Source organism: Cryptomeria japonica, chromosome 7 (assembly GCF_030272615.1).
Source record: "Cryptomeria japonica chromosome 7, Sugi_1.0, whole genome shotgun sequence".
NCBI lineage: Eukaryota > Viridiplantae > Streptophyta > Pinopsida > Cupressales > Cupressaceae > Cryptomeria > Cryptomeria japonica.
The window spans coordinates 211,677,211-211,749,299 of NC_081411.1; positions in this window are offsets into that span (position 1 = coordinate 211,677,211).

Sequence of the window (72,089 nt, forward strand, 5' to 3'; positions counted from 1 at the left end):
TACTGCTATATACTATGATAAGTCAAGTGTTATTAACATTTCTAAGAATCCAGTGTTGCATTCTAAGACCAAGCATATATCAATCAAGTTTCATATCTTGAGAGAGAAGTTGAATGAGAAGCAAGTCAGATTGGAGTATATATCTACAAAGGAACAAATCGCAGATATCTTGATGAAGTCCTTGCCTAAAGATATTTTTGAGTATCTCAGAGAGAAGATAGGGGTGATTGATCCTCCTAGTGAGAACTAAGATGCATGGATTTGCATCAATCTGGTGGACTTCACAAAGATATCTTGTGATCCAGGTTGATGAGTGAGGCTGCTACTCAAGGGGATTAGTTAGTGTTGTGGTTTAGTTGTTCATATGAGTTTGTTTGGCCAAAAGGGGGGTGATATTCAAACTTGTGAGATAGTTCTAAGATTGAGAGAATCGTGATTTGTATGTGCCTTTTGCGTTGATGTCAAAGGGGGAGAAGAGTGTGTGAAAAACTGCCATATTATGTGCTACATCTTAGAGGGAGATTGTTAAGAGTTATGAGAGATTGTTGGTTGTTGAATTCTTTTTTTGCATTGATTGTTTTTCACATTCATATGTTTTCATAAATTCCAAAGGGGGAGATTGTTGGATATTGTTGAGAATTTTGTTGGAATGATGTGTTGTCATTGATGTCAACATATTTATCTATGTATTCTAGTGTTGCAGTCAGATTAAATGAGTTGATTTGGCTAGTGTGTTGCAGATTCAAGTTGTTGTGGATTAAATTGGGCTATGAAATAAGTATCTCTAGTTGACTCAACTAAGGTTTGAAAGGTCCGCATGATGTTTTGATCGAGTTATGAGATCCGATATTGAGGTTGGTTTTTAGTTGTTTGTGTTGATCAGTGTTTAAGATTCTACTCCAGAATTGCAATATCTTGGTTTGTGGATTTGGAAGAGTGTTTGGGATGCTCATATGTATCCTTAATTCAGATGGTTCATGATTTGGAGGTCCACAAGTGAATCTTTTAGTTTTTCAGTCAGTACAGTAAGTGTTCTTGAGGTTCGGTATAATGTTCATGGAGATTCTAGTAAGTGGTGATGTTGCGGTTGTTTTTGTGGTAACTCATGATGCTTGTGGATGTTTCTAGATCTATTTCTATCCATATTGATGGTCTACATTGATCATTGCGTGCACTATTGATTATTTTCTTGATCTGGTGGTGTTCTTCATGTTATGCAACATTTATGATGATTGTAGCGTGTTCTGGATGATCATGGTGTAATTATTGATGGTGTTGGTTTAGGTTCATACTATATCTTAGCCAACATTGTTTTGGTCTGCATGTAATGTTGCAACATGTGTGGTTATATTCTTTGTAATATGTGATGAGTGTTGAGCCCGACCTTGAAATATAGGTTGATGATTTGTATAAATAAATGTAATAATCACGTGAGAGTTGTATCTACATGTGCGAACAATGATTTTATCTTTCAGTGGTAGAGGAGAAGTGTGAAGAAGTGTGAAAATAGAAGAGTTTGTGATTGTGTACTTAACCAGAACTATAACCAGGCATGAGGAGATTCTATTCTATCAGTTCATGATCTTCCAAATGTAATCCAAATGTTTTTGTAAGGAAGTGAGCCTTCCCAAGGGTTGTAGCCCTTCTTCTTATGTGATTTGACCAGTGAGCTCTAGGCAGTCTGCTTGAATGCATGTGCATTCCCCATTGTAATATTTTATTTACTCCTAGCAGGATATTATCTCATTGTGGTTAGGTTCCCACCATGGTGTTTACCTTAAACGAGTTTTGCACGTAAAAAATCTTGGTGTTATGTGTGATATTGATGTGGTTTTGATTTGTGCTTTCATTGTTAATCAGATTTGAAATTGTGTTTGAGTTAAGTAAAGTTTTGTGAGCAAACTGATTCACCCCCACTCTCTCAGTTTATTGCATTGTTTCCAACAACTATTTTATGTGAAGTTTAGCCATTTCCCTGTGCTTTTCATCTTTGATAGATTTTATTGCTTGATCAGACCATTATAGTCTGCCATTTATTTGGTTGGTCTATATCTATTAGGTGTGATCTTTGGCATCAAGGACATGCTTATTATCTATTGACTAGAGGTGGCTCTCATATATTATAAGTTGGTGGATCATGTTTCATGATTGACATTAGTATTTGTGGCTCTGTGTCCATTAGTGCTAGATGAAGGTCATTGACAAGTGAATCTTTTAGTTGGCTTCTAATAGTGAAATGCATTGATTCATTAGGGAACCCAATCATCCTATCAACTATTATAATAGGATACACTCTATCTATGATATACTATTGGCACATCTAATCATTGTTTGGTTGTAATCCGAGGCAGTGTTGGTTGGTGCATTATCCACTCGCTCCACACATGGAGGTATTTGCAGAGATCATTGGCTCATGGTACCTATGGTTAGTGCCACCTTCTAACTATATTTGTTCATATAATAAGGGGTTGTGTTGTTTTATACCGATGATATTATTTTGTGCAAGTAAATCAATAGTCTTAAGGTTGGCGGGTTTGTGAATTATTCATTGAAACTTTAGTCTCTATGTAGATATCTATAGGGAGGACATTATTGTTGTGCAAGCAGAAGTAAAAGCCCCAGATAATTAAATATTGCAGAACAAGTTAGATGCAAATAAATTTTAAAGAAAAGAAAAGAACATCAAAATAACACACAACACACGAATTTACGTGGTAAAACCTTGAAAAATGCCAAGGAAACATCCACGAGGCAAGATATCGATATTCTTATTGCTCATAAGAAAAACATTACAAACTTCACATCTGCTACTCTCTTGCAATCTAAATTTACAAAATACAACAACAATTATTACATCACATTTTCCCTTATAGGAAACATAGATATATACAAAAATTCTTCTAAATGCAACTGCCACCAACATATAAATATCCCACTCAACTCCTTAAGAGAAAGTAGGAACTTTCTCACAAAGAAGAACTCCTTAAAAGAAAGTAGAAACTTTCTCACAAAGAAGTCCTATTCTGAAGGTGAGAAGAAATTAGGAATTTCTCTTTTCTATTGTTTCCATGTTTCTAATTATTGTCACTATCCAACATTTTCCATCTTGACAAGAATTTACCTAATACTTGCCCAAAACCATCTTCACCCCTTTTGCAAGCCAAGAGAAGCTGCAATCCATTTCAGCTTCTCTACCATAATTGGTTTAGTAAACATGTCTACACAATTTTTAGGTGTGTGAACTTTCTCAAGGATTACTCCACCTCCATCAATAACCTGTCTTACAAAATGGTACTTAATTTCAATATGCTCGGTTCTATTGTGATAAGATGGATTTTTAGCCAAATGAATAGCACTTTGACTATCACAGAAAACAATCACTTTGTCCTACACCTTTCCAAGATCACCCAAAAAACCCTTCAACTAAATTGCCTCTTTACATGCATGTGAGACAGCCATATACTCAGTCTCAGTTGTGGATAAAGAAATTATTTCTTGAAGCTTTGACATCCAAGAAATAGCTCCACCTGCAAGAGTAAATACATAACCAGATGTAGATCTCCTTTTGTCCAAATCACTTGTAAATTTAGAATCAACATAACCACACACTGAACCACTGCAACTATCATAGGTGATACAATAATCACTTGTGCCTCTGAGATACCAAAGCACCCATTTCACTTCTTCCCATCGCTCTTTAGCTGGATTTGCCATGTATCTATTGACAAAACCAGCAACATGTGAAATATCAGGTCTTGTACATACCATCACATTCATTAAACTTCCTACTGCATTAGCATATGATTCACAAGACATATAATCCTTTTCTTCCTTAGTACTAGGACATAAAATTGAAGAAATCTTAAAATTGGAAGCCAAAGGGATATTTATAGGTTTCACATTTTGCATACCGAATCTTATGAGGATCTTCTCCACATATTTATGTTGTGATAACCAAAGCTTACCATGTTCCCTGTCTCTATGTATCTCTATGCCCAAAATTTGTTTTTTGGTTCCTAGATCCTTCATATCAAATGTCCTAGCCAATTGAGCCTTTAACTTGTTGATTCTGGCCATGCTTTTACTTGTTACAAGCATATCATCAACATATAACACCAAGATAATGAGTAAGCCATTTTCCAAACTTTAAAAGTAAACACAATGGTCATACACTTCTTACAAATTTTTGGCTCACCATGAAGGAATCAAACTTCTTGTACCATTTCCTGGGCGACTGCTTCAGGTCATACAATGACTTCTTGAGTTTGCAAACAAATTTTCTATTGCACTCTTGAACAAACCCTTCCGGTCGTTCCGTATATATCTCATCATCCAAATCTCCATGTAAAAACATTGTTTTAACATCTAGTTGATCTAATTCAAGATCAAATAGTGCAACTAATGATAATACAACTCAAATAGAAACAAGCTTAACAACTAGTAAAAAAACCTCATTAAAATCAATACCTTCTTTCTGAGAATATCCTTTTGCTACCAGTCTTGCCTTGTACCTTACAAATTTATCATCAACACCCTTCTTCAATTTGTAGACCCACTTGCAACCAAAAACTTTCCTTCCCTTTGAAAGTAATACCAAGTCACATGTATTCTTCTTCTTCAAGGCATCCATTTCTTCTTTCATTGCTATTTTCCATTTAGCATTTTTAATGCCATTCACTGCTTCATGATAACAACTTGGTCCCCATCGTTAGATATCAAAACAACTGATGAAATGAAATCATCATATCTTTTAGGATGATTTCTGACTTGTGTAGATCTCCTTAAATAAGGTTATGGTGTTTCCACACTTTCCTATATGTCTTCTAAATCTACATGTTCTTCTTCAGAAGAATTTTCCTCCTCCATCTCTTTTGTAGATGGTTGAGTCTCCAACTGAACTTGTTCCTGTTCCAAATTATTTTCTACAATGTCTAATTTTGGTAGAGAAGATTCATCAAATACTACTTCTCTTTTGATGATGATTTTGTGGGCAAAAGGATCCGATAATCTATATCCCTTAACTCCATCACCACAACCAACAAAGGTTTATTTATTGGATTTAGGATCTAATTTATAATGTTGATCCTTAGAAATAAGAGCATAAGCATCACAACCAAAAAATTTCAGATTTGAATAATTACATGAATGACCTATCCATACCTCTTTAGGAATATTACAATATATTGCAACTAATGGTGACTAATTTACTAGATAGCATGTTGTATTAACTGCTTCCACCCACAACTCTTGCTATAATTTGGCATTACTGAGCATTCTCCTTGCTCTCTCTAGAAGAGTCATATTCATGCATTCAACAACACCATTTTGTTGAGGAGTGTAAACCGTGGTTTTATGCCTTATGATCCCAGCTTCCTTGCAATAATTTTCAAACTCCAAATATGTGAACTCACCTCCATTATCCATTCTTAAACACTTGATTGATCTTCCAACACTATTTTCAACCAAAACTCTAAACTGCTTGAATACACCAAACACAGTAGCTTTGCTTTTAATAAAATAGACCCATGTACCTTTCTATAGTAGTCATCTATAAATGTTACAAAATATGATGCTCCTCCAAAATAAACTACAGGGGATGGACCCCAAACATCTGAATAGATATAGTCTAGAACACATTTGTACTTGTATGACTGATTTAAAATTCTTTAGCATTGCTTCCCAAAGACACAATGCTTGCAAAAATTCAAATTCCAAGATTTTAAGCTTGGAAGTAACTTACGGTTTACCAGTACCTTTAGCCCTTTCTCGCTCATATGACCCAGTCATTGATGTCATAAATGAGTAGATTCATTTTCTTCCTTAGATAACACTATTGCCTCATTTACTTTTGTACTCCCTTCTAGCCTGTAAAGGTTTCTAACTTTTGTAGCCTTCATGACCACTAAAATGCCCTTGGACACTTAAGTACTCCACCTTGACAAGAGAATTTATAACCACTAGAATCCAAAACACCCAAGGAAATCAAATTATTTTTCAGCACTGGTACATGTATTACATTTGTTAACAACTTTACAACACCATCAAACATCTTGATTCTAATACTCCCAATCCCAACAGTCTTACAAGAAGAATTATTTCCCATCAGAACAACACCTCCATCAATAGATTGGTAAATGGAAAACCAACTCCTATGTGGACACATGTGATTAGAAGCACCATAATCCAAAATCCATTCATCATGATGTTGTAAGATATTACAAACAAGTAACACTTCACTAATTATACCTGAACCAATCTCAACATATTTTTCTTCCTTTTTGGATTTATCATTATTCTTCTTTCCTTTTCCAACTATCTTTCTTGAGATACCTTGATTTATTGCAAAAACAACATTTCATACCCTTTTTGCCTCTTTACTTAGATATGGATTTACCTCTCGAACCCTCCCCTTTTTTTGTGGATCGACCTATAGTCACCATTGCTTCCAATGTGGAGGCTTTTGTATTAGACTTCTTTCGCACCTCTTTAGACAACAAAGCTCCCACAAAAAAATAATATTCAAGAGATTCAGTTGTACTAAAGCTAATAGAAGTGACTAAGTGATTCCAAGATTCGGGCAAAGAACATAATAGTGTGACTACTTTGTCTTCATCTTCAATTTTTACATCCATATTACCCAATTGACATATAAGGGTATTGAAAACATTTAAATGGTCGATAATTTTTGTACCTTCCTTCATTTGCAAACTATATAGTTGCCTCTTCAAGTAGATTTAGTTTGTCAAGGATTTTGTCATGTAAAGACTCTTCATTCTACTGCATAAACCTACTATTGTATTTTCTTCAAGAATATTAAAGAGAACTTCATTTTCCAAACACAACCAAATTATGCTTACAACTCTCATATCTAGATCTTCCCAATCCTCATCGGACATATCTATAGGTTTCTTTGATTTTCTAGCCAATGCCTTATGCAATCCTTGTTGCACTAACAAATCTCGTGTCTTGAGTTTCCAATGCTCAAAGTTACTTTTGCCATTAAATTTCTCCACCTCAAACCTAGCATTTAAAGCCTTTGCCATTTGATGTTGGAAAACTCAACACCAAATTCTAACACAACCTCTGAAAAAAATTATTGCTCTGATACCACTTGTTGTGCAAGCAGAAGCAAAAAACCCCAGATAATCAAATATTGCAAAACAAGTTAGATGAAAAGAAATTTTAAAGAAAAGAAACGAACATCAAAACAACACACAAGACATGAATTTACGTGGTAAAACCTTGACAAAATGCCAAGGAAACATCCACGAGGCAACGTATCATTATTCTTATTTCTCAGGAGAAAAACATTACAAACTTCACAGTTGCTACTCTCTTGCAGTTTGAATTTGCAAAATGCAACAACAATTATTACATCATATTTGTCTTCATAGGAAACATAGATATATGCAGAAATTCTTCTAAATGTAACTGCCACCAACATAGAAATATCCTACTCAACTCCTTAAAAGAAAGTAGGAACTTTCTCATAAAGAAGAACTCCTTAAGAGAATGTAGAAACTTTCTCACAAAGAAGAAGTGCTATTCTGAAGGTGAGGAAATTAGGAATTTCTCATTTCTATTATTTCCATGTTTCTAATTGTTGTCACTATCTAACAATTATTTTGGTGGCAAGGGTGTTCACATAGTTAGCTTCTCTCACTCTGTGTCATCTTTCTATTTGATAGCTTATTTCTCTATCAGCCTCCTTCATACTTTGTAGCAGACTTGCGATTTCCTACTTGCTACTAGTGGACTTTCATTGAACCCAAACAAAAGATCTATGATTCCAACATAAAGCTCAATGCTAATGCTAGTCAAGGGCATGTTGGAGGGTAAGAGACTTTATGGAGGGTAAGAGACTTTAGGGTGGCCATTTTTTTTCAATGGATGAGTTCTTCATTGCTTGCACTCGATTCAGCTTCTCCTTGACCAATTTTTTATTGATTGGAGCTGACTTTATAATTGTCTAAAGTCTGAGAAAATATTTGTTTTAAGGTTTTCATATCTTTGAAGTGCTCAACAAGGCGTGGGCTTGAGGAGTTTATTTTGCATATTAGAAGAGACATTCTGTTCCATATTGCTACTGTGAGGAGCTTTCGAGGGCTTTATAGTCTAAAACTAACTTACCACTACTATACCATTTTGTGATCATAAGCTCACATTGTGGATTTGTGTCTTCTTTTCTCATGTGTGTGGGAGCTAGCTTTGGTCTCTCATGAATGTATGGTTGTTTACTTGTTCACTTTGACATAGGATTGGCTTAAAATTTGACTGCCATAGTATTGCCTCTCCACTTCACCATTTCTTTTTAGAAAATTTGGCTATTTTTGGAAGTTATATTATTATGTCTTGGCGCTATATCTCTCTATTTGTCATGTTATCAATCTTTATAGTTGGTTATAGTTTTTTCTTTGTCTTGGAGAGGGGGAACTATCGACAATGGAGTGATTTTATAATCACTCCTTAATGAGTGTCATTTATTGCCATATTTGTATACTCTTGTTCCTTTTCTCAACATACCTTGTGAGAATCTTAGTTGGAAAGGCTATAGGACTCAAGTCTTTAACGTTATTTTTTGTCATATAGATGGTGACATTTTGGAGTCACTTATTCATTTTGAGTGTCCTTATGCTCTTTGGACTCACATTCGAGAGTTATATGGTGATCATGACACTCAAATATTCCTCGAATATCCTTTTTTTGATTCTAATGTGCAACTTCATTCTTCATAGTAGATGATACATGTTTTTGATCTTGCAGAGGTTTTTGAAACTTCAGATGAGGTTGCAGTTGCTTCAAAAGTTCTTGGTTCTTCATCATGTTGGATGTTTGGAGAGACTGTTGGTAGTATGCTGCAAATATGTGCTTGAGAGATATCTGAGATATGTGTTGTCATTGATGAACATATTTCTATGTCTGTGATAGTGTTGTAGTGGATTTCAGTGAGTTGGTTTGTTTTGTATTGTGATGATTAGAGTTTGTGGATTAAAGGGTTTGTAGAAGATTATGTATTGATGATTCAGTGCAATTTTCAGAGGTCTGCATGAAGATTTGATTGGGTTATGGATATTTTTGTTGCGGCAAGTTTTTCTATTGTTTAGTGATGGCAATATTCAGTATTTTGATCTGCAATGCTCCGCATTGTAATATCTTGATTTGTGGATTTGGAGGAATGTTTGGGACATTGATGTGTATCTACAATTCACGTGGTTTGTGATTTGGAGCTCTACAAGTTATTTTTCAAGGTTGACAGTCATTCTAGTTAGTGTTCTTGAAGTTTGATATAATGATGATGGTGATTCTAGTAATTCGTGTTGGTACAGATGTTGCAGTGGTAATTCATGATGCTTGTGGATGTTTCTGGATCGTGTTCCTTTTGTGTTGGTGGTTCACATTGATCTTTGTGCACATAATTGATTATTTTCTCTGGTGTGTTAGTGTTCTTCATATTTGTGGCCGATGGGATGCTTGTAGCCTGTTGCAAATGTTCGATGCATAATTCTTGGAGGTGTTTCATATTCGAAGCGTGTAATATGGGTCTGTGATATGTCTTAGCTGACATTTATTGGTTTGCATGTGATATTGTAGCATGGGTGGTTATAATTTTGTAATTAGTTGATGAGTTTTGAGCTGATCTTGTGTAGAATTGATGTCAGGTATAAATAAATGTAATATCTCTGTAATTGAGTGTGTGTATGGATGAGAATCAGAATGTATGTGCATTGAATGTATACATCTTTCGAAGGAAAAGAAGAAGTGTGAGAATAAGTAAGTTGTTACGTTCTTAACCAGAACTGTAACCAAGCATTAAGGAGATGCTATTCTTTTAGTTCACAATCTTCCAGATGTAGAATCTATTTGTAAGACAGTGAGTCTTCCCTGGGTTGCAGCCCTTATTATTTTTTGAGTAGTGAGCTCTAGGCAGTGTGCTTGAATGCATGTGCATTCCCCATTGTAATATTTCATATACTTCTAACATAGTATCATCATATTGTGGGTAGGTTCCCACCATGGTTTTTCCCTTGACCGGTTTTTCCACATCAAAAATCTTGGTGTTATGTGTGTTCTTGATGTTTTTCTAATTTATGCTTTTATGATTAATTATTATATCTAAGATTAATTTTGATTTGTGTAAGTTTGAGAGACAATTGATTTACCCCCCCCTCTCAGTTGTCTGTAGGTTATCAAAGCTATTTCATCAATTGGTATCAGAGTAGGTTCCTTTGAAGAAGCCTAACCATTTGAGATGATCCAAAATGGTGACTTACAAGAAGGACAATCCAAGATTTGATGGAACTAATTACTCTGTTTGAAAGAGTTGCATGGAGTGTCATCTGAGATGCATTGGCGAAGCTTATTTGACTATTACAAAGAACAAGTATATTGTTCCTGCTAATGGACCTACAACTCTGGATGAGATAAAGGAAGCTGAATGTAATATTATAGCTAAGGAAGCATTGTTGAGTGCCTTGACTAATTTTGAGATGACAAATGCCATGGAATTGCATACTACTCATGAGATATTAAAGAAGTTGGAAACCCTATATGAAGGTGACATTTATGTGAAGATTGCTAAGTTGCAGAGCCTAAAAGGAAAGTATGAGATGTTGAGGATGGGTGAAGATGAGAATATCACTTCTTTTATGTAGAAGGTGAATGAAGTAGTGTGCAATATTAGATGTGCCAGTGGAAAGTTGTAAGAATTAGAGATTGTTGCTAAAGTTCTCAGACCCTTACCTGCATCCTACAAACATAAAGTTGCTGCTATTGAGGAGACCCAAATTGTGACTAATGTGACCACAGACATGTTGATTAGTAAGCTTTAAGCATTTGAGTTAAGAGGATTTTGTGATTCCCTTCCTAAAGTAGAATCTTCATTCAAAGACACTATTTTTGAAAAGGACAAGCAGAGATATGATCCAGGAGAAAATTCTTCAAGAAGGATGTCAAGATATGAGAAAGAGATGAAGGAAATGGAGAAAGAAGAGTGAGAAATTGATGAGTTTGAAGCACTTATTGCCAACAGATTGCCTAAAGGAGCTGGTAAGTATGAAGGAAAGTTGCCTCTTAAATGTTTTTCTTACAATAAGATAGGACATTTTGCCTTCAGGTGTCCTAAAAGAGTTCATAATAAAACTTACAAGCCTAAATTTTAGAAGAGATGTTATTATGCTACTCATGAAGGTGTGTCAGATGATGAATCAGAAAAAGGAAATACAAGTGATAATGAATGGGTGTTTATTGCTATCAAGGAAGATGATTCAATACCTATTGATTTTGCTAGCTGCATGAATGTGGAAAGAGCTTTGGCTACAAAAGATGAAGAGAAAGATGAATGGGTGATTGACAATGGATTCTCTCATCATATGGCAAGTAATAAAAGTAATTTTGTGAGGTTGGAAAAGTTTGAAGGAGTTGTGAAATTTGGTGATGACAAAGCTAGTATAATCCATGGGAGGGGTTCTATTTCTCTTGATGGTAAGCACAATATTGATGATTTCTTGTATGTGGAAGACCTAAATCATAATTTTTTGAGTGTTGGACATATGGTTGACAAGGGATATGATCTTCAACTCAAGAATGGAAAGTGTAGAATCTTGGGTAGCTCCGGAATTGAGATTGCACCAGGTACAAAGACTAAAGGCAATATCTTTCACTTAAACAATGTCAGTAAAAGATGTTTGATTACTTAGGTTGATGAAAGTTGGTTGCAGAATAGGATAATGTGTCATGTAAATTTTAATAATATTGTTAAGATAAGTTCTACTCAAGCTGTGAGAGATCTTCCTAAGTTGATGAAACTTGCTAACCCTATGTGCAAGGAATGTTAGTTAGGGAAACAAACTAGAATATCTTTCAAGAGTAAGAAATTTTTTTTAAATGGATTATTGGATCTTGTGCATATTGATTTGCATGGACCTTCTAGAGTTAGAAGCTTGCAAGGAGACATATATTTCATGTTGTTGATTGATGACTATTATAGGATGATGTGGGTTACTTTCTTGAGGGAGAAATCTGAAAGTTTAAAAAAGTTCAAGATTTTCAAAGCTATGGTTGAGACTGAGACACGTTTGAAGCTATAGTGTCTGAAATATGATAGAGGTGGAGAATTGATTTCCGATGAGTTTAATGCATATTGTGAAGAGAATGAGATAAGAAGACAATTGTCTACTCTGAGAACCCCTCAATAAAATGGAGTTGTGGAAAGGAAGAACAAAACCATTCAAGAAGCTGCTAGGACAATGATGATTGAAGGAAATGTTCTGCATTCCTATTCGAGAGAAGCTGTGAGTACTACTATTTACACCCTTAATTGGGTGCATATCAAAGGTGATATCGGTAAGACTCCTTATGAATTATGGTTTGGTCATGCTCCTATTGTTAAATATTTTAGATTTTTTGGAAGTAAATGTTATATCAGAAGGGATGGAGATTTAGGAAATTTTGATGCTAGATGTGATGAAGGAATATTTCTTTGTTAAATTATAATAAAAGCAAGGCCTACTAGTGTTATAACAAGAGATTGAAAAAGATAGTTGAGAGTGCTAATGTCAAGGTTGATGAAAGCAATGAGAGATAGTACATATCTTGTGGATATGATTCAGATGATCAAAATGATAGTGCAAATAAAGGAAAGCAACCTCTAAGTCATAACCAAGTTCAGATTGTTCTGGTGAATCTAGTGAATCAAGAGGAACGAAATAGTGCAAGTGCAGAAGAAATAAATCAAGAGTTTTAAATTCAAGAAAATTCTAAGACTCCCAAGTATGTAAAGATTGAATCATTTAGAAAATCAGATCATAGGAGATAGAAATAAAGGTGTTCAAACTAGAAGAAGAATCATTGCAGATCAAGTTGAATATTGTTTGATTTCTAAGATTGAACCTAAGGATGTGAATGCAACGTGTAAAGATGAACATTGGGTAAAAAAAAATGGGAGGAGAAATTGAATCAGATTGAGAAAAACAATACATGGATTCTTATTCCTAGACCTAAGAACAAAAATTTAATTGGAACCAAATGGGTCTTCTGGAAAAAATTGAATGAGCAAGGTGAAGTTATTAGAAACAAAGCAAGACTTGTTTGTAAAGGATATTCTCAAATGGAAGGAATTGATTTTGAGGAAACTTTTTCTCTGGTGGAAAGAATTGAACCTGTTAGATTGTTTCTTGCTTATGTTGCTTACAAAAATTTCAAATTTTATCAGATGGATGTCAAGTCAACATTCCTAAATGGCAAATTGGAAGAAGAGGTGTACATAGAGCAACCAGATGGATTTCTATTGACTAATCAAAGTGATATGGTTTATCAATTGAAGAAACCATTGTATGGATTGAAGCAAGTGCCTAGAGCATGGTATGCCAGATTGGAAAAGTATCTGTTGAAGCTTGGATTTAACAAAGGTATTGCTGATTGTAATCTGTATTTCAAGATTGATCATGATGATATTTTGATTATTGAAGTTTTTGTTGCTGATATTAAATTTGGAGGAAATGATAGTTTGTGCAAATAGTTTGCTAATGAAATGTAGAGTGAATTTGAGATGTCTATGATTGGGGAGATGAAATTCTTTTTGGGATTGCAAATTATACAGTCAACAAAAGGGATTTTTATATCACAATCCAAGTATGTGAAAGAGTTGTTGAAGAAGTTTGGTTTGGATGATACAAAGCCAATTCAAACTCCTATGGTGACTAGATGTAAGTTGACCAAAGATAATGATTCCCCTAAAGAAAATCAAACCAGATACAGATCTATGATTGGTGGATTACTTTATTTGACTGAGACCGGACTTGATATCATGAATGATGTTTATCTTGTTGCTAAATTTCAAGTTGATCCGAAGGAATCTCATGTTGTAGTTGTTAAAAGAATTTTTAGATATTTGAAGGGAATTGTTGATTTTAGTTTATGGTATCCTAAAGATGACGGTTTTACTTTGAGTGCTTTTATTGATGTTGATTGGGCAGGAGATGTTGATGACCGAAAGAGTACTAGTGGTGGTGCATTTTTCTTGGGAAGAAGGTTCATTTTTTGGTTGAGTAAAAAACAAAATTCAATTTCTCTATTTACTGCAGAGGCATAGTATATTGTTGTTGCTAACAATTGCACATAGGTTGTATGGATGAAGAAAATGTTGAAAGATGTTGGAGTAGTGTATGATGAGCCTATTGCTATCTATTGTGACAATTCAAGTGCAATTGACATTTATAAGAATTCAGTGTTGCATTCAAAGACTCAACATATATCAATCAAGTTTCACTTTTTGAGAGACAAGGTAAATGAAAAGGAAATCAGATTGGAGTATGTGCCTACAAAGGAATAGATTGCAGACATTTTCATGAAGCCTTTGTATAAAGATACTTTTGAGTATCTTAGAGAGAAGCTAGGGGCACTTTCCCCTCCTGATCAGAACTAAGATGCATTGGTATGCATCAGCCTAGTGCATTCCACAGTCATATCTTGTGATCTAGATTGATGAGTGGAGGTTGTTACTCAGGGGGAGTAGTCACTAAGTCAATTTTGTGATTCAGTTATTGTGTTTTGTGGTACAAATATGTGCCTTTTTCATTGATGTCAAAGGGGAGAGAGAGTCATGTGAAAAACTATGTTAGGAGAGTGTATCATAAGAGATTTGGGGGAGAGACATTTTTCTTTTCTTTTTCATTTATTGTTTTTCACATCATATGTTGCCATCAATGCCAAAGGGGGAGATTGTTGGTAGTATGCTGCAAATATGTGCTCTAGAGATATCTGAGAGATATGTTGTCATTGATGTCAACATATTTCTCTGTTTGTGACAGTATTGCAGTGGAGTTTAGTGAATTGGTTTATTTTGTATTGTGATAAAGTTTATGAATTAAAGGGTTTGTAGAAGATTTTGTATCGATGATTCAGTGCAATTTTTGGAGGTCCGAATGAAGATTTGATTGAGTTATGTATATTCTTGTTGTGGTTTATTTTTCTGTTGTTCAGTGATGGTAGTGTTCAGTATTTTGATCTACATTACTTCGTATTGTAATATCTTGATCTGCGGATTTGGAGGAATGTTTGGGACATTGATGTGTATCTTCAATTCAAGTGGTTTGTGATTTGGAGCTCCACAAGTTATTTTTCAAGGTTGATAGGCATTCCAGATAGTGTTCTTGAAGTTTGATATAATGATGATGGTGATTTTAGTAATTCATGTTGATATGGATGTTGCGGTGGTAATTCATGATGCTTGTGGATGTTCTAGATCGTGTGGCTTTTGTGTTGGTGGTTCACATTGATTTTTGTGTGTGTAATTGATTATTTTCTTCGTTGTGTTAGTGTTCTTCATATTTGTGGCTGACAAGATGATTGTAGCGTGTTGTGGATGTTCAATGCATAATTCTTGTAGGTGTTTAATATTCAAAGCATGTAATATGGATCTATGCTATGTCTTGGTCGATATTTATTGGTTCGCATGTGATATTGTAGCGTGTGTTATAATTTTGTAATTAGGTGATGAGTGTGAGATGACCTTGTGTAGAGTTGATGTCATGTATAAATAAATGTAATATATTTTTAATTGAGCATGTATATGGATGAGAATTATCATAATGTATACATCTTTCGGAGGTAGAGAAGAAGTGTGAGAAGAAGTAAGTTATTATGTGCCTAACTGGAACTATAACCAAGCATTAAGGAGATGCTATTATTTAAGTTCATGATCTTTCAGATGTAATCTGTATCTATTTGTAAGAAGATGAGTCTTACCTAGGTTTTAGCCCTTATTGTTTTTGAGTAGTGAGCTCTAGGAAATGTGCTTGAATGCATGTGTTTTCCCCATTGTAATATTTCATATACTTGTAATAGATTATCATTATATTGTGGGTAGGTTCCCACCATGCTTTTTTCTATGACTGGGTTTTCCACATCAAAAATCTTGGTGTTATGTGTGATGAAATGATTTGATAATCGACAAACAACTGAGAGGGGGGGTGAATCAATTGTCACCAAATTTCAAATCTGATATTTAATAGTGAAAGCATAAATCAACAACATAGCATGAACACACATAACACCAAGATTTTTTACGTGTAAAACACAGTCAAGGGAAAAACCACAGTGGGAACCTACCCACGATAAGATGATACCCTGTTAGACTTATATGAAATATTACAATGGGAAATGCACATGCATTTAGGCACACTGTCTAGACATCACTACTCAAAAACAACAAAGGGCAACAACCCTGGGAAGGCTCATTGCCTTACAAACAGATTTGGATCACTTTCAAAAAATCATGAACTAAGAAATATCATCCTCAAGGCCTAGTTATAATTCTAGTAAAGCACATAATATCTCTCACACTTCATGCTTATACTCTACTTTCGAATGATTAATACATTATTTGCATGTACCACACACCTCTCTCAATGATTATTACATTTATTTATACATGACATCAACCTTGGATCAATATCATCAAGGACAGCTCAACACATATCTCCTAATTGCAAAAATATAACCATACACGCTACAATATCATATGCAGACCAAAACAATATCAGCTAAGATATAGCATGGACCAAAATCACCACCTCAAATATGAAAGACCTCCAATAATTATGTATCAAACATTAGCAACACGCTACAATCAACATGTTGGCCAAGAACATGAAGAACACTACTGAACTAAATAAAATAATCAATAACATGCACACTGATCAATGCAGACCACCAACATGAATAACACACGATCTAGAAACATCCACAAGAACCATTAATTACCACAACAATATCCACACCAACTCAAATTACTAGAATTATCATTATCATTATACCATAACTGAACTAACCGTCAACCTGGAAAAATCACTTACAGAGCTCCAAACCACAAACCACTTGAATTAAGGACACAAACCAACATCCCAAACATATTTCCAAATCCGCAAACCAAGATATTAAAATGCGGAGCAATTCATATCAAAATAATGAATACTGGCAATACTGAACAATAGAAAAACTGGCCACAACACAGATACTCATAACTCACTCAAATCTTCATGCGGACCTCTGACACTTACACTAAATCAACTAGATATATCACTCTACAAACCCTTTAATCCGCAAATACTGAAAAATTAATGTACAACATAAACAAACTAATTGAACTCCACTGCATCATTGCACTAGACAGAGAAAATAGGTTGACATCAATGACAACACATTTCTCAAATATCATTAGAGCACATATTTTCAGCATACCAACAACAATATCCAACAATCTCCCCCTTTGGCATTTATGTCAACATATGATGTGAAAAACATTCAATGCCAAATAAATCAATAACTCTCACAGATAACTCTCTCCCACTATACAAACATTCTCTCCCCTTAGACCATTAAATAGTTTTTCATATGAATCTCTCCCCCTTTGAAATCAATGAAAAAAACACATATTTACAAACACATAATCTCACAAATATGAACATCTGACTACTCCCCTTGAGTATTAGCCACCTCATCAATCCAAATCACAAAATTTATGACTGTGAAATGCACCAGACTGATGCATACCAATGCACCTTAGTTCTGATCAGGAAGGGAAATCACCCCTAGCTTCTCTCTGAGATAATCAAAAGTATCCTTAGGCAAAGGCTTCGTGAAAATATCTGCAATCTGTTCCTTTGTGGATACATATTACAACCTAATTTCTTTCTCATTTACCTTCTCTTTCAGAAAATAAAACTTGATAGATATATGCTTAGTCTTTGAATGCAACACCGGATTCTTACAAATGTTAATAGCACTTGAATTGTCACAATAAATAGTAATAGGCTTATCATACATAATTCCAATATCCTTCAAAATATGCTTCATCCAAACTACCTGTGTACAATTGTTAGCAACAACAATATATTCTACCCCTGCAGTAGATAAATAAATGGAATTCTGCTTCTTACTCAACCATGAAACCAATCTCTTACCCAAGAAAAATGCACCACCACTAGTACTCTTTCAGTCATCAACATCTCTTGCCCATTCAACATCAATAAAGGCACTCAAAGTAAAATCATTATCCTTAGGGTACCATAAACCAAAATCAATAGTTCCTTTTGATATCTAAAGATTATTTTAACAACAACAACATGAGATTCCTTAGGATCAACTTGAAATCTAGCAACAAGACAAACAACATTCATGATATCTGGTCTAGTCTGAGTCAAATATAACAATCAACCAATCACAGATCTATATCTAGTTTGATTTGCTTTAGGGAAATCATCATCCTTAGTCAACTAACATCCAGTCATAATAGGGGTTCCAACTAGCTTTGAATCATCTAATCCAAACTTCTTCAACAATTCCTTCACATACTTTGACTGAGATATGAAGATACCTTTTTTTGACTGAGTAATTTTCAATCCTAAAAAGAATTTCATCTCACCAATCACAGACATCTTAAATTCATTCTGCATTTCATCAGCAAACTTCATGCACAAACTATCATTCCCTCTAAAAATAATATCATCAACAAAAATTTCAACAATCAAAATGTTATCATTATCAATCTTGAAATATAGATTACTATAATTAGTACCTTTATTGAATCCAAGCTTCATCAGATACTTATCCAATCTGCCATACCAAGCTCTGGGCGCTCTCTTCAATCCATACAATGCTTTCTTCAATCGACAAACCATATCTTTTTCATTGGTCAACTGAAATCCATCTAGTTTCTCAATGTACACTTCCTCTTCCAACTCACCATTTAGAAATGTTAACTTGACATCCATTTGATATACCATGAAACCCTTGTAAGCAACATAAGCAAGAAATAATCTTACAACCCCAATTCTTTCCACCAGAGCAAAAGTATCCTCAAAATTAATTTCTTCCATCTGTAAATATCCTTTACAAACAAGTCTTTCTTTATTCCTAATAAATTCACCTTCCTCATTCAATTTATTTCAAAAAACCCATTTAGTTCCAATTACATTTTTGTCTTTCAGTCTGGATACCAAAATCCATGTATTATTCTTTTCAATCTGATTCAATTCTTCTTCCATCGCTTTTACCCAATGTTCATCTTTACATGTTTCACTCACATCCTTAGGGTCAATCTTAGAAATCAAACAATACTCAACTTGATCTTCTGTAATTCTTCTCCTAGTCTAAACACCTTTATTTTTATCTCCTATAATCTGATTTTCTGAATGATTCAATCTCACATACCTGGGAGTCTTAGGATTTTCTTGTTTTTCAGACTTGACCTTTTTCTTCAACTCTTGCACTATTTCCTTCTCCTTGAGTCACTGGATTCATCGGAGCAATATAAACTTGATTTAGGATCTGAACTTGCTTTCCTTTATTTTTACTGTCATTTTGATCATTTGAATCATATCTACAAGATCTGGGTTGTCTCTCCATACCTTCATCAACTTTGACATTAGCACTCTCAACTATCTTCATCAATCTCTTATTATAGCATCAGTAGGCCTTTCTTTTAGTAGAATAACTAAGAAATATTCCTTCATCACATCTACCATCAAACTTCCCTAAATCTTCATTCCTTTTGATAAAGCATTTACTTCCAATTTTTTTGAAATATCTAATAGTAGGAGTATAACCAAGCCATAATTCATAAGGTGTCTTACTAATATCACCTTTTATATTCACCTGATTAAGAGTATAAACAACGGTACTCATAGCTTCTCTCGAATAGACATGCAAAACGTTTCTTTTAATTATAATTGTCCTAGCAATTTCCTAAATGGTTATGTTCTTCATTTCCACAACTCCATTTTGTTGAGGGTTCTTAGAGAAGATAACTGTCTCTTTATCTTATGCTCTTCAAAAAATATATTGAACTCACCGGAGATGAATTCACCACCTCTGTCAGATCTTAGACACTTCAAATTGAACCTATCTCAGTCTCAACCATAGCTTTAAAAATCTTGAATTTCTCTAAAGCTTCAGAATTTTCCCTTAAGAATGTAACCCACATCATCCTCGAATAATCATCAATCAACAATATGGAACATCTATCTCCTTGCAAACTTCTGACTCTAGAGGGACCACACAAATCAATATGTACAAGATCCAACAATCCATTAAAAAAATGCTTTTTACTTTTGAAAGAAACTCTAGTTAGCTTCCCCAATTGACATTCTTTGCATATAGAGTTAGTAGGATTCTTCAATTTAGGAAGATCCCTTACTACCTGAGTAGAACTTATCTTAATCATGCTATCAAAATTTACATGACACATCCTTCTATACCACAACCAACTTTCATCAATTTGAGCAATCAAACAAATTTTACCAGCAACATTCAAGTGAAAGATATTACCTTTTGTCTTTGTACCCGATGCAATCTCATTTCCAAAACTACTCAAGATTCTACACTTCCCATTCTTGAATTGAAGAACATATCTCTTGTCAACCATCTATCCAAAACTCATAAGATTATGCTTTAGGCCATCTACATACAAGACATCATCAGTATTATGCTTACCATCAAAAGAAATAAAATCTCTACCACGGATTATACCAACTTTGTCATCACCAAACCTAAAAACACCACCATCATACTTTTCCAAGCTCACAAAATTTTCCTTATCACCTATCATATGATGAGAGTATCCACTATCAATCACCCATTCATCTTTTTCTTCAACTTGTGCAACCAAATCTCTTTTCTAATTAATGCAGCTAGTAGAATTAGTAGGTATTGGATCATCTTCCTTGATAGCTATAAACACCCATTCATTATTACTTGAATTTCCTTTATCAGATTCATAATATGTCACACCTTCATAAGAAGCATAATAACATCTCTTTTAGAATTTAGGCTTGTAAGTTTTCTTAGGAAGAGAATCACCAAAATCACTTAGTTCAAAGGCTGATAGCTTACTAATCAACATGTCTCTGTTCACATCAGTCAAAGTCCGGATCTCCTCAATAGCATCAACTTTGTGTTCGTAGGATGCAGGTAAGGATCTGAGCACTTTAACAACAATATCTGATTCTTCCAACTTTCCACCAACACATCTAATGTTGCACACTAGTTCATTCACCTTCTGCATAAAAGAAGTAATGTTCTCATCTTCATCCATCTTCAACATCTCGTACTTCCCTTTCAAGCTCTACAACTTAGCAATCTTCACATAGTTGTCACCTTCATATAGGGTTTCCAACTTCTTCCAGATCTCACGAGAGGTCTGCAATTCCATAACATTTGTCATTTCTAAATCAGCAAAGCACTCACCAATGCTTCCTTAGCTCTGATATTGTGTTCAACATCCTTAATCTCATCTGGAGTTGAAGGACCATTTTTTGGAACATTATATTTGTCTTTAGTAACTTTCCAGTAATATTCACCAATGCATCTCAAGTGACACTTTATCTGGTTCTTCCAAAGAGAATAATTTGTTCCATCAAATCTCGGACTCTCCTTCTTGTAAGTCACCATCTCAAATCACCTCAAGTGGTTAAGCTTCTCTTAAGGAACCTTCTTTGATAACAATTGATGAAATGACTTGATAACCGACGGACAACTGAGGGGGGGGGGGGGGGTGAATCAGTTGTCACCAAATTTCAGATCTGATAATTAACAGTGAAAGCATAAATCAACAACACAACATGAACACAAATAACACCAATATTTTTGATGTGAAAAACCCAGTCAAGAGAAAAACCATGATGGGAACCTACCCACAATATGATGATACCCTGTTATAAGTATATGAAATATTACAATGGGGAATGCACATGCATTTAGGCACATTGTCTAGAGCTCACTAGTCAAAAACAACAAAGGGAAACAACCTTGGGAAGCCTCACTGCCTTACAAAAAAATTCGGATCACTTCCAAAAAATCATGAATTGAGAAATAACATACTCAATGCCTGGTAACAGTTCCAATTAAGCACATAACATCTCTCGCACTTCTCCACACTTTTGCTTTTCTTTTGAATAACTAATACATTATGTGCACACCACACACCTCTCACAATAATTATTATATTTATTTATACATGACATCAACCTTGGATCAATATCATCAAGGTCAGCTCAACACATATCTCCTAATTATAAAAATATAAGTATACACGCTACAATATCATATGCAGACCAAAACAATGTTAGTTAAGACATAGCATAGACCAAAATCACCACCTCAAATATGAAACACCTTCAAGAATTATGCATCAAACATCCGTAACACACTACAATCATCATGTCGGCCAAGAACATGAAGAATACCATCAAACCAAAGAAAATCATGAATAACACACTCACCGATCAATGAGAACCACCAACACGAATAGCACACGATCTAGAAACATCAACAAGCATCATAATTACCACATCAACATCTACACCAACTCAAATTACTAGAATCATCGTTATCATCATACCAAACTTCAAGAACAATAAATGAACAATGTCAACTTGGAAAAATCACTTGCGGAAATCCAAACCATGAACCACTTGAATTAAGGACACAAACCAACGTCCCAAACTTATTTCCAAATCTGCAAACCAAGATATTACAATGCGGAGCAATGCAAATCAAAATACTGAACACTGGCAATAATGAACAACAAAAAAACTGGCCACTACAAAGATACTCATAACACTCAAATCTTCATGTGGACCTCTGACACTTCCACCGAATCAACTAGAGATATCACTCTATAAAGCCTTTAATCCGCAAACAGTGATCATCAATATATAACATAAACCAACTAACCGAACTTCATTGCATCATTGCACTAGATAGAGAAAATTTTTTGACATCAATGACAACACATTTCTCAGGTGACAAGTATCATTAGAGCACATATTTGCAGCATACCAATAACAATATCCAACAATGTGTGTTCTTGATGTGTTGTAAATTTATGCTTTAATGTTTAATTATCAGATCTAAGAATAAATTTGATTTGTGTAACTTTGAGAGACAATTGATTCACCCCCCCCCCCCCCCCTCTCAGTCGTCTACCAGTTATCAAAGTTATTTCATCACCTCAAAGATAGTTGATCAGCCTTCCCTTTCATTGACTCCTTCTACAAAGTCATTTGAGACTTCTATCATTCTTGATCAGTATGATTATCATTATCTTTTAGATTTGGAGGACACATTTGAAGGTTTATCTTTCTTATTTGTTGATAATTGTGACACATCAATTTTCACTTTATCTTTGTTTTTAGAGTTTGTTCAAAATCAATTTCCATTGGTCCCTTGTTTGTCACCTTCTATTTTGATTGGGTGATTGGGGTTGTGGCATTTTCATCTAAGAGCTTGGCAACATATGAGCATATTTCAAAGACGTCATTGAATCTTCATACATTTGGATTCCACTTCTTAATTTCTATCCAGAATGGGAAGCATTCTTGCATTTGTACTCAGTGTATCTTCTTCCCAAGGGGACAAATGTTGTTTGTAAGCATTTAACTATGTTATGTCTTCTGAGAGTTATATAGCAATCATGATACTCAAATATTCCATGATGACCCTATTTTTTATTTTAATGTGTCTTGTCATTCTTAAAAGTAGATGATCTTTTGGAGGTTCTTGAAACTTTAGATGAGGTTTTAGTTGCTTCAAAAGTTCTTGATTCTTCATCAAAGATAGTTGATCAACCTTCCCTTTCATCGACTCCTTCTCCAGAGTCATTTGAGACTTCTATTATATTTGATCAGTAGGATTATCATTATCTTTCAAATTTGGAGGATACATTTGAAGGTTTATCTCTCCTATTTGTTGATAGTTGTGACACATCAGTTGTCACTTCATATTTCTATAAGGAGCTTGTTCAAAATCAGTTTCCATTGGTCCCTTGTTTGTCACCTTCTACTATGGTTGGGTATGCACCTAATTGGTCTGTGGCATCTTCATCCAAGAGATTAGCAACATATGAGCATATTTCGGAGACAACATTTAATCTTCATACATTTGGATTCCACTTTCTAATTCCTATCTATAATGAGAAGCATTCTTGCATTTTTAGTTGGTGTATCTTCTTCCCAACAGGGGAAATGTTGTTTGTGGCATTGGACTCTGGTTTGTCTTCAAGTAGTCACCATCTTGGAATGACATTATTCAATATGGCAGAAGGGCTATGTTGTCTCATTTATTCCTTCTTATTGGGGGATATTTGATTCTATATACATGATGTATGCAGTCCTTAGGGGTGCGATTAAGTCTTCCATCCATGCATCTTGGTTCTTTTTTGTCTTTTGGAGATATTTTTCTCCCATGTGGTTTTCTCATTTTCTATGGTTGTGAGAGCTTTATTTTCATTGCATTGCATTTTTAGTATACATAGGTGGCTAAAATGGTTTCTAGTCGAGACCCATATTGCATAATAATCTTCTCCTAAGTTTCATTTAACGGGGGTATTGGAGTAAATATGGTTTATCCTATTTTACGCTATGCTTAAGATTAGTTAGGCAATAATCATTCTAGGATTGCATTTGATATTTCCTAAGTGCATGGATATTTGTAGTGGGATAGTTGGATATTACCTATGCTCTACCTACCCTCTCATCTTATTGAGACATGAAAATATCTTGTGCTCTCTGTTGGCTTGATGATGATTGTAATGAATGACTTTATATGTTGTCATTAATGGAACATGTACACACACATATGTTTGTCTACCGATGTTACTTCAAAGTTATTTATATTATATTGGTACCGGTATTAGAAATTTTTCTTATGATGGTGTCAAACTGGTACATGTCGTCAACCGGTATATACAGGAATGTCCTGACACCAACTTGAAGATCCAACAAAGATTATCAAAGAAGCAATGAAGGACAATCGGTTTAAATGTTGATAGAGGTTAATTCCAACCGGTATCAATGTTCCGACTGGTATTCATTGATTGTGTGATGAGTTATCATCGGTCCTGATGAGTTATCCTAACTGACAAATTCTGGCAGTAATTTATGATGAGTTATGTTTGATTGTCCAGATACACTGCACCTAGGAAATTGTGATATAATTTCTAAGGCCGACATGAAATCTAAATGTTTATATAATGATATATGATAGGATATGATATGAGATTATTTGATGTGAAGACAAAAGTGTTAAGTTGCAAAGTATGTTGGTAATGTAGTTCTGAGTGCGCAGAAGACGACCTATTCAAGAAAGTTGTGCTACTTCTATATCACACCACCTATTGTTTTCTAATCACTACAATAGTCAAATATCCTAACCGGGTAAGCTCCAACAAGTTTCATTGTACAAATCCTCTAACCAGGTGATCCATTAGTTTGGATTCAGAAATCCTCTACCGAGGTTACTCCTAACAAGGTAATATCTTTAACAAGGAATAGCTCCTAACGGAACTTTAGGATCTTTAACAAGATTTGCTCCTAGCAAAACACTTTAGTAGACCTTAACCGATACTGCAGATAGTTAACTTGTGAGTCCCATCTCATTGTGGTTTTTCCCATCTGGGTTTTCCATGTATAAACACTTGTGTTATGGTGGATGTTTTACTTATTGTGGATTCATTAATATCATTTTGGATTGCATGCATATTGTTTAACAAACTTGTTAAGTATATCTACCGGTCAGTGTTTAAAGTAGTATTATTTTTGGTGTCACTGATTCATCCCCCCTCTCAGTGCTTTATAAGTCTACCAATTGGTATCAAAGCCTAACTTCTTTAAGGCTTAATCGCTTGGAAGGAAACCCTAAAGCCACCATGGGGGATATGAGCTACTTTGAGATGGCTAGAGTTCTTGAAGCTACTAAGGATGAGCTTGAAACCCTAAGGGTCAGATTCAAAGCTTCACAAGTAAAAAGGAGAGAACTAACTGAACAACTATTGGAAATATCTGATAATAGTTCTTCAGATGAAGCCAACATTGATGCATTAGCTGAAGAAGTTGAAAAACTGAATGGTGAAAAACTAAATCTAAGAAGAGAGTTAGAAGACCTAACTATCTACATGAGTCAAGAGCTAGAAGCTAGGAGGGTAGCTAAAGACCTTGTCAAAGAGAGAGATCATGAGATTGCCAAGATCAAATGAGAGAATGCTACTTTGTATGAGCATTGGCATGCGGAGAAAGAAGAAAAAGAGGCCTTGGAGCTAGATCTTGAAATGGCATCATCTCTAAAAGAGACTCTTTCAAAACACAATGAAGATCTTACCAGAGAACTCACTGAGGCTAATGGAAAGCTGGAAAAGTTCAATAGAAGTTCTACCATGCTGGATGAGCAGATTCAATCACAAAGGATGAAAGGTGATAGTTCTAGACTTGGTTTTAACACATCTGAGAAAGGAGAGTCTTCCAGAACCAAGAGCAACATTCACAAGGATAAAACTGCTCCCAAGACTAACAAGCCTACCGGTAATAAAGTTTTTAAACCTGTTTGCTTTGTCTGTCATAAGCCTGGACATATTGAAAATGTGTGTAGAAACAAACCCAATGGAAATACAAGCTACAATGCAAATACTAGGTATGTATCTAAGAGATTTGAAGGTCATTGTTTCACATGCAAAATGTATAGACATAGATCAATTGAATGCAAATATGGAACAAATAATCCAGTACCTCACATGAGTCCAAGACCTAATGGCAACTAGATAAGAACCTATGATAACCAGGGTAACATAAACTAGTAGAAGCCCTATGTCAACCGGTTTAGTCCATTTGAGATGGAAAAGGTAACTAATTTCATTTGCACCATTTGTAACAATTATGGTCATGTGGCTATGAATTGCAGAAGGAGAACTAGAAGAGGCAATGCAGGAGCTTGGAGATCATCTGTAATGGCTTGCTATCATTGTCATAAACTGGGAAACATAACAAAGTTTTGTAGATCCAGAAAGAATAAACCGGTTAATCATTCTAAAGATCAAAAAGGAAAGCATAAGGTAAATGTTGAGGAAACCAGAGAAGAGATGAATAGAATCTGGAAAAAGAAGAGTGATGATATACCTACAGAAGAACCTAATCCTTCACCCAGTGTGGAGAATTTTGCACTGGTGAACTGAGCCTTTTAACAGGGCTAAGGGGAGCATAGTAGTAAATCTACTTCTGGACCCCTTGAAGGATAAGTGGTAAGAGAGTTTGAATTTTGAGTGGTTATGTGTGAAATCTTGATATCTTTTGTCAAAGAATTCATATCTTTTGTCAATCAGTTTTACACCTATTAATATTGTACGCATCACTAAGCAGTGTATTAGGGTTTGTAACCCTAATGGTCGAGCATTTAATGTAGTAGGTAAAAAGGATAAATACAAGTTTTACTTTGTTATTTTTACCCTAAATGCATTCCAGAGAGAATTATTGAGCACTTGCAGAGTGAAGAAAGAATTGCTAGCTCATTTTAGTCAAATTCGTGTCGTGATTTGCGTGATTGAAGCTAATTCGAAGGTTAGTAAAGGCTGAACTGGTGTGCATTTGAGTAGTCAACCGGTAACCAAGGCAACATGTGTGAATTGAGGTATTTCTTTGTAAATCTCATTTTGAATCTAGTTTATCTGAAATGGCTTAATTATCTAAGCAAGTAGAGAGGTTAATGATCATATAAGAACCTATGGAGGTTGTGGAATCATAACAAATTGTGTCTTATAATGCTTTATCTCAAGTTCCTGATGGAGACATTGTAAAAGGAGATTTGTCTAGCTACATTGATTGTAAAATTGAAGATTTAGGATCATTGTCGATTTACTCTCAGTTGAAATCCCTTTGCAATAAGAGCGGAAAGATTCAACCCAAGTATATTAGGGTTAATGAGAAGGTTTTCATAATGCAGCTTATTTTCTTGAGGATTTTGAAGAGGAACATATTTAAATTATTCTTAGTCATGTTCATGGTGAGAATATGTATTTGGAAAGGACACACACTATAACCAAAGAAGCTATCCAAGCTATGACTGGTTTTTGGTCAACTGGTGAAGTACCTAAGCTGAGGCAAATTTTGAAAGAGACAATAACTACTTTAACCTCGTCAACCTCTAATTGGCGTGCTTTTTTTGTTAATAACATTAAGGACCCAGTGGTTAAACTGGCTACTATGGTTATAGGTTACCGGATATTCTATTCCAGTAGAATGAACAGTGTACCATCTACAACAGTGCATACTACCTATAAAATGATTATTGAGAATGCAAATTATGACCTTTGCGAGGTCATAAGAAGTCAATTAATATTGAATCTACAGTCAATCAAGAAGGACAACAGTCAGAAGTTCAAGTTTGGTCAGTTACTGATTGGTCTATTCTTTTACTTTCAGAATTTTCTACCAAGAATTGGTGATCTTGAATAGTCCAAAGATCTACCGGTAACCACTCAGATCAAGAACAACATTAAGGCTATTAAGAACACTTTCTCTATTGCAATGAACAAATATTTCAATGAATTTCAGAATAAAATGAGTATGAGGGTAAGGCTACTTGAGGATGTGGTGAAAAACTTTGCTAAGGATATCATTTTTACAGTCACCACTGATTTCTGTTTGATGGAAGCTATTGAACTGAGAGAAGATGAAATGGAAGACATGAGCTATGATTCTAGTTATGACTTATTGATTGGTTATGCCAATAACCTGTTGAAATCTTCAGTGGACATGAAGAAGAAAAGACTAGATACTATTGAGGAGAAAACCGCAAAAGATGAAACTAGTAGTGCTCCAACCAGTAGTGGTAAAGGAAAGAAGAATAAGGTTGAGAAAGTGCCTCTGGTGTCAAAAAGTACTAGAGTGACATGAAGTATCCAAACTAAAAGGAACCGACACCTAAAGTATACATAAAGAAGCAGCCTGCAACAAAGAAAAGAGGTCAGCAACTGATTCTTCAAGAAGAATCTGATGAAACTGATACTGAGGAAGAACCAAAGAAGGTAAAGGCAACTGGCAAGAAGTCCAAACTAGTTGAAGCCACCTCTCAGAAGACTATTCCCATTAATGCTTTGTCTTACAAGCCTATGACTAATTTTGAGAGAACAATAAAGACATTGGGAAGGAATAGATTTGATAATGTCAAAGAATATTTTGATTCATTTTATGAAGATCAGAAGGAACAAATTTTTCAACAAGTAATCATTTATTTGTGTCATTACAATCGATTACCTCATGATCTTGAGAAGGATATTTCTGATTCTTTATATACTATTCTTTTGAATAAATGGGAAGAAGCTGTGAAGAAAGAAAAAGAAATTATTGATGATGTGTTTGTTCAATATTTTCTCGATTTGTCAAAGGATGAGTTAATTGTATTGCTTGATAAACACAAAGCTCAATTTTATTTTAAGTCAAGAAGATTGAAGCTACTTAGTGAGAAGGTGCAACTTGTTGAAGTTGACACTCATCAAATAGCGAAAGAAGTTTAGAATATGTGTAAACTGATAGAGTCCCAATAGGATAATGAGCAAGATACTGTTGATTTAACAGAAATGGATGAGGAAGAAATAGTGCAAGTTGATATTGTCTATCCTATTAAGAAGAAGGATGACAGTACTTCCAAACTAGTAATATTTGTTGATGATATTCAGGATACAATAGATCTATCTGGAAACATCATTGCATCAAATATGCAGCCACCTGAAATTATTGATTCATGGGTTAATACAATAGAGATACCGACAACTCAACTGAATGTGGATATTCCACCCGCACTGGTTTCATAGGCTACTCAGGAGGAACCTACTGAAAACGCTAATGAACAAACCTCTGAACATGAGAAGGAGAAAGAACAAAAGGAAGAGAAAATTGAGAAGGAGAAATCTGCTGAACAGGAAAAGGCATTAGTTAAACAACAAAATAATAATAATGATGACGACTCATTTGGCATCAAAGGGCCAATAAATGTTGATAACATGAGTGCATCAAAATTGCTGGAGTTTGCAAATATGATGCAATCTAGAGCTCAGAAGAAGAGGCTTAAGGAACAGAGAATGGAAGCAGAAACCATTCAAAATATTGTAGATATTTTGTCAAGCCTTGTACCGGAAACTGCTATAGGAAACTTGGCAACTCCCATTGGCAAGCTTGGCCAGTTGGTTGTTGATGCCTCTGACCAACTTAAGTCCCTTGAGGAAGCAACACAAACTTATGCAGAGAAGAGCTACAAGAAGAAGTGAGGAGAACAAATCATGAAGGATATTGATACAGGGAGAATTGCCCTATCACTAAATAAAGATCTGCTAAGAAAAGCTATTGAATCAGGAGGGAAAATTATTGCATTTACATCTAATATTTCATTCTTTTATACTGATATCAATCAAAGGTGAACAAAAACCGAGCAAGAAATGGAAAGGATATGTCATGCTTACATAGCTTTACAGGATTCAATTTTAGCTTTTGGCAAATCCATGGATGTTTTACAAAACCGGTTAGATGTCTATGATTGTGAATAGGCAAAAAGACTTTGATCCTTGAAGGAGTTGAAGAATTTACTCAAACCAAAAGTGGACATGTTACAAAGAGCATACAAGAATGCAGAAGCAATTTTGGCTACTCTAGAGATGTGTACACTTGATTCAATGGAAAAATGCTAGAGACATGGGAAAATGATTTCTCTCAATTGAAGCATACTTTTAGTGACATTTTTCTGAGAATTGCAATGAACAATCCTTGATTCAGATTTTCAAGTTTTTGTATATGTAAACTTTTGCTGCAAATTTTTGATATATATGTATATATTTTACTTTTTTAATTTTCTATGTATTGTTAAGGGGGAGTAGGAGTAAAAATATATGTGTACAATTTTTGTTAGCACACTTAGTTGTATAGTATGAAACTTTGCTAAGTGTTGCCATCAATGCCAAAGGGGGAGATTGTTGGCTTGATGATGATTGTAATGAATGACATCATATATCATCATTGATGGAACATGTACACACACATATGTTTGTCTACTGGTGTTACTTCAAAGTTAGGTATTATATTGCTATCGGTATTAGAATTTTTTCTTGTGATGGTGTCAAACCGGTACATGTCATCAACCGATATATACAGGAATGTCCCGACACCAACTTGAAGATCCAGCGAAGATTATCAAAGAAGCAATGGAGGACAATTGGTTTAAATGTTGATAGAGGTTAACTCCAACCAGTATTCATTGATCGTTTGATGAGTTATCATTGTTCGTGATGAGTTATCCTAACCGACAAATTTTGGTGGTAATTTGTGATGAGTTATGTTTGATTGTCCAGATACACTACACCTAGGAAATTATGATATAATTTCTAAGGCCGACATGAAATCTAAATGTCTATATAATGACATTATGATGATATATGATGGGATATGATATGAGATGATTTGATGCGAAGACATAAGTGTTAAGTTCCAGAGTATGCTGGTAATGCAGTTTTGAGTGCACAGAAGAGGATCTATTCAAGCAAGTTGTGCTACTTCTAGATCACACCACCTGTTGTTTTCTAATCACTACAACAGTCAAATCCCCTAACCGGGTAATCTCTAACAAGCTTCATTGTACAAATCCTCTAACCAGGTGATCCATTAGTTTGGATTCAAAAATCCTCTACCGAGGTTACTCCTAACAGGGTACTACCTTTAACAAGGTATAGCTTCTAACAGAGATTTGGGATCTTTAACAGGATTCGCTCCAACTAGAGCACTTTTGTAGACCTTAACCAGTCTGTTACCTATTACTACAGATAGTTAACTTATGAGTCCCATCTCACCATGGTTTTGTTGGCAATCATTATAACAGACAATGAAAGATTGTTGGCATTTCAATAAGGATATTGAGAAGGTTGTTGATGATTATGGATATAACTGATTAAGGATGTTTACTGTCTGGGTATTATTATTTTGTCATTGTTGTCAAGAAATTGATTTTCTAATTCAGTATGATGTTGCCATATCTTGAGAAGTATGATTTAAAAGAGTATAAAGATGTCGGTAAAAGACACAGGAAAGATTATGATGAATAAGGGGATGAATAAGGTTTTCAATGGGCAACTATTACCGAGTCAGACAATGATGAGATCATGATGTTTAGATTGCTTTAACATCATACATATGTTGTAAATTGTAAGGTTAATACTATACTATGTTACCAAGCAAAGAACCTAGTCGGTAAACCCTAAGGTTATCTCTATCGGTTAATGAAGGCGGAATGTCTATTGAGTGAAGTTTAGTATTCACCAAGTTATAACCGAGTTGTAAATGAGCTATAACAAAATGCATTAAATGTTTGCATCCGTTATTTAATGAAGGAAGCTGATGAGCTGGAACTGATTTAATGATTGGCAAGCCGTGGATGAAGTTTGTTAATTAATCTAAGGCAATGGAAAGTCGGCATGAAGATCTATAGTGTAGATTGAACTGCAATACCCTGGCACAAGTTCCAAGAAATGTATGCAAGTTCCAAGGCAGGGTAAAATGTTTTTAGATCGAAAGATGCATTGAACCTAGACAAGATTGAAGATCTGATGGCTATGATTGATCATGGGAAATGTGATCAAGGAGATTAAGCGGTTACCTAATTGTTTATAAATAGGAAACTGTTGATAAACAATGAATGCGAGCAAGTGTATGCACAGGGATGCTACATAGTGATTACTGAGCATAGAAGCTTGAAGACCTGTTTGAATAACAGAGTATAGAAGCCCAGCAGATAGACAAGATTAGTTCTATGTCTAGATTGTATTGAATAAATAGGAATCTGCTTTAGCATTTTAGATGTGAAGTTGCAGATAGATTTTTATTACTGTTATTTTGTGAAAGTGACAGAAAATCTCTTAACCGAGTGGACTTAACAGTCTTATTTGTAAAACCCTCTAGCAAGGTGACATTCTAATTGAGTGTTTGAAATCCTTTAACAAGGTCACTTCTAACAAGGTGAAGATCCTAACAGATTTGAGGGAAATCCCTTAATTGGGTCACATCTAGCAATGTGTTTGTAATCTTTAACAGGATTTTCTTTTAACCGAGCATACTCTAGAAGAGTATATTTCTTAGTGGGTCAGATATCCCACAATGGTTTTTCCCTATTTGGGTTTCCACGTTAAATCTGGTGTTATGAGGTTTATGATGTTTATATGCTTTTGAGCTTGCATGTTTAACAGTTTTGGTTATATTACTGTAGTATATGTTACCAAGGTTGAATCTGATGTTTTTATGGATGATTAAGTTTGTATGATACACCCCCCCCCCCCTCATCTTGTTGGCTATTGGATCTGTACTTATATTAAGTATCAGGACTATCAATTGGTATTAGAGCCTTGGACTCTAGAAGAAAATTTTAAAGGCACTTGAGTTAAAGATCCAAAGATGTATAAGAGGGATGCACCGAAGCTAAACAAGTCAATTTTCTCTACATGGCAAAAAAGGATGAAGTTGCATCTATCAGGAGTTGGATAATATGTTGTATACTATCTGGAATATGATTTTGTTACACCGAGCACCTGTCCATTGACTATGGAAGAGATAAAGGCAAAGTAAGAACATATTCAAGCAATGATTGAAATAACATCTGCATTGACCGATTCAGAGTTTAATGATCTAGAAGGCTGCAATGATGCAAAGGCTATGTGGGATAAGCTCATATCAGTATATGGAGGAGATGAACATGTTCAAAGAGCAAAAGTAGATAGTCTAAGAGGACAACTTGAATCTATGAGGATGAATGAAGGTGAGAACATAACTCAGTACAATACAAGACTAAAGGAGATTGTCAATCAAATCAAAGGAGCAGGTGGAACTATTGAAGAAAAGGATATAACAAGTAAGTTGTTGAGAACCCTTCTACCAGCTTATGTAATCCGAGTCTCTGCAATCAATGAATTGAGGTCTGTACCTAATATGCCAGTTTCTTTAGATGCTACTATTGGTAAGCTACATGCATTTGAGTTAAGTAACTTTGATAACAGTGGTTCTTCGGTAAGTAAAGTTGAATCTGCATTTAGTTCTTTTCATCTTGATGAATCTAATGATTACAATGAAAGATAGTATAAGTACTCTGAAGGAGATCACAGTGGAGCAAGTGAAAGATTTCATAAGAACATGGAAGAAGTACATAAACTGTATGAGGAAATCAGAAAACAAGAAGAGTTTGAAGCACTATTAGCCAAAAGGTTACCGAGAGGCAAAGGTAAGTATAAAGGAAAACTACCTTTGAAATGTTTCAATTGTGATAAAATAGGACATATGGCTTCTAATTGTCCTGACAAAGATTTTACTGAAAAGAGAGATTACCGAGATGACAGACAGAAAGGCAATCATTACAGAGGACACCGAGACTTCAGAAGAAGAGATAGAAAGACATGCTTAATAGCTGATGAGGAATCTAATGATGATAAATTAGATGATACAGATACAGAGGAAGTATTTTATGTGGCTATCAAAGATGGATCAGATGAAGAAAAAGCCTTGATATCTCACATAAACACTAATGATTCTTGGATTATAGATAGTGGATGCTCACATCATATGACAAGAGATAAACACAAGTTTGTTATATTAGAAGATTATGATGGAGGCTATGTTAGATTTGGTAATGATGCACCATGTCCAGTAAAAGGTAAAGGATCTATAACACTTCTTGATAATGCAAGATGCAATGATGTTTATTGGGTTGAAGGTTTGAAATACAATTTGTTGAGTGTAGCACAGCTAAACAACATAGGTTACCGAATATAATTTTAGAAAGGAATTGTCAAAGTTCATGACAAGAATGGAAAGTTAGCTGCTACCAGGACACAAACAAAAGGTAACACATTTTACCTTGACTCAACTCGTAACAAGTGTTTGTATGCAAAGATAGATGATACCTGGTTATGGCATAAAAGGTTTTGTCATGTCAATTTTGATAATCTGATCAAAATAAGTAAGAAGCACCAAGTAAGAGATCTACCAAGTCTTGAAAAACCTGAGAATGCTATGTGCCGAGGATGCCAGATGGGTAAGATGACAAGATCAAGCTATAAAAGTAAGTCTTACACTTCTAAGGGAATTTTAGATCTAGTGCACACTGACCTTTGTGGTCCTATGAAAGTTCAAAGTTATTATGGTGATAAATATTTCATTTTATTTATGGATGACTATTCAAGGATGATGTCAGTAATGTTTTTAAAAGAAAAATCAGAAGCTTTTCAAATGTTTAAATGGTACAAGGCAAGAGTTGAAAATGAAACAGGAAGACAACTGAAATGTCTTAGATCAGATAGAGGAGGATAGTTCACATCTGATGAGTTCAATTTATTCTGCAATGATCATGGTATTAAAAGACAAGTCTCTGCACCGAGAACTCCACAGCAGAATGGAATAGCTAAGAGAAGAAATAGATCTATTGTGGATTGTGCTAGAACACTGATGATTGAAAAGAAGGTGCCACAAACATTTTGGAGAGAAGCAATAAGCACAACAGTTTACACCTTGAACTAAGTACAATTGAAGAAAGGTACTTTGAAGACACCATATGAAATTTGGTATGATAAGAAACCTAATGTAAGTTATTTTAAAATCTTTGGAAGTAGATGCTATGTTCACAAAGATGATAGAAATGGCAAGTTTGATCAGAAAAGTGAAGAAGGAACATTTATAGGTTATTCTTCTAGAAGCAAAGCATTTAAATGTTTGATCAAATCATCTAACAAAATAGTAGAAAGTGCAAATGTGAAAATTGATGAATTTGCAGAAAGAAATGATGAAGGAAATTCCAAGGAACCAGAAGACTATGATGAATTTGTCTATGTTCAACCGAGAAGTCTTACTGAGAAGACTGTTGAAGAAAATGAAGAGAATATCCAGTTACTAAGTGATGAAGAAGATCATACAGAGCCTACCGAGCCTGTATTAGCCAAGTATGTCAGAAGACATCATGCACCAAGTCAGATTATAGGAGATAAGGCTAATCCAGTGATGACAAGGAACAAACTGAGACAGAACACATGTTTGATATCTGAATTTGAACTGAGAATAGTGAAAGAGGCATTTAACAGTGAAGATTGGATAAATGCTATGATAGAAGAGATTGATCAAATCAAGAAAAATGACACATGGACACTAATCCCAAGACCAAAGGACAAAAATGTAATCGATACAAAGTGGATTTTCAAAAACAAACTAAATGAAAAAGGAGAGGTCATTCAAAACAAAGCAAGACTAGTTTGCAAAGGTTATGCTCAAGAAGAAGGAATTGATTATGGTGAAACTTTTGCACCTGTTGCTAGACTTGAAGGAGTAAGAACATTGTTGGCATATGCTGCTTTCAAAAACTTCAAGGTATATCAAATGGATGTCAAATCTGCATTTCTGAATGGAATATTAGAAGAAGAAGTTTTTATTGAACAACCTGAAGGATTTGTTGAAGACAATAATAAAGTTCAGGTATGTAAATTGAACAAAGCTTTATATGGTTTGAAACAAGCACCTAGAGCATGGTATGAAAGATTGCACTCTTATTTGATTAAGATTGGTTTTATAAGGACAAGTGAGAACAACAACATGTACATGAAGAATGATGAAAATGGAATACTGATCTCAGCCATATTTGTTGATGATATTATATTTTATGGAAATAACTCTTTATGCAAGAACTTTGGAAATGAAATGAGCAAAGAATTTGAGATGTTATTAATCGGTTAGATAAAGTATTTTATAGGTTTACAGATACTGCAAATGAAAAATGAGATTTTCATTACTCAATCCAAGTATATAACGGAAATCTTGAAGAAATTTGGAATGGAGGATTCAAAACCAGTAAGTACTCCTATGACTACCAACTATAAATTATCAAAGAATGATGAATCTACATCTGTTGATGAGACACTTTACCAATCCATGATTGGAAAGCTACAATATGTTGTTCACAATAGACCAGACATAGCACATGTAGTAGGTATAGTTGCAAGATTCTCTGTAGATCTTAAGGAAACACACATGACAGCAATCAAAAGAATTTTTAGATACTTGAAAGGAACTGAGGATTATGGCTTAGTATATTAGAAAGGAAATGACTTTGACTTAAAAGTTTATACTGATGCTGATTGGGCAGGCAACATTGATGATAGAAAAAGCACAAGTGGAGGAGCTTTCTTTTTAGGAGAAAGACTAGTGAGTTGGCTTAGCAAGAAACAAGGATGTGTTTCACAGTCAACAACAGAAGCTGAATATGTTGCTACAGCATTGAATTGTACCAACATTGCATGGATCAAACAACTGTTGGAAGGTATAAATGAGAAAGTTGCGGAGCCAATAACTATATTCTGTGACAATACTAGTGCCATTAATATTTCAAAAAATCCTGTTATGCACTCTAAGACATAGCACATATCTATCAAATATCATTATCTTAGAGAAGAAGCTCAAGAGAAGAAAGTGGTTTTGGTGTATGTTAGCATAAAGGAACAAATAGCATATATCTTCACCAAGCCACTACCAAGGGACACTTTTGAATATCTTAGAAGTTAGTTAGGGGTCCTACCCCTATCTTCTACTCACTGACCGAGTTCGGTGAAAGCATCAATCCGATGACTCTATCGAATATCTTTTAGGAGTTGATGCTGCATTACACACTTTAGGATGTTTTCTAAAGGTGTACAGGAAATATTAAAGGAAACAATATAGGGAACAAGAATTAAAGACAAAATGCTTCGGCCGAGACTCAGTTGATACACAACAGCAGGAAATCACTTCATACAGAAAGAAATTATGTTTTAGTTCTTTACTTTTTGGCATTGTTGTCAAAGGGGGAGAAGACTAATATCGGGGGAGAAAACTGAGAAGACTACAGATTGGAAAGAAGACTAAAGAAAAGAGGAGAAGTCTAATGAATGGGGGAGAGCATTTCAGCATTTCAGCATCACAGCAATCCGAATCTTTTAAGGTCAAATCAATTGGTTTTGCCATCAATGCCAAAGGGGGAGATTGTTGGCAATATTGCATTATAACAGACAATGAAAGATTGTTGGTATTTCAATAAGGATATTGAGAAGGCTGTTGATGATTATGGATATAATTGATTAAGGATGTTTATTGTCTTGATATTATTATTTCGTCATTGATGTCAAGAAATTGATTTTCTAATTTAGTATGATGTTGCCATATCTTGAGAAGTATGATTTAAAAGAGTATAAAGATGTCGATAAAAGACACAGGAAAGATTATGATGAATAAGGGGATGAATAAGGTATTCAATGGGCAACTCTTACCAAGTCGGACAATGATGAGATCATGATGTTTAGATTACTTTAACATCATACATATGTTGCAAATTGTAAGGTTAATACTATACTATGTTACCAATCAAAGAACCTAGTCGGTAAACCCTAAGGTTATCGCTATCAGTTAATGAAGGCAGAATGCCTACCAAGTGAAGTTTAGTATTCACTGAGTTATAACCGAGTTGTAACCGAGCTATAACAAAATGCATTAAATGTTTACATGCGTTATTTAATGAAGGAAGCTAATGAGCTGGAACTGATTTAATGATTGCTAAGCCGTGGATGAAGTTTGTTAATTAATCTAAGGCAATGGAAAGTCGGCATGAAGATCTACAGCATAGATTGAACCACAATACCCTGGCACAAGTTCCAAGAAATGTATGCAAGTTCCAAGGTAGGGTAAAACATTTTCAGTTTGAAAGATGCATTGAACCTGGACAAGATTGAACATCTAATGGCTATGATTGATCATGGGAAATGTGATCAAGGAGATTAAGCGGTTACCTAATTGTTTATAAATAGGAAATTGTTGATAAACAATGAATGCGGGCAAGTGTATGCACATGGATGCTACATAGTGATTACCAAGCACAGAAGCTTAAAGATCTGTTTGAATAACAGAGTATAGAAGCCCAGCAGATAGACAAGATTAGTTCTATGTCTAGATTGTATTGAACAAATAGGAATATGCTTTAGCATTTTAGATGTGAAGTTGCAGATAGATTTTTATTACTGTTATTTTGTGAAAGTGACAGAAAATCTCTTAACCAAGTGGGCTTAACAGTCTTATTTGTAAAACCCTCTAGCAAGGTGACATTCTGATTGAGTGTTTGAAATCCTTTAAAAAGGTCACTTCTAACAAGGTGAAGATCCTAACAAATCTGAGAGAAATCCCTTAACTGGGTCACATCTAGCAATGTGTTTGTAATCTTTAACAGTATTTGCTTTTAACCAAGCATACTCTAGAAGAGTATATTTCTTAGTGGGTCCAAAATCCCATAGTGGTTTTTCCCTATTTGGGTTTCCACGTTAAATCTGGTGTTATGAGGTTTATGATGTTTATATGCTTTTGAGTTTGCATGTTTAACAGTTTTGGTTATATTACTGTAGTATATGTTACTGAGGTTGAATCTGATATTTTTATGGATGATTAAGTTTGTATGATTCACCCCCCCCCTCTCTCATCTTGTTGGCTATTGGATCTGTACTTATATTAAGTATCAGGACCATCAGATTTTTCCCATTTGGATTTTCCACATATAAACACGTGTTATGGTGAATGTTTTACTTATTATGGATTCACTAATATTAATTTAGATTGCATGCATAGTGTTTAACAAACTTGTTAAGTATATCTACCGACCAATGTTTAAAGTAGTATTGTTTTTGGTGTCATTGATTCACCCCCCCCCCTCTCAGTGCTTTATAAGTCTATCACTATCACCTCTCTAGCATCTTGCCTTTAGAAGCAAGGATCTTGTACATTGTATAGCATCTCAATACAATCATTGCTTCTGGTAAAATACTTTTCTTGCTATTGCAAAGGTTATATTGTTGTTTGTGGTCCTAGAGTGAAGTCAATACTTCAACATCACTTAGCTCAATATTTGAATGAGAGGACATAATATTCAAGATATTAGAATTGATTCATCATTATTACAAAAAAATAGGGTTATCAAATAAAGAACTCTAAATCTAGAAATTAACTATAATTCATTCAAGTTCGTGTCTATCTCTATAGAACATAGCTATGTACCTACAAAATTTAAACCAATCAAATAGAAATGAATTGGGATCATGAAATTAAACTAGTAGAAAATTGCACCTTATCTTATTGTACTCATGCTTGTAGAGGACTGGATTTTAAAAACATGTTTTGGTTCCTATTTGAGAAATTACATAAAATTAGGGCATTATTAGATCAATGGCTTTGAATCTGAAAATTCACTATAACACATTTTAGTTAAGATCCATGCTTACAAAATTCAGTGGTAATTAATTTATGATCTTATGAAGTTAAACAATGTGCACAGATCAAATGGAATTGGTTTCACAACATTGAAGTAGTAGAAAATTAACGAGTATCATAGATGTGTCTTATCCTATTATGCTTGTGTTTGTAGAAGGGTGGTATGTGTAGATATTGTTTGGGAACTTTGTTGAGGTAAATATTATTCTTCTTTGGTCAAGCTCTTTAGTAAATTGATCCAACAAGTTTGGAACAATACAATCAAAGATAAAAAGCAAGCATGCAATAATGTTTTATATGATGTAAGTTGGTGTAATATTGTTGTAAATAGTCTATGATATTCTCATGTGAATGTTCTTCAATTGATATTTGATTTTTCATTGATGTTTTTGATATTAGAAGCAACAAAACAAGAGTGTTGGCTCATCATATTAACAATCCATTCATATCATTAACAACTGACAACACACTTACAACATATCAAAAAATAGCTTAAAAGTCTTAGCAAAATAAGTATGATGATAAAAAGTCCTAGCAAAATATAACATAAGACCTTAAAAACTAAAACCAACCAACTAGTGGCTACTTGAGCACATTGCTCTAGTATTTAGTGAGGAACTTAAAAGCCTCCTTATAGTTCCCCTCCTTCTCAATTTCCTTTCCTAAAACTTTATTTTTCATCAGGCACAAGGAGGTGGCCAAGATATGCATCACATGTAGGATGAACCAAGAGATACTAATCATCTTCTATTCTATCTCTAACACTTTTCTCTTCAAAGACCTTTGAATATATCATGTTAATCTTGCAGTCAACACAAGTACTCGTACTCCCCCCTTGGTGAGTGTCATCTTATTTCAGCACGGCCTCCTAAGTCAGGTCTACAGGTTTAGTTTTACCACTATAACTCTACCTTGAACTATCACTAGTGGACTTGGCCAAACTCTCATCCTTCCTGGTGTCATCCATAATATTATCCTCATCCTCAACAACATCACCATCATCATCAATGTTATCCTCCTCTAATTCCTCATCATAATCCACCATTTCTTTCCTTCCATTTTGCCAATTGTACACCCAACCAGCCTATTAGAGAATCTATGATTGGCACTCCCACTTTTTGTATCATCTTCACACATCTCCACCTTTGCATCATTGACAACCTCTTGGATGATTATATTAGGCTTTTTTTCTAGTGGGGAAGGTTTCTTAAGTTTCCTTTTCTTGTTCACAATGAAGGTGGTAGCAAACTACTTTAGGACATCAAGGCCTTCAGTCACCATATCATGGGTTGGGGTAGCAGGGGAAGGTTTCTTAAGTTTCCTTTTCTTGTTCACAACGAAGGTGGTAGAAAACTACTTTAGGACATCAAGGCCTTCAGTCACCATATCATGGGTTGGGGTAGCAGGGGAACTAGGGGGATATGGTTTTAGTGGCATTTGAGATTTCTAGGTGTTTCTTATTGCTAGAGCAACAAGAATCAATGATACTAGCAGTCAAGAGCAAATCAAAGCAAGGGGCTCATGTAACCACCAATTGCATGGGAGGGAATAGCGCTCAGTGGAAATTGTAGAGGTGAAAGATAAGGCTTGGATGGAGAGGGAGGGGGATTCGACCTTGGGTTTTGGCCATCTCAAAAGCATCATTGACCAAATTTTGAAGAGAATATAGTAGAAAAATGGAAAGGAAAGAAAATCATGATTTCAAAAATGGTTAAGCAGGGGTAGGTAATAATAGTAATAAACTTTGAACCTTCCCTTTAAAGAGACTAATGCCATGATCATAGGGAAAACCTAGTTCTATGGTTATGATAGGTCAGGTCTAGCAAATCCTCTATTAAACTTTACAAGCTCCTCATTCTCCTAAAATAATTGGGACAAATATTCATCATCCACCACCTTGCTCTATTTTTTCTATTTTCTCCCTTTAATGGAAAGGCCTATCACTTTCGTTATGACCTTCTCATTGATTTCAAATGAGACACCCCCATCTTGACTCTTCTATTATCCCATGACCTGGTGAACTAGACATACAATTTTTCATCATACCCATTTATATACTTAATAAATTGTGCAACCCCTCCCTCATTACAAATATGGCACATTGTGGTATAGCCTTTCAATTTAGCATGAGTACTAAGTTCAATTCTCACCCTATCCCCACCCATGGCCTAGACTATTACAATAAACACAATAGTAGAAAGCACCCAAACTAGAGACTTAGCCCTATCTTTCACTAACTATCTAAAAGATAGCTGATAAAAAACCCTTAAGGCTTTGGCTTTAATAAATAGAGTTAAATTCTTTCTAACATGAAGATAATAATTATTTGGCATCCACATTAAATGTTGAGCATGCCAACCATCACTCATTGTACACAATGAAAGATTACACAAGGTTTCCCATGCATAAAATATAACATAGCATAAAAAATAATAAAAAAATATTGTTCTTTCTCTTTAGTGTCATATCATTGGTAAGGTTATGCAAAAAATTATGACATCACATCATCATTAAATGGCCCTCAAAATTGTCCATGCATAGAAAGGTCACATCATCACCCCAACCCATTGAATTGTCCTATTGTATTGGGTGCCTCACCTTTTCCTCAACTTGGTCTTGTTATTCTATGAGCAAGACATCCATGTTAGTTTAGCAACCTTCACCCCCCTGATGGTGTAATAGGGAATCTCATTGTCATGTCTATTCAACAAGAAATTCAAATCCTTCTCCTGCCTAAAAAAAATAAAATTGCATCCATTGCCTCCTAGCCTCTATTCCAAAATTAGCGAGTAGAGAAAGGTCCAAAGAAGCCAATCCCATCGATTGTTCAACATCTCGTGTGTAGATTAATCTACTCTCCTTCGAGAGGAGTCTTTGGACATTAATAGGTTGGCAATCCAAATTTCTCCAACATTTGAAGTTCCCAAGTCTTGGACCAAGAGAAGCCATGGCACTTGCCACTTTTTTCCTTCCCTATACATGTGCTTTATTTCAAAAGTGTTGAGCTCTAGGAGTCGTCTATAAGTATCAATAATTATCCCTTTAATAGTCCATCCCACCATGTTGAGGCCTTTGATAGTGTCCACAATTAGATTGGGATCTCTTTCAATTTCAAATATCTAAATCCCAATCAACAGAGAAATATTTAACCCTGTAGCATCGTAAATTGTACACCCTTAATTGGGTGGTACAATTCCACGTTTAGGTTAGCACCCGCCTTAGTGTGTTTGCATCTTGCATTTCAATTTCTCTTTAAGCATTTAATTAATTAATTTAATTAAAACTAAAGTCTTCTTTCATCACTTTACACATCATAAAACGGGGGCCTTAACCCTAAGTGTGCCCCTTTTTATTCATCGCATCCATCTGGAATTGACTTTAGAATCACGATACCTTGCTTCTCTAAAAATTTGGGAAAAAGTTGGTCAAACAAGGATGATGCCTCTTGGTCCCTACTTTTTCTCCCCAAATTTAGGGAGCATGATTTGGTGGTATTTTAATGTTTAAATCCAAAGGATTGCAAAATTATATTGATTCTAGGTCAGCCTATTATCAAAAACAAAGTTAGGGTTTCATACATATAGCCTTTTGTTTCCTCATTTGAAGGATCCATCTACAAGAAATTGAAGGAGCCTCTCATGAAGTGAAATTACAGGTTATGTGGAGTCTTCAATCAATAAATCAAGCGTCTATCAAGTCTACATCAACCATTTTCATCATCAATTCGAGCTTTCAAGACATTGAAGAATAATAAGAGATCACCAAGTGTTGATTGGATTGTACCTCTCCCTTACGGTTTGGTATGGTTTCATGTTATTTTCATGTCTTTATATGAGTTTCATAACACTTATTTTCAGATTTACATTCATGCTTTAGATCCATTATTGCATTTGTGATTTGAAGAATTTACATTTATATTTACACTCATTTAGGGTTTGCTTTCCAAGCGTAGGTTAAAACTCTAGATTTACTTTCTTGTTCATTTAGGATCTTGCATACACACAAGGTTCTTGCACGTACATTTTCAATACATTATTGACTATTTATGGAGGTGGAAATCACAAAAAAAAGGGGTTTGACTAAGGTAAAACTCCATATAGCCACCCATACACCATTTTCTATCTTGTAGGCACATTTGCAGAAATCTGACGGATGCACGATCTTCAAAACCAACAAAACACCTAGGTGCAGACTCAAGGCTAGAGGCAGGTCTCAGTTTTCTAGGACCAGGGCATGGCACCTCGGTCTAGGGCCAAGGTGTGATGCCCTGGTCCTCTAGGTTTTTCTTCTTTGTGTGATAGGTTTGTAGCTCAGAATCTCAGGTTTCAGATCCCAACTCAGCATAGTATCAGGGACCATGGTATAGTACCTTGGTCCAGATCAGTTAGACCTAATTTCTAGTGACAGGTACACATCTGAGTTTGATTTCCATTTTTGTGCTTTGTGTTAATTTTAGATCTGCAGTTTTCTATATTTTCAGTTTATATTAGCATCTCTAGTTATCTCCTTAGCCTAGTTGATCACACTATCAAATTTTGCACACTTCCTATCATTGTATCAAAGGAATAAAAACCCTAAAGATATTCCTTGAATCTCTTTTGCAAGAAGTAGTCAAAGTGAATCATCTCCTTAGTCTCTTTCGTATTCCAATGTGTGCATGAGAGTGGGATTAGGTCTTAGTTTGCTTGGTTCCATTTTCATCCTACACATTTTGGTGAACCTGATGTGAATCCAAACTTCTTAGATCTGCATTTTTTATTAGATCTTATTATTGCATGTTTCTTTTCTATCAAAAACATAAAAAAACTCAAAAATATTGGCATGCATTGTGTTCATTTCTTAAACATATAGCTCATGCACTTTTTGCACTTAGTTAATCACATAACTGCTTCATTTCTTAGACATTTAGTTTACTTTCTTTGCTTGCATTGTTTCTTTCATTATATTTATTAAAAAAAATGATATTTTTAAATATTTTCATGCCAATGTTTTTTTGAGGCATTGCCCCAAACCCCATTTTACCTACATCGGCCTTCGGTCGACTTGTCTATGCATCATAATAGTTTCTTACACCTTGTTATAACACTTCACCCCCTTCCTAATGACCCTATTAAGGAAATATTGAGGAAAGAGGATGATTTCAATACCACCTTTATTAATGCTCTCCCTCCTAGAGATGAAGCATTAATAAATAGTGCTATTCCCTCTCCCAAAATTGACCCTATTCATGAGGACAACATTGTTCAAGAAGATATTTTTAATACTCCCCTAAATGATCTCCCTATTTGGGATGAACCATTGGATAATGATGTTGATTATTCTCTTAATTTGTTTCTCTCCAATGAGAGTACCTTGGTGAAAGAAAATGATATTATGGTAAAAGCGGGTGATATGACTGACCAATCCCTTAATAACACTTACCCTCCCCAAATTGGCTCTACTCATGAGGATAATTTAGTTCAAAAAGAGATTGTTAACATTTATTTCAAATATCTCCCTCTCAAGGATAATCTTTGAAGAATAATGTTGATCCTTCTCCTAGAGCATACTCCCCCCATGTAGATCCTTTAGTGATAGAGGAAGATATTCTATAGATACCTTTCTTAGTCATATTATGCCTTCTTTAAATAACCTTCCCTCTAGGGATGAATCATTAATTCCTACTCCTAGTCCATCTCCAAAAATTGATCATATCCATTATAACATTTTGATGTAAGAAGAGACTATCAACAATTATATGAATAATTCCCATCATATGAATAATGTTGACCCTTCTTCTAAAATGTACACCCCTTGTAAGGATACTTTGGAGCAAGAGAATGATCTTAGGTTAGAAGGGCTTGAAATCCTTAATACTCCTTTCTATGATGATTTCCCTTTCATCCAATCCAAAGAAAAACCTATTCATGAAGAAATGTTTAAGGTTGATAATCCTCTTTATGAATCACCTCATAATTTTATCTCTAGTAGACCTTCTTTACATGTTCCCAAACCTTCTTCAATCAATATGACACATGTTAATGGTTATGAAACACCTAATAAAAATCTCTTCATGGTTCAAGGTGCTATTCTTTCCCCAAATTCTCAATCTCTTAACAAGCCTCTCTTTGTGGTTCAAGGTGGTTATAATAATGATCCATTTTTCACTCCTAACAAACCAGTTATTACTGTGCAAGGAGGATATCCAACTAAGAGTCCTTATGAGTATGCTAAACAAATACCTTGAGAGGGTTACAATTCAATGGCCCACACATTTAATACAAGGAACAATAGGCAACCTAATCCTTCTCTAGTTATCCCTTCTTCCCTTCCTACCTCTCAACCTATTCTTCCACCAGCACCTCGTATCTCACAAACACTTGGCAAGGAGTATGATCTTATTAAACAATTTAAAAGTACTCCAACCAAGATATCTCTTTGGGATTTGATTCAAACTTCATCAACACATCATGGAATATTACAAGCTGCTTTAAAGAACTTAGATGTCCCACCTTCCATGACACTTAATAACATGGCCTCTTGGATTGATCCTATGAAATAATATAATGCTCAAATTGTGTTAACACAAGATGAGTTACCCTCCCATTATATTCAACACCAACATGATCCTCTTATGATTTTTGTTCTTATCAATGGTAATGCTATAAGAAGAACCTTAGTGGACAATGGATCTGGCCTTAATATTTGTAGCATGGAATTATTGTGTAAGATTAAGGTGGATCCTTCTTATACTCAACCTAATTCTCTTACTATTTGTGGCTTTGACAATATTTCTAAACAATCTTTGGGTACTATAACCTTGCCAATTAAGGTGGGACCTTTTATTTTACCTACACTTATTCATGTCATGCCCAATAATCTCACCTAGAATCTTATATTAGGATGACCTTGGCTTGCACCTCTCATTTAGGGTTTGTGATAGGAGCTTTGAAGATATTCAAGAATAATAAGAGATCACCGAATGTTGGGTTTGGTATGGTTTCATGTTATTTTAATTTCTTTATATGAGCTTCATAACACTTATTTTCAGATTTACATTCAAGATTTAGATCCATTATTGCATTTGTGATTTGAAGCATTTAAATTTACATTTACACTCATTTAGGGTTTACTCTCCAAGCGTAAGGTAGAACTCTAGATTTACTTTCTTGTTCATTTAGGATCTTGCATACACACAAGGTTTAGATTGTACACACATTTTTAGTACATTATCAACTATTTGTGAAGGTCAAAATCACCAAAAAAGGGGCTTGACTAAGGCAAAACCCCATATAGCAACCCATACACCAATTTTCAGCTTGCATACACATTTACAGGAATCCAATAGACGCACGATCTTTAGAACTGATAAAATACACAGGTATAGACTCAAGGCTAGAAGAAGGTCTCATTTTTCTGGGACTAGGGCATGGTGCCCTGGTCCTCTATGTTTTTCTTCTTTCTGTGGCAATTTTGTAGCTCAGAATATCAGGTTTCAAATCCCAGCTCGGCATAGTATCAAGGACCATGGCGTAGCACCCTAGTCCAACTCAGTTAGACCTAATTTCTGATGACAGGTACACATCTAAGTTTGATTTCCATTTTTTCACTTGTGTCTTAGTTTTAGATCTACACTTTTATGTATTTTTTAGTTTATATTAGCATCTCTAGTTATCTCCTTAGCCTATTTGATCACACTATCACATTTTTCACACTTCCTATCATTGTAGCAAAGAAATAGAAAACCTAAAGATATTCCTTGACTCTCATTTGTAAGAATTAGTCAAAGTGAATCATTTCCTTAGGCTCTTTTGTATTCTAATTTGTGCATGAGAGTGAGATTAGGTCTTAGTTTGCTTGGTTCCATTTTCATCCTACACAAACCCCCAAAGCAGGTCCATACCCTCAACCTAATTATTAGTGCCCCCATCAAAGTTGCCTATGTAAGACGCCACAATACTAGACCATATGACTCATCCAACAATAGTTATTCCCTGCCTAGTTACCCCATCAAAATTGAATTTTTGCCATTCAGGCAGTGGGAGGTGCCACCTAGTATTTAGCATTTTCATCCTTTTTGAGTTGTCAAATCTAGTGTAGGAATTTGGAAGGTTCCAATTCTTGGCCATTTTATCATCAAAGGGTGAGGGAGATACAAAGGGTGTCCTCATCTACAAACTGATAAATTATCCATCAAGAGTTTAATAAGGCTAAGAAACACCTCCTCCACAGGTTTCTCCTCTTTCCTAAAGATTCTCTTATTTCTTTCCTTCCAGATACTCTAACATAGGTGTGACAAAATCTTCCTCTAGATCTCTCTAGATAAGTGGATGCTAAGAAGGGATCGCCCAATCAAGGGTGAGGGTTGGGAGAGCTTTATTCACAGACCAATATATTTCCAGCTTCTACAAAAACCTACTCCAAAGGTAATCTTGGCAACTTGACAATGTAACAAGATGTGGGAAATGGATTCTTCCTCTTTCTTGCAAAGGATGTTGGACATTGATGCTGCTAAGATATGTTGTCATTGATGTCAAAGTATTCCTTCTCCGATGATTGTAAATTGGTTTATTGGGATCATGGTTTGGTGTATGGAGTATTTATAGTATCATTATATTCTTTTGTATTGGTTTTGATGTTCTGGGAAGCTTAATTGATCATATCAGATGATTCGATTTTGAAGTTTATTTTTTTTATCAGTGCTTTACATAGTTCAGTATTTCCTCTGGTATATTCCAGTGTGATAAACTCATGATCTGATATTTTGGGAGACTATTTGGGATGGTCTTGTGTAACTTCATTTCAGATGGTTCATGATTTGGTACTCTACAAGTTATCTTTTCTTCATAACAGTTGTCGTTGTTTGTGTATTCTTGAGGTTTCAAAGGTTGATCGATGAAGATTTGATAAGTGGTGTTGGTACAACTATTACTGATGATTCTAACATGCTTGATGGTGTTGTTTAAGTATGTCCTATTTTTTTTTATGATCTGTATTGATCGTTGTGCATGTTCTTGGTGATTTTGTTGAATCGGTGATGTTCTTCGTGTTATGCAGTTTTCTTGGTGGTGTAGTGTGTTGTAGTTGATCTTGGCATGATTACCGGTGGAGTTGAGCATTTGGGAATTTGGTTTAGGACCATGTTATCTCATGTATATCATTATATTGGTCTGGTGGTCGATATTTGTATCATGTGATGTAATTTTGTAATTGTGAGTTGAGGGTTAACCAACATTGTTGTGAATGTTGATGATTTGTATAAATAGGTGATATTGTCATACAATTTAGATATAAGTGTTGTGTCTGCATTATCAGAGAGTGGTATATGTGTGAATAAGGATTCATCTTTCAGTATGATGTACTAAGCAGAGATTTGTGTTGCAGAGAAGCCAATTGTGCTTAACTGGAACTGTGATTAGGCATTTGGAGATGCTATTCTTTTAGTTCATTCCTTCTGGATTGTAGTTTAAATCTTGTGGTAAGTCAGTGAGACTTCCCTGAGGGTTGTAGCCTTCTGGGTCATCATCTTTTGAGAAGTGAGCTCTAGGCAGTGTGCTTGAATGCATGTGCATTCCCCATTGTCATATTTTCACATACTACTGCAGAGTATCATCTTATTGTGGGTAGGTTCCCACCGTGGTTTTCCCTTAACTGGGTTTTCCACATCAAAATCTTGGTGTTGTGTGTTATGTTGTTTATTTGATTATCTTTGTTATTGTTTTAGTTTCTTAGATTTGTTTTTGTGGTTAAGTTTGTAGATCTGGTGAAAACTGATTCACCCCCTCTCTCAGTTTTCCTTCATTGTTGTTTTCAACAATTGGTATCAAAGATAGATCCTTTGAAAGAAGCTCAACAACTTGAGGAGATCCGAGATGGCAACTGGAAGTAGAAGTGTTATCTTTAGGAAGGAGAGTTTGAGATTTGATGGTAGTAACTATGCTATATGGAAGAACCAGATGGAAGTGCACTTGAGGTGTCTTGGAGAAGATTATTGGGAGATTACAAATAATGTCTATGTTGTTCCTCAAAACCGGTTATTGCTGATGAGATCAAGGAAGCTGAAAATAACATTAGAGAAAAGGAAGCATTGTTGATTGCCCTGACTGATTTAGAGAAGACTAATGTAATGGGACTTCAAACCACACATGAGATCTGAGAGAAGCTTGAAACCCTGTATGAAGGAGATAAAAAAGTCAAAGTTGCAAAGTTGCAGAGTTTGAAAGGAAAAAATGTGATGCTGAAGATGGGAGAAGATGAGAACATAAACACCTTTATGGCTAAGGTGAATGATCTTGTCCTAGGTATCAAATGTGTCGGGGGAACCCTTGAAGAAGATAAAATTGTTGCTAAGGTGCTGAGATCTTTGCCTCCTTACAAACATAAGGTAGCTTCTATTGATGAGATCCAAAGTGTGACTACTGTAACAAGAGATATGTTGGTTGGAAAGATTGCTACATTTGAGCTAAGCGAATTTGGTGAATCACATGGAAAGTTTGAGACAACCTTTAGAGAATATGTATCCAGAAAGTAGAAGTATGATCCTAAAGAATGCAGAATATCTAGATATGAAAGAGAAAGGAGAGAGATGGAAGAGAAAGAAAGAGAACTTGATGATCTTGAAGCATTGATTGCTCGGAGATTTCCTAAGGGAGTTGGTAAGTATGATGGAAAATTGCCTTTGAAATATTTCTCTTGCGATAAGGTAGGACATTTTTCTTCTAGATGCTTGGAGAGAATGTCTAAGTATAATAGGAATGATAGATATGAGAAGCATGAGAAGTATGATAAGCCTTACAAGTCTAACTGGAAGTATGATGAGCCTTAGAAGTGCTATTATGCTACTGATGAAGGTGTTACAAATGAAGAATCAAAATGAGATGAAGTTGTGTTTATTGCTATTAAAGAAGATGGACTAGTGCCTGTTGATTCTACTAGCTATACTATTGAGAAGAAAGCTTTGGCTACCAAAGTTGAAGAGAAAGATGAATGGGTAATTGACAACAGTTGTTCACATCATATGACCGGCGATAAAAGAAAATTTGTGAGTATGGAAAGGTATGATGGTGGAATAGTGAGATTTGGAGATGAAAAAGCCTATGTGATTCGTGGTAGAGGTTCTATTTCATTTGATGGTAAGCATACTATAGATGATGTCTTGTATGTTGAAGATTTGAAGCATAATCATCTAAGTGTTGGATAGATGGTTGACAAAGTTTATGATTTGCAATTCAAGAATGGTAAATGCAAGATCCTAAATGCCTCTGGTATAGAGATTGCATCAGGAACTAAGACTGAAGGTAATATATTTCATTTGAATGCTGGTGAGAAAAGTTGTTTGATTGCTCAGATTGATGAAAGTTGGTTGTGGCATAGGAGAATGTGTCATGTTAATTTTGATTCGATGATTAAGATTAGTTTTACTCAAGCTATCAGAGATTTGCCTAAGATTGTTAAGTCTGGTAATCCGATATGTTAGGAATGTCAATTGGGTAAGCAAACAAGGATTTCTTTCAAGAGAAAATAGTATACATCTGATGGATTGCTAGATCCTGTGCATACTGACCTATGTGGACCTACAAATGTTAGAAGTGTGCAAGGTGACAGATATTTTATGTTTCTAATTGATGATTATTCTAGGATGACGTGGGTTATCTTTTTGAAGGAAAAATATGAAGAATTAGACAAGTTCAAGATATTCAAAGCAAAGGTTGAGACTGAGTCAAGATTGAATGTGAAATGTCTGAGATCTGACAGAGGAGGAGAATTCTATTTTGATGAGTTTGATTCATTCTATGAGAAGCATGAGATTAGAAGACAATTATCTGCTCCTAGAACCCCATAGTAGAATGGAGTTGTTGAAAGGAAGAACATAACTATTTTGGATGCTGCAAGGACTATGCTGATTGAAGGGAATGTTCTGAAGATCTACTAGAGAGAATCTATTAGTACTATTGTTTATAGATTCAACTAAGTTCATATAAAAGCTGATACCAGTAAGACACCTTATGAGTTATGGTTTGGTCATGTTCCTATAGTGAGATATTTCAGAACATTTCATAGAAAATGTTAGATCAAGAGAGATGGGGACATAGGAAAGTTTGATGCAAGTGATGAAGGAATTTTATTGGGATATTCTACATAGAGAAAAGCCTATTGATGCTACAATAAGAGACTAAGAAAGATAGTGGAAAGTGAAAATGTGAAGGTTGATTAGAACCTTCAAAAAGATATCAGAGCATGTGGATATGATGATGGTCAACATGTTGTTATAACTCATACTCAGACTAAAGAATTAAAGTAGACTGATCTCGTAGAGATAGTTGATCTGGATGTTTTTGCTAGTGGTGGAGAGGTGCAGGAACCTGAGAATCAGAAGACTCCAAAGTATGTAAGATTGAATCATTCAGAAAATTAAATTATTGGAGATAAAAATAAAGGTGTGATGACAAGAAGAAGGCTAGTTGCTAAAGAGGCATGTTTGATTTCTAAAATTGAACCTAAAGATGTTGTTGAATCTTGTAAAGATGAAAATTGGATGAGAGCTATGGAATAAGAATTAGACCAGTTTGAAAAGAATAACACATGGGAGCTTGTGCCTAGACCTAAAGATAAGAATATTATTGGTACTAAATGGGTACTCAGAAATGAATTGAATGAAGTTGGTGAAGTTGTCAGAAATAAAGAAAGACTAGTATGCAAAGGATATTCACAGAAAGAAGGAATTGATTATGAGGAGACTTTTGCTTTGGTAGCCAGAATTGAAGCTGATAGACTACTTCTTGCATATGTTGCTTATAAAGATTTCAAAGTGTATTAGATGGATGTCAAATATGCCTTTTTGAATGGTGATCTTGAGGAATAAGTCTAGATTGAGAAACCTAATGGATTTTCATTATACGATGATGGAGACATGGTATGTAAACTGAAGAAATCTCTTTATGGATTGAAACAAGCCCCTAGAGCCTGATATGCTAGATTGGCTAAGTACTTGTTGAAATTGGGATTTAATAAAGCTACCGTTGATAGTAATATGTACTTTAAGATTGAGAATGATAACATCTTGATTGTTGAAGTCTTTGTTGATGACATTATTTTTGGAGGTGATAATAACTTGAGCATGAAGTTTTTTGATGATCTCCAGATTGAATTTGAGATATCTATGATAGGCGAGATGAAATTTTTCTTAGGTTTGCAGATTTCATAGACTCGGAAAGGTATTTTTATATCTCAAACTAAATATGTGAAGGAATTTTTGAACAAGTTTGGGTTGGATGACTCCAAACCGGTTGGAACTCCTATGGTGACTGGCTGCAAATTGTCTAAAAATGATGAATCTCCAAAAGCTAATCAGAGCTTATACAAATCTATGGTTGGTGGATTGCTATGTCTTACTCAGACTAGGCCAAACATTATGCATGTTGTGTGCCTGGCCACTAGATATCAAGTTGATCCAAAAGAGAGTCATGTCACTGATGTTAAGAGGATATTCATATATTTAAAGGGGACTGTGGATTATGGTTTGTGGTAACCAAAGAATGATGACTTCATGTTATGTGCTTACACTGATGCTGATTGGGCTGATGATGTTGATGACCGGAAGAGAACCACTAGTGGAGCATTCTTCTTAGGTAAGAAATTGGTTTCATGGGTTAGCAAGAAATAAGATTCAGTGTCCTTATCTACGGTTGAAGTTGAGTACATTGTTGCTGCTAGTAATTGCATTCAATTAGTTTGGATGAAGCAAATGTTAAAGGATATCAGAGTTATCTATGATGAGCTTGTTGTCATATGTTGTGATAATTCTAGTGCTATTAACATGTCAAATATTCTGGTGCAACATTCAAAGACTAGATGAACCATGGTTTGGATGTTGAATAAGTTGTGATTGTGTAAAGACTTTGTAAACATGTATCAATCAAATATCATTAATTGAGAGAAAAATTCAGTGAAGAGGAAGGAACAGATGAGCTTGTTTCATGGGCTAGCAAGAAACAAGATTCACTGTCCTTATCTACTGTTAAAGTTGAATACATTGTTCATTCCAGTAACTGCACTCAAGTAGTTTGGATGAAGCAAATGTTGAAGGATATCAGAGTTATCTATGATGATCCTGCTATCATATATTGTGATGATTCCAGTACTATTAACATGTCAAATAATCCGGTGCAACATTCAAAGCCTAAACATGTGTCAATCAAATATCATTAATTGAGAGAAAAAGTCAGTGAAGAGGAAGGAACAAATGATCTTGTTTCATGGGCTAGCAAGAAACAAAATTTTGTGTCCTTATCTATTGTTGAAGCTAAGTACATTATTGTTGCTAGTAACTGCACTCAAGTAGTTCGGATGGAGCAAATATTGAAGGATATCAGAGTTATCTATGATGAGCCTGGTGTCATATATTGTGGTAATTCTAGTGCTATTAACATGTTGAATAATTCAGTGCAACATTCAAAGACTAAACATGTGTCAATCACATATCATTAATTGAGAGAAAAAGTTGGAGTATGTATCTACAAAGGAACAAATTGCTAATATATTCACTAAGCCTTTGCCTATAGATACATTTTTCTATTTGAGGGACAAGTTAGGGGTATCCACCCCTCCTGATGAGAACTAGATGCATTGATTTGCATCAATCTAGTGGACTTTACAATATTATCTCTTTATCTGGATTGATGGGTTGGTGCAACTCCTCTGGTGGAGTAGTCTAGTTATGTATTTCATATGGGGATAGTAAGTTTGGTTTTTTGTTTTGAGATCTTTGGCATTGCTATCAAAAGGGGAGGAGAAGTATGTGAAAAACTGTTTTATCTGTTTTATCTTAGGGGGAATTTGTTGGAGACATTTTATTTCTTTGTATTGGTTGTTTATCACATTCATATACTGCCATCAATGCCAAAGGGGGAGATTGTTGGACATTGTTGCTACTAGGATATGTTGTTGTCATTGATGTCAACATATTCCTGCTCCGGTGATTGCAGATTGGTTTATTGGGATCATGGTTTGGTGCATGGAGTATTTATAGTATCATTATATTCTCCTATATTGGTTTTGATGTTCTGGAAAGCTTAATTGATCATATCAGATTTAGATACTTGATCAGTCCCAGAGACACTGAGAGGAGGGGGGGGGGGGTGAATTAGTGTCTAATCGGTAGATGAAAGATTTAAACTTGTTTGCAACTTTATAACCCAAATTAATATATTGGTAAGCAAATAATAATGCAGTAAAGAGAAACAAAAGTATAACCATCAATACACACCATAACACAAATATTTTTGGCGAGGAAACCCGGTAAGGGAAAAACCTCAGTGGGATTTGTGATCCATAATATTTACTTACTGGCTAATATAAATAAATATATCTTGTACAATAGGGGCCTGCACATGCATGAAGGCCAACAACCTAGAGCTCACTGCTCAACAACAAAATGGAGTCCCACTGACTACAAGTGTATGGTTAGATCCAATAATAATGTACTGCTTCAAAATAGCATCTGCAATGCTGGATTCAATTCCGGTTTAGGCTCTGTCTGATACCTTTTCTATAAACCCTTCTTTTCTCTTCTCTGCTCTTATTCACTCATAAGATAATTAAATCAAAATGCATAAACAGTTCATTCACTATCATAACCTATCACATCTCATATATCGCTTCCTTACATTGCCTAATTACCTTTTATAATGACCTACAAGATCTCATACATATATGAGTCTTTACAATACATCATGTCGTCTATACAAATATAATTACAATACAAAACAATATTATTTCGAGTCAGCTTAGAGTGTCGGTATGATCTGTTGGTGTAGACTAGATGCTGGTATGAATAACCTTTGTTGTAACTGTCGGTGCCGATGTAACCTGTGAACCATGCTGCTAGTTGGTTTCCATCAATGACAACATCAACTATTCTCATCTAAGTGTATAATACCAACAATCAGATGATCCAATTTTACAGTTTATTTTTCTGATCAGTTCTTTGCAGAGTTCAGTATTTCCTCCAGTATATTCCAGTGTGATGAACTCATGATTTGAGATTTTGGGAGACTATTTGGGATGGTCTTGTATATATTTTTTTTAGAAGGTTCATGATTTGGTGCTCCATAAGTTATCTTTTCTTCCTAACAGTTGATGTTGTTTGTGTATTCTTGAGGTTTTAGATGTTGATTGATGAAGATTTGATAAGTGGTGTTGGTACAGTTGTTACTGATGATTCTAATGTGCTTGTTGGTGTTTCCTAAGTATGTCCTATTTGTTTTGATGATCCACATTGATCGTTGTGCATTTTCTTGGTGATTTTTCTGAACTGATGATGTTCTTTGTGTTATGTGGCTTTCTTGGTGGTGTAGCATGTTGCGGTTGATCTTGGCATGATTACCAATGGAGTTTAGTGTTTGGGTATTTGGTTTAGGACCATGTTATGTCATGTATATCATTATATTGGTCAGGTGGTCTATCTTTGTATTGTGTGATGTAATTTTGTAATTGTGAGTTGAGGGTTAGCTGGCCTTATTATGAAGGTTGATGATTTGTATAAATAGGTGATATTGTCATGTAATTTAGATATAAGTGTTATTTATGCATTATCAGAGAGTGGTATATGTGTGAATAAGGATTCATCTTTCAATATGATGTATTGAGCAGAGATTGGTGTTGCAAAGCAGATAATTGTGCTTAACCGGAACCTTCATCGGGCATTTGGAGATGCTATCCTTTCAGTTCATTCCTTCCAGATTGTAGTCTAAATCTTGTTGTAAGTTAGTGAGACTTCCCTGAGGGTTGTAGCCTTCCAGGTCATTATATTTTGAGAAGTGAGATCTAGGAAGTGTGCCTGAATGCATGTGCATTCCCCAATGTAATATTTTCACATGCTACTACAGAGTATCATCTTATTGTGGGTAGGTTGCCATCGTGGTTTTTCCCTTAACTAGGTTTTCTACGTCAAAATCTTGGTGTTGTGTGTTGTGTTGTTTATGTGCTTATCTTTATTATTGCTAAAGTTTCTTAGATTTGTTTTTGTGGTTATTTTTGTAGATCCAATGAAAACTGATTCATCCCTCTCCCCCCCTCTCAGTTTTCCTTCATTGTTATTGCCAACAAAGGATACATATGTTGGGTAGTTGAAATCCACATTTAATGAGGTTATATTGAGTTAGGATTTTATTATGCATCATCATTATTGGTCCTCACAACTGGAATGACAACTAGGTAATGAAACACAATTCATAGATTGGACATCCTTGAATAGCTAGATTTCTTGTAGCAAAGGCTCATTTACTTATCGACCAGGGACGTAAATTTGAAATGGGCCAACATTGTATGTGCACCAAGTTCATATTGTGCAAATATTTTATCCTACTGCAGGAAAGGAAATTCTTTGAAGTAAACATGCAAAATCATAATGAACTAATACTTAATCAGAATTCACAACTAGAACTAACTTAAGAAGCTACTACCAAATGATAATGTTCTGGCAAGCGAATAGAAACTACTCTATCATTGTGGCTGTAGGAACAAACACAAGAACTGTTTCAAGTGGCTACAGGAATAGACAATTGCCAAAACAAAAACTATTGCAAGATGGAAACTAACTGGAAAACACGAAAGAGACCCTCGGTTGTTGGATTCAAGGAGAGAAAGATAGCCTTGTAGGATGGGAGGATTAAGACTAATGGGGGAGCTGATGGAGATGGGGGAGATGCGGACGGAGATGGAGAACCAACAACCATCAACCAATCAGAAAACAGAGGGATTCGACCAAGCCCGGCTTAGTGGTGTTACCACCCATGCTCTAAATACAAGTTAGAGTAAAAAGAAAAGGTAGGTTGTTACCCTCAAATAAACAAGGTAGGCCTAGACCGATCTATGAAAGATAGGACTAGACCTTCCTCTCCCTAGTGACCAAGTAAGGATTACTCACCAAGTGGGCCCCCTTGAGTGAGTATATCCAGAACTTTTAGATTACAATTGTTAAGCTTAAAATCACATTGATCTCTTTATTCCAAATCGACTGTGAAAATACATGAGTATCAAAAGACTCAGTATTACAAATACTATGGTCGTTCTCTTGTGTCCCCGAGAGGATAGAGACCCCTTTATTTATATGGAAACTTATAACAGATTCCTAACTGATCAACCACATTCCTATGGAATAGGCGAACAGGTTTTATTAAACTAAAGAAGAAGTTAGTGCAGAAAAATAGAACATCTATCCTGCAGCTGAGAAAATATAGCATGACTTGCTTCCTAGATCTAAGCTCCACTAAGAACAATTATAAATGTCTCATAAATCATTCTGCTAAAGAACCAGTCAAGTGACTTTGATCTCCTTTAATGTTTCTTTTCTTTGACTGGGTCTGCATTGTGGCTACATGCTTGGTGCTCCTTTAAACTGCCACTTAGTCTTTCCTTCTCCTTTGTCAACCCTGCACCATGATGTTAATGTGCACAACAAACATGTGTATATACTAATTCTAACATGACATAAATTAAACCATACTTAAGATTGATTTAGATATTTGCATAGATAAACCATTTAAAAACCATTATATGACAACCTTAAGTATCAAACAAATCAGTTCCAGAAACACTTAAAAGGTATCAACTAGGAGAGTATCTTGATCTAAATATCATCTAATCACAAGACCTAGGCATGAATATTATAACAAAAATCTATCAAAATAGAGTCATTATTTAGGCTCATCATCTCCCCCTAACCTAACTTCTTGTTGATCCTCCAGCAACAGGAAAATTTTGAATTCTGGCATTGATTCTGAAATTTCCAAGAGTAACCTACCCAGAACCTCCTGTAGACAAACTCCAATAGAATCCTTTCATTTTCTCCAATCTCATCCACCTGGTATGTTCTTCTACTTCACTATATGGTGGATCATTATCCCTACATCCCATTAGTGGCCATAGGAGGATTGGAGGCTAAAAATTGAGAGGCAACCAATGTCTTCCCTTTGTTCTTCCCAAGTGCATATATTTGGGTGCTCTCTTTAGTGTTGCATGGTAGTTTTGTAAGGAGTGTAGCTCAGATTGCTTCAACTCATCTGGTAGGCTATTCCAACGCTGGACCAAATGTCCTATTGCTACCTATCCTTCCCTTGTAGCCATTTGTTCATATTCTTTATACACCTCTTCTCTTAAAGGTAGAATATATTTTGCATAATCTGGCTGATATACAATCTTTTGCCAGTCAAAATAAAGTATTCTAGGCTCTCTTGATTCATCCCTCAATGGTAGTGAAAGGTCAAATTCTTCCTTTCTATGTATCTGGAACTACTCTCCTCTTTCTATTTCATTTTGCATCCATGAAATGAGAGCTCTCAATTGGATATCTCCAATGTAGAGGAGAGGGTTCCAATCAACATCATCAGGAACAACGTAGTTATGTAAATAAAATTCACAAAGTAGATTCTTAATGGTTGTAGGAGATGTCTGATAAACATGATAGAATTTCTTAGGTGTCTACAATGAGGGACTTAGATCCCTAACAATTCTCATCATCTGGAAATAGATATGCTATTCCTTTAAATATAGAGAGTAAACACGAGGAGGTGCTTAGCATTGCATTAGTTGTGGTACCATAGTGGCTACCGTTTCCACCTTATTTTTAAGCTGAGCAATCTCCTCATCTTTTTATTCAATAATCTTCTTTTTCTAGTTAATTATCCTTTCCATTTCTGCTTTCTCCAATTCCTATTCTTGGTAAAGGGAAAGTGCCACTACATGACTGGTAAGGGAAGTAGGTGGTCTATGAATAGGTGCCCTAGGTTTCATGTTTTCAACTCTGCTCCCTGCTTCAATTACCTGTTCTACAACGGATGCTAAACTATCAAGCCTATCAAAACCTACTTCTCCCTATAGCTACTCATCAATGTTATGCAGATCTTCCTCTTCATGTAGCTACACATCAATGTCCTGCAGTTCTTCTTCTTTATCATTTTCTTCTTCCCTTTGAAGTTCCCTAGGTGGAGGAGAAGGAACATCATTGTGGGGTGGACTGTGTGGCTCTTGTTCTGGAGAATCAACCAGAATGGTGACATTTGGCTCCACTGATTGGTCCTAATTTTTAAGATTTTTATGGAGCCTACCACTGCTTCTCTAAGATTTTCCTTTGGCGGCTGTAGGATTGCTTCCTGTAGCTAATTCCTCAAATACTTTAGTGGTTATAGGAGAAACTATTTTTGTAACTTTCATTTTCTTCGCAATAGGAGAGGGTAAATTCTCAATTTTACTTTTCTCCTCCTTTTCCATGTCAACCTATTTTCCTTTGCCTTTTTCCTTTCGTGTGGCAACCCTAGTTTTCATTAGGCTTTGAGAAGGAACCCCTATTGTAGCTTTTCTTGTGAGGGTTCCTCTGCTACAGGAATGTTTTGCTTTGGTGATATTCTGGAGGATGAGGGTTCAATAGGGGAACAAGTTTTTTCAAAATTTTCAAAATTTTCCCACTCTTGAGATGGAAGTGGTTCCACTGAACCCACATTTTCTACCCTAAACCTTTTAATTTTCAACAAATTCATTCTAAGACATTGGAGAGACATCTCTCAAAGATCTTTCAACCAACAACTTAATTAGACAGTGATGAGAAATAGAGTGAGGCCTACCTTTCTGGGTTTCTACTGCACTTATGGAAAGAAGGTTGTACAATATGTTCAAAACATTCATCCTTTTTGTGTGGCATAGATGACTCGGAAGCTTGAAATGATGGGAATGTAGACACGAGAACCTTCCTTCACAAGCTAAATACTTCAAAACATACAATGCTACTTCTCTCTATTCAAGCGGAAGAGTTTCTCGTCTATCTCCCTATCTATCTATTACTAAGGGTGGGCCTCCCTGTCGTGTAAGCTCTACTCTTGCACTATGTGCATCCTTAGATTTTGGGTACTTTTCTCCATCTGTTGGCAACCTAGTTACTTCTGCAATTCATTCCTCTGTCACCACAACTCTCAAACTTTTTACCTGGGCTTCTCCATTTGAAAGTGTATGGGTAAATTCCCTTGCAATTTCCTCATTAAACTCAGTCAGCTTCAGAAAATAATCCAACCACCCACTATTGCAGAATACTGGCTCACAATCTTGGTCCTGGAGAAGGACTTCATGAACTGTCAGTTCAGGATGAACAAGTGGACCACCCATTGCAGCAATAGCACTTTATAATCACTAATAGCATAAATTTTCCCAATTATGCAACTGAAATATACTCAATATGCTCTTATTTGGTCAGAACCCAGCTACAATTGAAATAACTCTAGGCAGAAAAAAGGACGGAGTACAAAATATCACCTCAAACCAAAAATTTGAAAAATTAAAAATCAATATGTGATGACATAAGAATTATTTGCTAGAGTAATTCTTAGTGTACTTCCCCTCCAACCTAAGGTTTAACAGGTGTCCACACATGCGGAGGAGGATTGTACAGGACACTATGCAGAATATCATAATGATAGCTAATATGGTTTAATTATATACATGTAATAAAAATAAATACACACGAGCGTACCTAACATCATGCAATAATGACTACAGTTGAAGAAATTTATTATAAAAGACATTGAGCCATCATGCACGGAAAACTAGGTGAAAACAAATGAAGAGAGTGGAAAGAAATGAGTGAATACATAATGGAACATTTATTGCGCAAAAATGTACTTCCACTGGATATGGAAGTATTTATTATGAGCATGCAACAAAGATTTAGGATGGAGAGGTAACAAAAAATCCATCGCCAGTTGTTGCAGGAATCTTGACATTTTTTGGCATAGAGAACTGCTGTAGGAATTTGTCCTTGTTAAGAGGCTTGTGGTATAGGTGCAGACGATGACCATTGACTAACAATTTAAATTTGATAGGATCAATTGTAGATAATCAGATGACACCATTAGAGAATGTTTCAATTATCTCATAAGGTCCTAACCAACATGTCTGTAATTTTCCCAAGTTGTCTTTATACCTTGAATCATAGAGAAGGGCCCAATCACCTGGCTTGAATGATTTGTCTTTGATATAGAGATCATGCCACTTCATGTGCTGATTTTGAATTGTTTTTATGTGCTACAGGGCTGACTTTCTTATTTCATCTAAGGCATTAAGCTACAGGAGCCTTTCCTTTTGTGCTGCAGAAAGAGTCATATCCAATGCAATGCCTGTTCTCAAGGTTTTATGCTCAAATTCCACAGGCATCATAGCTTTTGTCCTATACACCATTTCAAAGGGTGTAAACCCTGTAGTGGTTTTCCAAGTGGTTCGATAAGCCCATACTACTTCAAATAACCTGCTAGACCAATCCTTACGGTTAAGAGCTACTATTTTGGTCAATATAGATTCAAGTTATCTATTAGTGATCTATGCTTGTCCATTCGCTTGAGGATGATAGGGAGTGGATTTTCTATGCCTTACATTGTATTCATTAACCAGGGTGGTGATCAAAGTGGAAGTGAATTGTGCCCCTTGATCTGTCACAATTTCTCTGGGAACTCCATACCGAGTAAAGATCTCTTCATATAAAAATTATGCTACCTTATTATCCCTACAATGCTTGAATGCTTTGACCTCAACCCACTTTGTGACATAGTCGGTACAAACAAGGATGTACGAGCAACCATTTGATGATGGATCAATTAGCCCAACAAATTCTAAGCCCCATTTTTCAAATGGTGTAACAACCACTTATGGATATAAAGGAATTTCATCAGACCGAGTTGGTCTTCCCATTCCCTGACATCTATCACATTTTCTGGTATATTTGACTGCATCCTTGTGCAAAGTTGGCCAATAATACCCTATAGTCAATATCTTGAGAGTTGTTCTCTTAGAAGCAAATAGACCTCCACAAGGCTCATCATCATGAAGCATTTTTCACTGTTTAGGGATAAATTATGATCCTCACACCACTGCAACACTTTGGCAAGATTTTTCAATGCTTCCTTAAAGTTGGCTCCATAAACAGTAAAATCATCCATGTAAATTTCCATACAATCATGGGATATATCTGAGAATATACTGAGGACATCCCTTTGAAAGGTTGCAGGAGCATTACATAAACCAAAAGGGAGAACTAAATAGGCATATGTTCCCTAGGGGCGAGTAAAGGTGGTCTTTTTCTGGTCTTTCGGAGCTATTTTGATCTGATTATAACCACTAAACCCATCTAAGAATGAAAAGTAATGCTGACCTTTTAGAGAGTCTAATACTTGATCTATGAATTCAAGTGGAAAGTGATCCTTTTTGGTAGTAGTGTTAAGCTCCCTATAGTTCACACAAAGTCTCCATTTCCCTCCTTTCTTTGGAACTATAACCGGGGGAGAAACCCATTGACTATCTGAAATAGGGTAAATGAATCCTACATTAAGCAACTTTTGTAGTTCCTCCTTAACTATTTCCCTTAGGGCAGGATTAATCCTTCGCTGGGGTTGTCTAATTGGTTTAAAATCTTCTCTGATATAAATCCTATGGGTACATAATGTAGGACTTAATCCCCTCATGTCATGATAATCCCATGCAAAGGCTTGTTTATGGGCTTTGAGTAATTCTATTAATGATAGCCTTTGATCTGTTGTCAGTTGATTATTGACATTCAGATTCATTCCTGGGGCAACCTCTATTTGAGTGACTGACTCAACATTAGATATTTCAGATAAACAAGAGGTTTGGATTTTATGTGGTAATAGTGTATGAAATATGTCTATGACTGTGGGAGAATCTGAAGATCTTGCAGACAGAAGAAGGGTATGCAAAGGACTTGCTTGTATACTTGATGACTGTTGAGCTACTCCATAATGATTTCTGATGCTCTGCAAAAAGGATTAGAAAATCTGTTTGATGGCAACACACACAAGAGCACAAGAAACAAACGTTAGTGTTAGCAACAAAAGATTATCCTAAACAGGCATATCAAGAGAGATATTAAGCATGAAATAGAAAGCATATAAACATAAAATGAAATAGCTAATCAAGATGCTCATAGTTGCTCCTCCCTTGTTCCTCTCCTCTCCAAGTCCCAAATGAGTGTAGCTCTCAGCAGCTTTTTGCACTATGGATGCTTATGGAGGATTGAGATTTAATACTAAGCTTCAAATATGAAATGAAAAGCTAAATACTATGCTAGAGTAGATAGTGATGCTATGAAAAAGCTCTATGCTAATGCCAGTATAACAACAATACTCTAAAATGCTTCTCCTTTTGCTTGAGGAGAAGGGTTCTATTTATAGAAGAAATAGGGAAATGAAGGGTTAAGATTGAGCAATCTTAACAAGGGTTAGGATTGAAAGTTGGGGATCCATGTGCACAATTGGCACCAATAAAATGGTGACAAGTTTCAACATAGGATTGGGTTGAGAGAAGAGGTTGGAGGCATTAAAGGCCTGAGAAGACCTCATGGTTATCTAGAAGGTAAGGGTCAAGTCTAAATTAAGATTACCCACTGGATTAAGAGTTAATCCAAGGATAAACCTTTGTGCAAATGTTTAAGAGATAATCATGGTCAAAGCATTAATGGCCTGATGAGACCTTTGGGTTGGGTAGAGGTTGAGTCAAAACAAATGTTTTAACCATGTGGGAGGGTTTGAGGTAACCATTAATGGTTATTGGAGACTTTGGGGATTAAGTGGTTGAAGGTTGAAAGCCTTCAATGGTTATCAAAGACTTTGAGCCATTTAGTGGTTGAAGGTTGGAAGCTTTCAAAGGTTATCCAAGACTTTGAGGGTTAATTTGTTGAACACACAAAGCATTAATTGTTTTTCAAAGACTTTGGAGTCTTTGAGAAGTGACTCCAATTTGCTTAGGAATGTGACAATATTTAGGGGATGGATTAGGCTAATTAGGAAGGGTTTAGAAGAATCTAGAAGGGGTTTAGGCATACAAGTGGATTTTGTAGGAAAATGCAAGTGGGAGAAATTTTGGTATTTTCAATTAAAATAAAATCATTTATTTCAATTAAATGGTGTAAGTTGCATTTGGATAAATATTCAAATAAATATTAATTTATTTAAATGAGAAAAATGAAGATAAAGCATTTAAAATGCTTGAAGACTTTGAGGGAAACCATTAAAGGCTTGAAGACTTTAAGGAAAACCATTAAAGTCTTAAGAAGACTATAGAAGGAAGCCATCAAGTTTGAAGACTTTAAAGCCATCAAGTTTGACTACTTTAAGGGAAACCATTAAAGGTTTCAAGTGGGTGAGGATAAATAGGATTTTAAATAAATAATTTATTTAAAATAGTTGTGCAACTTGCTTTTGTAGGAAAATACAAGTGGGTGGAGGATAAAGGTGATTTAAATAAATTATTTATTTAAAATAATTGTGCAACTTGCTTTTGTAGGAAAATACAAGTGGGTGGAGGATAAAGGTGATTTAAATAAATGATTTATTTATTTAAATGTGAGAGGTGGGATTTTGGGGGATTTAAATAAATATTAATTTATTTAAATGTGAGAGGTGGGATTTTGGGGGATTTAAATAAATATTTATTTATTTAAATGTGAGAGAAGATTTAATTAAACAAATATGATTTATTTATTTAATTAATGGTATGAATTTGGTTAAGTGAATTAAATCAAATAAATTGAATAATTTATTTAATTAATAGGAGAAGAGGGTTAAGATGAATTAATTAAATATTAATTTAATTAATTATTAATTGATGGTTAAATAATCAAATAAATACTAAGTATTCATTTAATTAAGTGGACAGATTTATGTGACTACATTTGCCCCTCTTTGAGATGGTGCGGTTTATCGCGTCGTTTCAAAGAAAGAAAAATAGGTGTGAAGAAATGCCCCATAAAATGTAAATTTAATGGGTGGTATGCCCCCTCGAGAGATGGGCCAAATTTTTTGTTGAAAAATCGGGCGATCTCTCGAAAAAGAATGAAAAGCGGAGGGGAGGTAGAATAGAAGAAATTAGAACTAATGATGAAAGAATGGGAGAAAATGGAGTGAATATGAAGAAACAACAAGCCAGCGAGTACCCTGAGGTCATGTAAGAGATACATAGCAGATGTAGTGTGGGGTTTTGATTGATGCTATACAATTGATCAAAATTGTTTGGACAATCTGGTGCAATCGGTTGAATTGCCCCGGTCAAGTCAAAGCGTGACAGTTGATGTCAGTTGGTCGCTTGGACATGATAAAGTCTGAGTAAGTGAATCAAAGTGACCTGATGTGACTTAGACAATTGATGTAATTGCCCGATGAAGTCAAGGTATATGAAGCAAAATACTCGTTGAGACTTAGACAATTGATGTAATTGTCCGTTGGATTGTGTTTGATTGGCTAATCAATTGATAGGATGTGCGTGTGATGGATGGTTGTGGGGAATCATGGCAACCCCGTTGAGACTAGGTCATTATGATAAATGCCTGATGTAGTCTAGGATTACCATAATCGATTACCTGTTGAGACCCGAAGATACGTGATCAAAGTATCTGTTGATAGTCTAGGTTTGTGGGAGTCGATGTATCTGTGTAGATAGAGTAACTGGCTTAATTTTGTGGATGAGTGAGGATGGGAAGTGATGAAGGGATTAGGATGATGTTGATGATCAAGATAGGGAGGGTGAGGGGGGATTTGATGTTAGATAGAAGATATGGAGGACTAGGATCGATTCCTATGGAAGAAGATGAGTAAAATAGAGTATGCATTATTATGACTACGTATGCATGATATGCAGCTATTATGAATGTATGGATGGGTGGAATGCAACGAAATGCAATATATACAAATGAGATGGAATGACGATCCATGGTGCTTTATTTTTCATCATTGAGCTTTAAAATGTTGTAAGAAAATACAAGCAACTTGACATAAAGATTCAAGATGACCAGAGTATTTCTTACATGGATTTTTATATAGCAAGTTAATACAAGCAACTTGATATAATGGATCAAGTTGACCTGAGTATTGCTTGCGGAACAGACAAGGATTATCTCCATTCATGCATGACTTGGATCGTCCTCCTTGATCTTAGGCTGATCATATCCTGAGACAAGTGCATACCGTAATAAGAGATAAAAACCTTTATCCAAATTGGATGAGGAGGAACCAAAGAATGAGCATTGTACCTATAAACAAACAATATATACATAAAGAATAAAGAATAAGGATCCTTGGTAATGGTTCATGCTCATATGGTCGAGGTATACGCTGTAGTCAGCAAGCCGTAATGATCTATGACTACATTTGGCATAAGATCACGTAGCTTGGTGAACTTCCCACGTAGACACCATTAGTACATGCCCCAGAACTTCATCGGAAATAATGCACAAACGATACAAAACAATGTTGAAAAGATCCCGATACAGATAAACAAATGAATTACTCACAAATCAACCAAGTATTTGACAGCTTAACATAATTTTCTTGTCAAAGAAAATGTCATCTTGTCTTTGTTTTGGTAAGGAAGGATGCATCCTTGTTTTTAAAGACAGGTTTGGATTGTTAATGTCGATTGTGTGGTTTGATTGGTAAATGGTCAGTGTGTGAGTAGTTGTCAATGTTTATTTTGTATCTGAGCGGATGAATATGTACAAGGTGTTGCCATGTTTTTGTGTGATTTTTCAATGGTTTTGTCGATGTTTTTGGATTTTGAATTGTTTTGAATGTTTTTGGTATTTTTGCGAGATATTTTTGAATGTTTTTGGATTTTTGATGATTGTTTGAATGAAGAACTTAATGAATCATAAGACAATGTAGAATCCACTTCCATCAATAGGTTAAAGGCATTGCCCCCAGTTTTAGACATGACTATGAAAAAGCGGGATGCAAGATGTATGGAGTACTATCATAATTGCAGAGGATTAACAAGCCATGGTTGATGGATGGATGGATGTATGTATGAAGTAGATGTGATCGCCACAAGTCTGAAAGATAATGGAGCCATAGCCTTTACGAGTGGCGCCTGTTTGCCAGGTTTTCACCATCGTTCTTACCCAAGGTGCCACCGGAGTGGTTGTTCACCGTTTGGATGCATGATTTTTCTTTACTTTTTTGAATGTTTTTATATTTTCTTCAGGACATTTTTCTGAATGTTTTTTGGTATTTTCTGATAGGCAGGGGAGCCTGATGCTCTGTACAGCTTATGTGTAAAACCGTTTGAGGTGCATGCTGTTGATTGGATCTGCGAGTGGTTCTCCGTCTGGTGTAGCCAACTGATATGCCCTGGACCCAAATATAGCAGTGACAACATATGGGCCTAGCCAATTTGATTCAAACTTGCCTTGATGTTCTCTGTTTGGTTGGTTGCGAGGATTCTCTCGAAGAACAAGATCACCTACCTCAAATGTACGAGGTCTAACTCGGTGATTGTAGCTTCTACTCATGCGCTTCTGATAGGCTTTGAGGTGATTGTATGCAGCTTGTCGCTTCTCATCAAGTAACTCTAAGTCCTGAAGACGGGATACTCTGTAGGCTTCATCATCGATGAGATTATGCAAGGAAACTCGTAAGGATGGTATCTCGACCTCAATAGGTAAGATAGCTTCAGCACCATAGACCAATGAATAAGGAGTTGCACCTGTAGGGGTTCGAATGCTAGTTCGATATGCCCATAATGCTGGATTCAATTGAACATGCCAATCACGACCGGCATCATTGACTGTCTTCTTTAGGATTCTCAATATGTTTTTATTGGATGCTTCGGCCTGACCATTGCCTTGTGGGTAATAGGGAGTGGAAAAGCGGTGTTGGATATGAAATTTATCACAAAGCTCACGGACATCCTGATTTTTGAAAGGAAGACCGTTATCTGTGACAATGGACATGGGCACACCATACCGACAGATGATGTAATTGAGGATGAATGAGGCGATCTGCTTGCCGGTGACTTGGGTAAGTGGAACAGCTTCGATCCACTTGGTGAAATATTCGGTGGTGGTAATAATGAATTTATGGCCATTGGATGAAGATGGATGGATTTTACCCACAAGATCAAGACCCCATTGACAAAAAGGCCATGGTGTTGTGATTGGTTGCAGTTCTTGAGCTGGTGCATGTATTAGGTCGCCATGAACTTGACATTTTTTGCACTTCCTAACAAAGTAGTAGGAATCCTTTTCCATAGATGGCCAATAGTATCCAGCTCGCATGATCTTCTTGGCTAGTGATGGACCACTTGAGTGAGTCCCGCAAATTCCTTCATGTACCTCTTCCAAAGCCTTTGTTATCTCACCTTGTTCTAGACATCGAAGGAGAGTACCATCAAGACTGCGTCGGTATAGGGTTTTGGCAATAATGGTATATCGAGCAGTTTGGCGAATGAAGGTTTTACGTTGGTTATTTGATTGGTTGGGAGGAAGGGTGTGATCGCGGAGATAGGTGTAGAACTCACCGTACCATGGGGATTCAGAACCAACAAGGCAACATATCATTTCAGATTCAGGGATATCATAAGCGGGGATCCAAAGCTGTTCTACCAAGAACTCGTAGCGTGTTGAATTCTGTGGAAGATCTAAGAGAGATGCGATGGTAGCCATGGCGTCAGCAGCTCGATTCTGATCTCTTGGTATCTGCTCAAAAGTGATAGTAGTAAATGATGTCTTTAGAGTGTCCACCATTTGCTTATATGGCATGAGTTTATCATCCTTGGTCTGATACTCATCTGTTGCTTGGCGAATGACTAGTTGGGAATCGCCATATACTTGCAATTCTTTTAATTTCCATTGTATGGCTAATCTGAGTCCTGTGATCAAGGCCTCATACTCTGCTATGTTGTTTGTGCATGGAAATGTGAGCTTGTAAGACTTCGGGATGCTATCACCTTGAGGTGTGATAAACAGAATGCCTGCCCCCGAGCCGTGCCTAGTGTATGAACCATCAAAATATAGTTTCCATGGTTGTGCTTCTGTGATCATGAATATCTCTTCATCTGGAAAATTGGAAATGAGAGGATGATCGCCTATGAGTGGTGCATCGGCCAACTGATCTGCAATAACTTGCCCTTTGATAGCCTTACGGTCCACATACTCAATGTCGAATTCACTTAGAATCATTACCCATTTGGCCAAACGACCTGTCAATGCTGCTTTGCTGAGTAAATACTTGAGTGGATCAATTTTTGCGATGAGTTGTACCTTGTGTGTTAACAGATAGTGCCGCAATTTAGTGGCTGCTAAGATTACTGCTAGGCAAGCTCGCTCAATAGGTGTGTAATTGAGTTCATAGCCCACCAGTGTGCGAGAGATGTAGTAAATAGCACACTCTTTTCCTTCTGCATTATGTTGTGCCAGTAGTACACCCAATGCTGTACTTGTTGCTGAGATATAGAGCAATAATGGTCTACTTGGATCTGGTGGCGTCAACAAGGGTGGATTCATGAGATAGTCTTTAAGTGCCTGAAATGCTTGCTGGCATCTGTCATCCCATTGGAAGCGTATGTTCTTGTGTAGCAGGTGTGTGAATGGGTGACACTTATCAGCCAATTGTGCAATGAATCTGCGGATAGATTGAAGCCGTCCTTGTAGTGTTCTTAGCTGACTGATATTCTTTGGAGGTGGCATGTCCATTATTGCCTTAACCTTTGCTGGATCGACCTCAATACCTTTGCTTGAGACAATGTATCCTAGAAGCTTCCCGGAGGTCACGCCGAAGACACATTTCTTTGGGTTGAGTCGAACATGGTACTGTTCCAGTCTATCAAAGATTTTATCTAAGATGTGAAGATGTCCTTCTCTAGTAAGTGATTTTGCTATTAAATCATCCACATAATCTTCCATTATAGTATGCATCATGTCATGGAAGATGGTGGTCATTGCTCTTTGATAGGTCGCTCCTGCATTCTTTAGACCAAAAGGCATTACATTCCAGCAGTATGTGCCCCATGGACATGTGAAGGCTGTCTTATGTTGGTCCTCTGGTGCGATCTTTATTTGATTGTATCCTGAAAAGCCATCCATGAGTGAAAGCATGGCATGTCCTGCTGTCAAATCTACTATGATGTCGATATTTGGTAGAGGGAAGTCATCCTTAGGACATGCCTTATTCAGATCTCTGAAGTCTGTACAAATGCGGATGCCCCCTTTTGGTTTGCCAACTGGTACAATGTTGGAGATCCATTCTGCATAATCAATTGGTCTAATGAAACCAACATCCAGGAGTTTCTTGAGTTCTGTTTTGACTAGCACGGCAATTTGAGGATGCATCTTACGAAGCTTCTGCTTGACAGGTTTGGCTCCTTTTGCTACTGTGAGATGATGCATGACTAAATCAGGATCAAGCCCAGGCATGTCTGCATATGACCATGCAAAGTTGATCTGACGCTGTTGGAAGAACTCTATAAATTGAGGTTGTTCCTCTGGAGTGAGAAGAGATGCCAGATGTATGATATGAGGGTTTTCAGGAGTCCCCACATTGTATTCTTTGGTCTCCTCAATGAGGATCGTTGATCGTTCCTGTTGTGTATTAGCAGGGAGAATGTCAAACCCTTCATCCTCAGGCGCCTCAGAGAGGTTTTCACCGTTGGATACGCTCTTTCTTTTTACTTTTGTTGGATCAAACAGTGCCACAGTGTGGTTTTCACTAGAAGATCCATGTTTTAATGTTATATTTTTGCAGCTGAAGGGTTTGGCATCCGCCCCGAAGTATGCTGCGCTATTAAGTTCAATGGCGAATCCAGCTTTGTGATCCCCGCTTGGTAGATTATCCCTTAATTCCAAAAAGTCAATGATAGCCTCATCATTTTGGAAGAGGTCAAGACATGGGGGATTTGGTTGATTCCATTCAATGAGTTCAGGGTGGATAATGGGCATTACTTCATCGATTAAGTTAAGTGCGGGAGATGTATCAGTGAGGGTTAAGACGGTGTGGTGAAGGTCGTTGATGGTACTCTCCCTGTCAGAATCAGGCGTAGGATGAGACGTAGGGTCTGTGGAAGATGTTTCCAGCTCAGGTACCCAAGTGGTCTTTATCTGTGCTTCTCCGTAAACAGGGATGTCTTTGCGGGGTGGAGGTGGTGATGTGTCTTCCTCATCTGAAGTGTTAAGTTGCACTGAAT